Source organism: Platalea leucorodia (assembly GCF_965183815.1).
Source record: "Platalea leucorodia genome assembly, chromosome: 12".
Taxonomy (NCBI): domain Eukaryota; kingdom Metazoa; phylum Chordata; class Aves; order Pelecaniformes; family Threskiornithidae; genus Platalea; species Platalea leucorodia.
Genome location: NC_138834.1, coordinates 14,560,514 through 14,631,742, shown reverse-complemented (window position 1 = coordinate 14,631,742; position 71,229 = coordinate 14,560,514). Strand labels below are relative to the sequence as shown.

At 50.5% G+C, this 71,229-nt stretch overlaps 1 protein-coding gene across 1 annotated transcript; it reads right to left on the bottom strand.

Annotated features, from left to right (window-relative positions):
* Positions 1–19,280: 19,280 nt before the first annotated feature.
* Positions 19,281–59,468, bottom strand: TBX5 (T-box transcription factor 5; the record flags this gene model as incomplete). The annotated part of the gene is made up of 9 exons (XM_082324854.1): positions 59,438–59,468; positions 56,913–57,088; positions 55,112–55,206; positions 52,208–52,327; positions 51,161–51,308; positions 48,867–49,019; positions 39,281–39,372; positions 28,204–28,430; positions 19,281–19,864 (listed from the first exon to the last, which is right to left on the bottom strand). The coding sequence occupies exons 1-9, from the start codon at positions 59,454–59,456 to the stop codon at positions 19,281–19,283; spliced, it is 1,614 nt and encodes a 537-aa protein (XP_082180980.1). The 5' UTR covers positions 59,457–59,468.
* Positions 59,469–71,229: the final 11,761 nt, after the last annotated feature.

Below are 71,229 nucleotides of genomic sequence, written 5' to 3'. Positions count from 1 at the left end.
TTGCAAGTGCTGGTACAGTCTATGCAAGGTAAAGGCTCCCAAGTATATTTTGGTGGTATAGTATCCTTTCAGCAGGTTGATGATTACAGTGCTTGTAGGAACAGGCATCAGCTGGACACAAGTACAAGATGCAGCTCACAGGTACATTCCCCAAGAAAAGCTTATGGCCTCTGCTCCATTTGGGCCCGCTCTCCCCAGGTCTTGGTTCAAGGCAGCCTCATACACAACAAGCCAGAGCAGGAATTTGCAGGAAAAGCCCCTTTCAGGTCAACATTAGGGAGGTCAGGACACAGATCACAGAGGACAGTCCTACAGACAGTTCTCAAAAAGGGCTGTGAGCCCCCAAACTCATCCCTGTTCCCACTTGTTGTGTGCCATCCCCCTCCCCACTTACTTCCACTCCTTTCCTTCCGAGCTCCCCACTCACAGTTCTTTTGCTATAAAAATGTCTAGCTGGCTCTTAAAAGCACCTAAGGCCTTCGTGGCCTTCTTGGCAACTGCCTCCATCATTTTACTGCCCTGTCAGGGAGGAGCTTTGTCTGGAATTCCCTTTTTACTAATGGCCAGGCAGTGGCCCCACTGACTTTGAACCTCCTCCCCAATACCAGTATGAGCCATTTACCCTGCTCAATCCCTTCCTAATTTGGAAAACCTCAGTTTAGGGGTTTAGGATCCCCCCCACAAAGGGTATGCTTTGGGCAAGGACTCATCATCGTTGCCCCGGTCCACAGGACAGTAACATCCTTCCTGACAACCACAAGCAAAAGCAGTCATTGTTTTGAGCATGGTCACTCTCCCAAGGTGATACCATAACTATCTCATCTAAGTTCCCAGCTGATTCCTTGCCACAGGGAAACTCAGCATCCCATATTCTTTTTCTAGCTGTGGTTTTTACCCCATTGTAGCTGTAGAGCTGAAGGCATCAACAGATTTCTGTGATTTATGAGAAGGCTTTATGCCTTCCTCCTTTCTCTTTTGTTCTAACAGTCTGGCTTCTCGATATGACCTTGAAAGCATTCTGATGTCTCATCATATGGTTTCAGAAGTGCCCATTTTTGTGCCAAGAAGAGCGATTATTGACCAGGGATGAAAGAGATCTTGTTATTTAGGCTCTGGAGAGCAGAACAGAAAGAAGCAGCTTGGTACCTTGTCTTGAGTAAGAGCAGAAGCAAAGTCTGTAAAGCTGTCTGCCTCACTCCCTTTCGGACACATCTTTCAAAGCTTCACCTCCAAATGTGAAATTCCAAAAGCTACAAGCTTATCAAAGGAAAGGGAACACAGCCCAGTCATTGTTATTCCCTAGAGAACTCAAAATGACATAAAACCAAATAAACCCAAAGATTACATTACAGAAAACTCTACCAATGCATTTGAAAGACAGTATATATAGGGCTGCATATTCCAGACCCTTGGGCATTGCAAGCTCCAGGGATGCTCAAACTCCTTCATTTTGCCAGCATTAATAAGATGTCGCTTGAGGTCATTGCTCACACCAAAAGCCAAAGTTATCCAACTTCTCTTATCTGCTCCCCTGTCTTTATCCAGCTGGAAAACACTGTGTATTCATTTAGCCATCTTTCAGACACGGTCCAGTTATTCATCAGATCTTAAAACGGAGGCTTCAGTGCCTTGGACAGAGTGTAAGCACTTAAAAGAGAAAGGATGGATTTATCAGAGCCGTGGTTTTCCACTTGTGGCCATCATTCCCTGGGGGCCCTGGGGCTTATGTTCAAAGGGAAGAGCTGGTGCCAGTGGGTTTGATGCTCATCCCTGCATTGGGAAACTTTTCGGAGACTTTGGACAGACAGCTGATCAAAATGACGGTAGTGGAAGAGAAAGAGGAAGGCGTGGAAACCCCTCAGGAGATGGAGAGGAGCAGAGATGGGATGAGAGTACAGCCCAGCTGTATTTTCTTTCATTTCCAACGTCATTTCTGCCATTGCATTTACTTCCAGGGGAGCCAGCCTGGATGGTCAGCAGGGGAGACCTACAAAGCCGCAGTGGACTAGAGGAGAGAGGCACTGAATTCACACTCGCTGGGGTACAGGCCCCCAGGTTGCACCCAACTCCGCTGCGTGATTCCCAGCCCACGTGCCCACTGCCCAAAGGGCTACTCACCAGTTGCTCTATCTCAAAACCCCATCCCCCTGATTTCAGCTCCATCGGCCAACACATAGGAGAGCAGTCCCTCTCCTCACGTGAGAAAACTCAGGTCCAAAGGGGCATCCTTGGAGTCCCTGAAACAAACTTCTCCCAGCTGAAGCAGTCATCTCTCCACCACACTGAATTGCTCCCAGCTGCCAGGAAGGAGGAACAGGAGTGACTGATGTTAGCTGAGTAAATAGCTAGATGGACCGGCAGACAGACAGATGGAGAGAGATATACACACACATATACATACACATTGAGTTGGATGCATAGAGAGAATTACAGTTTCTTGAAGCAAGTTTCTGCCCCACAGCTTATTTGACCTCATATTCTGTTTCTCCCTTGCTAAGCTAATAATCTCACTTGTGGAACCTTATCAAGTGATGTTTGACAATCCAGTAACTATATTGCATCCAGGAGTTTTTTGTCCTGCACCGTAGCAGCAATATCTCCAAGGAACTCCTACTAAAGCCAGGACCACTCCTCATAAATCACACACAGGCATTGGCCGTCTCTTAATCAATCTTCCCCAGGTGTTCCCTCACTCAACCTTACCACTATCATCTTGAGGCTTTTCCTGGCAACTCTGATTTCCCCCCCCCCCCCCCCCCCCCCCTAAAGCAACTGCCTGGCCATGCTCAGGGTCTTTGGCTTTTGTGTTTTCTCCCTGGTAACATCCTGCCACCGCTTTTCTTTTTGCAGAAGTCTCAACGGTGCATAGATACCATCTTCAAGTGTCTGGTGAGGTTGTAACTCCCACAAAGATATTACGTTGGCATCTCTACCTCCATGTTTGGTTGCCTACCAATCAAGCAGATTAAAAATATTTTATAGACACCTTAGAAATAATATATAATAATATATAATAATATTTATAGACACCTTAGACATAATATATATATAATATTTATATATATATTTATATATAATATATTTTTATATATATTTTTATATATATATAAAATCAGCCCACTTCATTCCTTTTCCCTATTGCCACAACATGAAGCTACATATCTCCAGGAGCCCTTCGCTGGTACCCAGAGAAAGCTTTTTTTCTTGAAACTTTTTTTTTTTTTTTTCCAAGAGAAAATGTAATTTCTCAACAGAATGATAATTTTTATCTTAAATTGCCTGATATATTTGAAGACAGTTGATAAATCATTTAAAAAGTTAAACATTTCTCTGCATTGAATCATCTTGTAATGAAAAAGATTAATTTTGTCATTGCTTCAGTTTTGAACAACTTACTTTTTTTTGGCTTTCATCAAAGTCTTCCATGAAAAACGTACTGTTTACTAGTAAAACCTCTATTACTTTTCATTTTAAAAAATAATTAAAAAAAACACTGAACGTATTTTTAATTCCTATTTTTGGTAATAGCTCAGGCTTAGCACCATGCTGACAGAGCTACATGCCTTCTAGCGCAGAGCTGGCTGACATCCAGCCAGCTGAGGGTATGGGCAGAGAAGGTCACGTCTGCTTGCAAAGGACCATATAGACGTCCCCTAAAATTCCTCTGAGCTTTACTGCCCAAATGCACAGGGAGGCATCAAAAAAGCCTCATTCTTGAGATGACTTTGATAGTCTTTCACAAACAGGAGCTAAGAAACAGTCCAGAGCTGCCTCTTCTCCATCCTGCCTGGCTTTTTCCTACCTCCTGTCAAGCTCCTGGAGAACCCTTGCAGTGGTGGGACATGCTGCGTGACACCACCAGGTAGGGACATCGCTGTCGGCGTGTCTGCAGCAGCACAGAGCCAGTTTAACCTGCCTCTCCCAACCAGAACAAGCATTCCCAGACCGGGGGCACAGAGCTGCTCTGGGTACACAGGCCACTTCACAGCGGTATTTGAAGTGCTTGAACGCAGCCCGAAGAGCTAAGTGCCTTCTCCAGGCCATCACGTGGCCCCCACGCAGAGCTGGGAGCTGCCGCCACTGTTGGCCGCTGCTTCCGACGTGCACGCGAGTGGCTTCCCAAATGCCTGTGCTGAGCTGGGGACCAGATGCGTCCCTCCACAGAGCCTTCCACCAGCTGCATTTTGGGGCTGGGTAAAACCCAAGTGTCACAAGTCAGGGGAAAAAAAGCTTTTTCAAAGTGCTCTCTCTCTGTCACTGCCCTGAAGCCCTCTGTTTGGGTCAAAAATTTAAAAATTAGCATGTCTCAACTTGATTTTTTTTTTTTTTCCTGGCTGATAACAAAAAATTGCTGTGCATAGAAAGTCACATCCCAGTCTCCTTCTCCCAGGACCATTTACATGAGACCACTGCTCTGAACCATCACGGGAGCTGCCTGAAAACCTTGGGTTGCCCCAACAATCTGAGCCTATCTGGGATGTTTGAACACAAAACATTTCCTAGACTGGGGGAAAAAAAAAAATTTGTATTTCTAAGCAGCTTTAACATACACAAGGGAAAGCATCTCTTCTGAAATTGAGCCTGTTGTGCCTAAAGTGTTAGCCACTCGAGATAGCACGGAAAAGTCATGGTCCCTGCCCTTTTTATATCTATTGCCTAGTTCTGGAAACTATCCGATGAGTAGCCACTTTGACTTTAATAGGATGAATCATTGTTAAAACCATCATGTGCTTATAAATGTTTACATGAGTGGGCCTTAAATGGAGATACCATGGCGGGGGTGGGGGGGGACCAGAAATGAAGCTAAAAGCTGCAGCCAGAGCTGAAAGACACTTGTCTGGAGGGTGTCAGATCTGCTGTTTCTTGATTTGAAAACAAACTGTCCCCCCAGGGCCAGAATTACTAACCTTAGCACTTGGGAGATCCCCAGAAGTCATTTCTTCTGCTAATAAATGACACCAGGAGTGACAGTAGTGCCTGATGCAGAGGTAGTAGCAACAGTAAGTAAATTCAAGTAATTCAAGTAAGTAATTCAAGGGAATAAATGTCTCCTGGCACTGGGAGTCACAGGACTACTCACATGCTGGGAATGGCTCATGGAAAAGGCTAAACCCGCAATGAGAAGCCCATGTTCATCCAAAAGAGATTACTGAGAAGCAGCAAAGAGCAGCAGAGAAAGGGCAGCCTGACAGCGCCTTTCCCCTGAAGAGCATCCAAAGGACATACACACATTTCACTCCAGTGAATGATTTTGCCCTCTGCCATCCACCTTTAGAAGAAATTCCTGCGATCCCCTGGTCATTGCTCTCATTGGTTAATCCTTTATTTGAGGTATCACATTGGTTTTGTATATGTGAGATCAATTCTAATCTTGGACCAAAGTTTAGGAAACTTTTAGAGACTGTTTCTTGCAACCACACGTTATTTTTAAATAACAAGTACACTCAGGATAATACGCTGCTGGCCAGATAGGCAGGGTATGTTTAAGGGCATGGTAAAAAAAAAAAAAAAAAAAACGCTCCTCAGGGTTAGTTGTAAGATTCCCACCAAGTTCAGCAGCTTTCAGGTTGAGCCTTCTATGAGATAAACCTTAGGCCCCTACCAGACTTCTCTGGCATGGGATCTGGGAGGTTTGCCGTTGGCTTTGAGACTTTGAATCGGGGCCAAATGATTGCAGCTCCTGGTTTAGGAGAAAAGGAAACAGAAAGGAACTACAGGCTTAAAGGATTAGAAGGAAGAGCTAAAAATAAAGCACCAGCAATGCCAGACCCCAAACTTTTACTGCTTTCCTTGCAAAGAGGATGGGTTTTCCTGTTGTTTTACCGAGGGGAATCGGCCTCCTGCGTGACTTGGAAGAGCAGGACACTGAGGGAAAACCTAGCGCTAATACTCTCCAAGAGCAGAGTTGTTCCTGTTGTTTCTCCTTCTTCCTGGGACTCATCCTCTGGCTAAAGATGGAGAAGAGCAAATGATTCAGCCTCTTCCTGGTGAGCATTTCTCAGCCACTTCAGCTCATTTCAATGAAGAATTACAGCTAAAATGGTAACATGATTAAAAGAAATGCCAAAAGATAACGCGATTAAAAGACATCAGGCATTTCTATTTGTGCAGCCTATGATGGGAACCCAAGAAGAGAGAAATATCCCTGCCTTTCCTTCCTCCCGCATTGCTGTCCATCTCCTCCTGCCTTTTCCTTCAGATCTAAGTTGTCCTTTCTGTGTCACCCAGACAGAGATGACACTCGGGAAACAGGGGTGGAAAAGCAGCTGTGGGAGCAATAAACTGGGAGATAAGCAGCTGGGTGGAAGGGATGTGGGATGTGAGGCTAAGGAGGGGAAAGCTACATGAATGACGCTGTTCTTGAGATGGGGAAAGGCAATTCCACAGGTACCATGGGCTGGAGGTATATTGTCACCTACAGATTGGGAACTAGCTGTGATTTCAGCTGCAGAAACAAGTGGGCTCCAACACCACAGTAAGCCCAGCTCCATCAGCCCAGTCGTGGATGTCATCAGAGCAGCTACCAAACTTTTGAGCTTCACTTGCTGCTGACGTTCAAATCCAGTGCTGTGTGAGGCCTGGCTCATGGCTGGGATTACCGAAATCCTGTGAGAGGCTTTGGACCAAAAATTCCAGTTTTCAATCTAGTTGATCCTGCCTTGGGGCCTGGATGACCTTTTGGGGTCCTTGAATCATATCTCCCACCTGATCCATTTCCAGGTCATCCCACCGCAGATGAACAAGAACAGGAGCAGGTGCCACCAGGACACCGTCCAGCCAATTAAGGCTCAATGAGGGATTTTTCTGGGCATGAAAGAACAGCAGAGAACCACGTTCAAACTTTTCCTGAGCAGACAGTTCACTCTTGAGAGGGAGCCCAATGCTCAGACCTAAAAAAACTTTACACACACAGATATGTTACATATTTATTCGAGGCAGAAATTGGCCAGGAAATGGCTATAAAACACACATTTTGAATAAAAGAAGGGAGATTTATGGCTCTTTTGCGAATCTGAGTCATATCTTTCTGCATCCCCCAGGCAGGGATACCCTAATCACTAACATACCCCAAACATGTACGCACAGTGGGCCGAGAATTGCTTCCTTCTGGCCACAACTCCAGCTAAAGACGTGATAGGGATTGAGCTACTTTATCTGACAGTTGATAAATGAATTGCCAATTCATTCTGAGCTCGGAGGGGGATTTTTTCCCCTTTAAAAAAAAGCGCCCTTTTATATACGTCTTTGATCAGTCAGGGCCTTGACAAATTATTTTCCGAGGAATTTCTTGAGCCCTAATGCCACAAGGAGTAAGAAAAAAAAAAAAAAAAGATTTGCTCTCAAAGAAAAGCTTTTATGTCTCAAAAATTGCAGCTATGTAAGGGGTTTTCCTCCATTGCTCCTCATCTCCTTTGCTTCAAGAAATGGAGGCAGGTAGCCTGAAAATTCTTCCATCCCACCTAAAGCCAGGAGGCGGATGGGGAGGAAGCACTGCCAGGTCTCCCAGCCCGATTCCTCCCCGGCATGGGGGAGCACCGTGAACTCTAGCAGAGGCTGAACAGAAAGGTCATGGTCATCAATGACACTAATAAAGAGGCCCTTTAGCACTAGTATGAGCTACGGGAGCAGAGGCCAGCTCAGGGTTGTGTCACCAAGAAGCTGATTGCTTGCCACAAACAGCAGCGCTAAGCACTTTGGAAGGGTTGAGATACAAGGGAGCATCTCCCCGGCAGCACTGCCGGGGTCACTCCAAAGGGTGAGAATAAAGCAGTGTTTGCTTGTCTTGTACTAGAGTCTGGAGCAAGGAGGTATCCTGGTTTTGCCAATTTACTCTTTTTACCTTGTCATTTAATCCCACTTTCTCCACGCACGTATCGTGTCCTTGACTGAATCCCAAACAGTGCAGTTAATGAGTTGCACAAGCCAGGTCTGGCTGACAGCTGCACTTTCTATTATCATTAATGTACAAATAACTTATCCCCCCAGTTATCCCACTCATCTGTCCTGCAGGAGTAGACTCCCAACAGCACAGGATTCAATTAATACAGTTCCACTACACTGAACTTCATCAGGATAGCTCAAGCTCAAAAAAAAAAAAAAACCCACAAGACCTTTTTTCCAGCCTAACCCTGCATGGGCACATATGTAACCTGTCTACAGGAAAATTCCTACTGGAATCCCAACAGCAGCCCTGCTGCAGACAAGACTGATGGGTAAAACCTTTTGGTTAAGGGCTAGATGGTCCAGAGAGCATGTTGTAGCTTAATTTCCTAAAGAAATGAGCCTAATCAAATCACTGCAGCTGTCTCTTGGGAGCTTTTCACCTTCATGAGCCAAATTCAACCACCTTTAACAAAAAGACAGAATTAAAAATTCCAGGTTGAACATTGTTGAGGGTCCTCAGCAAGAAGACATTGAGCTTAAAGAGTTTTTCAAGCTAGTTCGCTCTTTAAATAGTACCTGTTAAACTTTTCCTGGCTCACAGAGCTTCCAGATTTGGCTTCAGATTAAGTCCTAATTTAGGCTATATATAGCTACCGTTACATCTCGGCTAGCTGCACCTCTCAGACATAGGGCCACCTCTCCTGCTCTTGGAAGTCAGTCCTCCCGGAAAGAGCAGCCGCTGTCTGCCAACCAGCAGGAACAGGAGACGGCGCTGCAGACTGGGCCCAGCTAAGGAACCCAGGGGGTTCTTGCCCCATCCATCAATAACTGATCAAGTTGTTAAAGTTGTCCTAAAAGCTGCCCCAAACGGATGAGAAAGGAGATATCGTACACAGCTTTCCTGTACTTTATTAGCAGCTGTGCAAATACGAGTAAAATCCAAGCAAACCAACATTAAAAATAATCCCCTATAAGGTTCAGCAATACCCTGTGACAGTGATAATCCTGCTCAGACCAAGAGCCCACGTCCTTACAGGCAAGAGTCTTCAAAGGCTGGCATGAACTGAACCACGATGTCTGGAAGACAGACATTAGGAAAATATTTAAGACTTCAGATTTTTTTTTTTATTATTGCTATAGCACAGTTAGGAATGAGGTGGCCCTTTTGATTCCTAGTCCTGACTTTGTCGTGTTTCTTTTTTCTTTTGAATACTGGTTAGAGCCGAGCAACATTTTGGGATGGTGGCATGGCGTGACATGACAAATGTCTTTTTTCCACAAGAAAAAGCAGACTCGATCAAATTGTCTTAACAAAAGGATTCAGCGACCGCTACAAAAGCTACTTCTGCCTCGCATCCCAGCAGCAACGTTTTATGTCAAAACTTAAGAAGCTTTGATGTTTCCTATTCTAGGAGATGCTTTCCATAGAAACATACTTTATTGTTTCAGGTGAATTGTTTAAAATATTTTATTGTTTCAGATTAATTTTTTTAAAATAGAGGGAAAAGTACAATTATTCCTTTGTAAACTAACCAAATGATGTCATTCAAGTCTAGGCAGTGCTTTGCTTAAATATACCCCAAAAAAAGAAGTTATCCACATTGGTCCAATAATGGTATTTCATTTCCTTTGCAAAGTGTTTTTGGAGGCTTTGAGGGTCACCCAGCAGCGCAAAGTTGCCTCATCTGTGGCCCGTGACCCTGCCTATGCGGTGCTGCCTCCTTCCCTTGCTACACAATCTCAGCGTAGGACACTTGGAAATGAACCAGAACAGGATTTTATTATTTGCTCCCCACGTAGGCAAGCGCTGCAGTCACTGCCAAGCTGGGTTTGTCATCACCACCTTGACTGGCATCGACCCAACAGTAATATTGGTGCCTGTCACTCAGTGAGGCTGTTAAAGTGTCTGTGTGCAGGCACACGCTCTCATAACTCACTGACCAGCTCCAGACTGCTTACGCCATCGTGGACCATCCGTAGTCCATTGACCCTCTGCCTTAAATTAAAAGCTCTGCGAGTCTGGAATTACCTCTCCTTCGCTGCCTGGGCATGCCAAACGCCAAGCTCAGGCAGGGTAGCCAACACTACTTGAACAGCAGCAAATACATCATGCTAACCTAGCTTTTCAGCCAGGCTTCATCTAGGCTTGCTTTCCCCAGATATGTGCCCCACAAAAACCATCCTGTGTTTTAGTGGGCCACAGCATTCCTCATTAAAAGCTCTGATGAAGAAGGTGCATGCAGACATCCTCAGGTTTACAGTGATCTTGAGATGGAAAACCTTAGGAGATCCTCCAGCCTAAGTTTCTGATGAACATCAGGACCTGCAACTGCCTTTGACAGTCTCCCATAGTGTTCTCCAAGTCCAAACTGATGAGGTATGGACTGGATAGACAACAAGGAGGGTGGAAAATCGGCTGGACCATCAGGTGCAAAGGCTGATCATTAGCAACAAAAAGTTCAGCTGGTGGTTGGCTACTAGCAGCATCCCTCAAGGGTCAGTATTGGCACCAATGCTTTTTAATTTCTTAATATATTGACAACCAGGATGGTGGGACAGAGCACACTCTCATCAAGTTCGCAGATGATACCAAACTGGGGGAGCAGCCAATACACCGGAAGGCAGAGCTGTTACTCAGAGGGATCCCAACAAGCGGGAGAAGTGGGATGGCAGGAACCTCATGAAGTTCAAAGGTTCAAAGGCAAAGCCCTGCCTCAGGCATGGGCAATCCCATACAACAGGACAGGCTGGGGCTAGAAAGCAGCTTTACAGAAAAGGGCCTGGGGGTCCCGGTCAACAACAAGTTGAGCAGGAGCCAGCCACGCAGCCTTGCGGCAAAGATCAGCTGTACCCTGAGCTCTATGAGCAGAAACGTAGCCAGCATGTCCAGGGATGTGATCATAAAGGATGTATTAGAAGTCTAGACACCAAGAGCAGGAAAAGAGAAACTAGTACTCCATCGTGACCACCTCATTACCTTTTGATGAGAATGTTCCCGCGAAAACCCCAGGGACAACAAACAAATTTCTGATTCATCACAGCCCAGGTCCCAGTAAAAGCTGAAGTGAAATACTGATGACTTCGGGATCCCTGGAGCTAGCGATGGGGATATCACAACAGCACAAAGCCCCGCAGCGACACAGACACGCATTAGTAACAGCATTCTCCACATGCCAGATCACACAAGCAGAGGAAGAACAGCAGCATATGATTATCACCACGATAATAAAAATAGTAATTGGCCTTGTTTGGCCTTGTGCAACAAAAACATCTCAACAGCTGAGTTTATGGATGTAAGTACTACCGGAACCCTCTGTCCCTTGCTATTAAAGAGCTCACTACGTGCTGCAGCAGGTTTCTGCCCCTTCCCCCCTCCAATTTAGGGCTGTACTTTCTGTTCATAATTCAAGCAACATTCTTTGCCTTGAGGCAGATTACAAGTCATTTGTTAGGTCTTAAGCAAAGGCGAAACCCCCCCTGACTTGTAGCACATTATATGCCCCTGAGCGAGAGCACTGCACAGGTTACATAGAAACCCGTTCACAGGGACCAATTTCCACCTCCTCATCACATCCCCATTTTTTACTTACTTGTGCTTAAACGTGCTCCCAACAGCAGCAGCACTGCTGAGCTGACAGCAGCACTAGGAGCTGCCAACGCACAAACCTCCATGGCAAAGCCCAGCCCTGGTCTTGTCTCTGCCTTTAAGCCCTGTGGTGGGAGGGCTCATCCAGGTGGAAATGGTGCTGGTGGGAAGCCTTGGGGAGTGTCTCCAGCTGCTGCTGCCTAGTTCAGGGCAGCTGCAGACCCCACAGGACCCTCCTCCTGCTGATGGGCAGCAATGGGCATTGCCCAGGTATTCCCAGGAGAAGGGCGATGCTAACAGCACAGCTGGCCAGGGTGCTCAAACAAGCAGCATTGCCCCACCACCAGCCCTTCTGATTGACAGTAGGAGCCGTCGCACCTAAATGCATTTATTTATCTCATAGGGGAACCATAGCGGACACTTGCTGACTTTTAACTATATTTTAGTGTAGCTGAGTCCTCCCAGGTGCAGGGTGAAGCCTGCAAAACCCACAGCAAAGCACAATCAGAACCAGCCACTGAGGCTGCAGGATTTGGTTGAACCAAGCAAAGGAAGCAGAAGACATCGGAGCCACCGGGTGTGGTGGGTTCCAAGTGAAACACGTCAGTATTTCACTCTGAAATGACTTCAGGTTGAAAAATTTCCTTTGAAATTTCAAAAGAGTAAAATCTTCTAAATGTAAACAAAATATTTCTCCTTTTTGGGGGTGGGAATTTATTCAAGCCACTTTCTGAACATCTTCCATTCACTTAAAACTTTGAAATTTGTATTACTCACAAAAATGCAGAAAAAGCTTTCACTTTTCCAAAGAAAACTCAAAAAAAAAAAAAAAAAAAAAGGCAAAACATTTTTTGTCTGGTGGTGATGAGTTCTAGTCCCACCTCCAGACAAGTCATTTCTTTTCTCTACCTCACTTTCCTCACCAGTAAAATTTCCAACTTCATTATATGTCCTAAAACCCAACAAAAAAGAAAAATCGGGGAGGGGGAAGACTCAGAACCCCTTGAGAGTCTCATGTAATCACAGGACTCCAGGAACTGGAAACTTTAAGAGAAAAAAAAAAAACAAACACCACCACACTTGCAAATCACATGAGACTCATCATAAAATTGTCAGAGTTGGCAGCACCATAAAATCTATGATATTGTGGGCTGGATTTATGAGCAAGAATCCTGAGGCTTTGGGATATTTTTCTCCCTCAGCCCTCAAGGCACAAAGGCAGTTTTCGGCCCTGGGAAGCAGGGAGGGAGAATGGTTCTGCCCTGGGAGCACAGCCTGGAGCAGCGCTGAGAAGAGGAGGGTGACTCTGCCCCTCTCAAGCATCCTTGTCCCTAGGAAAAAAAAAACAAAACCTCACCAACGCAGGTTTGGGAGCTGTGGATCCCAGCAGGTACCATGGCAGGGAAAAGCCAGTTCCCAAAAACACCCAGCATCCTGGCTGTTGAAACTAGAAATGTGGAGGCAAGCTGATAGGGGCAAACAAAGAGCCCTCTGTGTGCCTGCTCAGGGCATCTGCAGCCTCCCCAGGTACGAGCCACGGTAACTGCAGGGAGCGTTTTAGCCCAGGAAGGCAGCTGAAAAAACAGCATTGCGACCACAGCCTGGGAATTCATGTTCGCTCTTTAAAAGATGTTTTTAGCAGAGGTTGGGTTTCTTTCTCTCCTTCTCCGCTTGAAGGAATTGCGCAGCCTGCACTTATTTATTATGGTTCATATATAAAGCCCTGGTTTTCTTCTGCCTGGGGATGTTTCACGGCTACTTTCCATGTCGCCAGAGCAGTGAGCTTGCTCCAAGGCTGTCACCAAAAGGAAGAGGTTTGTGGTGAGGAAAGTCCCCTGCCCACGAGGAGGATGGTGGGCCACCATTGCCTTCTCCACCCACCACACCAGCCCTCCTCCCCCAGCTTCGCAGGGCTCCCCTCGGTGCCCAAGCTCCGTCCTAGCCTGGGGACAAGGTTCACCTTCCAGGTCACTTCCCGGGAAGTGGCACTGGCGAGTCCAGCTCTCCAGGACTCTTCCACCATCCCTGTCCCCAGGCCCATGGCAGAAGCACCCCAGGTCCAGCCCACCCCCCAACACTCTCAGTGCTGAGGATTGTTTTATGACTCCTGGGACTTGTGGGCAAGAAGGGAAAGGCTGGTGGTGGCCGTGCTCAGTCCCTTGTACCACGCTGGGACGGTCTTCCTCAAGTTGCAACGCCTCTTATGGATGAATTGCCAGTTTAGCTCTGAATAGGGTGAATTTTGCAACCTCTTTTGTCCAATTCTTTCAATGACAATAACTCCTATATAATTTTCCTTAATTTGTTTGTTTGTTTGTTTATTATTATTATTGTCACCATTACCATACTCTGTTAAGGAATAAGTCCTTAAGAAAAGAAATGAAGGAAATCATTTCAGACTCTTTGTAACATAAAATCACAACCAAAGGCAGAGAGCACCCTCCTCCTTGACAGCTCCCAGTATTGTTTTGGACCAGTTGGGAAGAAGCACAAGCTGCTTCCCAAGGTTCAACATAGACCAGGCACGTTCACATCCAGGCTGGGAATCACCACAGGCCTTTGAACAAGTCACCTTTTTCTTTCACATCCTATCTGACTCCTCACAGTCCTACTCATGCAAATGGAAGAGCAGGCTATGTTCATACAGCACAACTGGGCTCCACCAAGGCTGAAGCCCAGAAATGCCGTACTGAAGCAGCAGCCAGTCACAAACTCTTCAAGAAGAGGAGGAGAAGGCTATGCCGCATAGTCCCACCCACCTTTGTCTTCATCCCAGATTTTGCTGGTGTGACAGGTTCGTCCTCCTGCCACTGATGGCCTCCTTGCTCCTCATGCCAATGTGGCTCCACAAGGCTGCGTGCCCAGGGAGTTACCTGGCTTTTCAAAACCCAGTGATCAGAGCCCATCGCAGCATCGCGGACTCCACCAAAGAAGAGCCTCAGCGTTTCTCTGAAGAGCGAAAAAAATAATGTGAGGAGCTCAGAGGAAATCAGTCAAGTTGAAAGTCTAAAGACAATACAAAATGTTTCTACAAATACATTAGCAACAAAAGGAGGGCTAAGGAGACTCTCTATCCTTTATTGCAGGGGGAAACATAGTGACAAAGGATGAGGAGAAGGCTGAGGTACTTAATGCCTTCTTTGCCTCAGTCTTTAATAGTCAGACCAGTTGTTCTCCAGGTACCCAGCCCCCTGAGCTGGAAGACGGGAATGGGGAGCAGAATGAAGCCCCCCGTAATCCAAGGGGAAATGGTTAGCGACCTGCTACACTACCCAGACACACACGAGTCTATGGGGCTGGGTGGGATCCACCCAAGGGCACTGAGGGAGCTGGCGGAAGTGCTCACCAAGCCACTTTCCATCATCTATCAGCAGTCCTGGCTAACGGGGAAGGTCCCAGTCAACTGGAAGTTAGCAAATGTGACACCCCTCTACAAGAAGGGATGGAAGGAGATCTGGGGAACTACAGGCCTGTCAGTCTATCTTCAGTGCTAGGGAAGGCTATGGTGCAGATCATCCTCAGTGCCATCACACGGCATGTACAGGACAATCAGGTGATCAGGCCCAGTCAGCATGGGTTTATGAAAAGCAGGTCCTGCTTGACTATCCTGATCTCCTTCTATGACAAGGTGATCCGCTTAGTGGATGAGGGAAAGGCTGCGGATGTTGTCTACCTGGACTTTAGTAAAGCTTTTGACATGGTTTCCCACAACATTCTCCTGGAGAAACCGGCTGCTCGTGGCTTGGACCGATGTACTCTTTTCTGAGTAAAAAACTGGCTGGCTGGCCGGGCCCAAAGAGTGGTGGTGAATGGAGTTAAATCCAGTTGACAGCCGGTCACAAGTGGTGTTCCCCAGGGGTCAGTACTGCGGCCATTTCTCTTTAATGTCTTTATCAACAATCTAGACGAGGGAATCGAGTGCACCCTCAGTCAGTTTGCAGAAGACACCAAGTTGGGCAGGAGCATTGATCTGCTGCAGGGTAGGAAGGTTCTGTAGAGGGATCTGGACAGGCTGGATCGATGGGCCAATGTCAACTGTATGAGGTTCAACAAGGCTCAGTGCCGGGTCCTGCACTTGGGGCGCAACAACCCCAGGCAATGCCACAGGCTTGGGGAGGAGCGGCTGGGAGCTGCCGGGCAGATAAGGTCCTGGGGGGGTTGGTTGACAGCCGGCTGAACATGAGCCAGCAGTGTGCCCAGGTGGCCAAGAGGGCCAATGGCATCCTGGCTTGTATCAGAAATAGTGTGGCCAGCAAGACTAGGGAAGTGATCATCCCCTGTACTTGGTGCTGGTGAGGCCACACCTTGAATCCTGTGTTCAGTGTTGGGCCCCTCACCCCAAGAAGGACATCGAGGTGCTGGAGCGTGGCCAGAGAAGGGCAACGAAGTTGGTGAAGGGTCTGGAGCACAAAGCTGGGGAGGAGCGGCTGGGGGAGCTGGGGTTGTTCAGCCTGGAGAAGAGGAGGCTGAGGGGAGACCTTATTGCTCTCTGCAACTGCCTGAAAGGGGGCTGTAGCAAGGTGGGGGTTGGTCCCCTCTCCCAAGCAACAAGAAATAGGACAAGAGGAAATGGCCTCAAGTTGCGCCAGGGCAGGTTTAGGTAGGATATTAGGAAAAATTTCTTCACCAAAAGTGTTGTCAGGCCCTGGCACAGGCTGCCCAGGGAAGTGGTTGTGCCCCTATCCCTGGAGGTATTTAAAAGCTGTGGAGATGTGGTGCTTAGGGACACGGTTTAGTGGTGGACTTGATGATCTTAAAGGTCTTTTCCAATCTAAATGATTCTACGATTCTATGATTCTATGAAAGCTTGAGGCTTTCCTTCCAAAGCTTGAGAAATAATTTACCATGTGGGTTTACTTTCCTTAATACTCTTTGAGAGGCATGGCACACATTTCTGGTAAGACCTCTTTACTTACAGAGTAACCACTGGCCATTTAATTACATGTAAATTACCATATAGTGATAAGATGATTACATGATTAGCAGTGGGATAATGAAGCCTCGAAAGTACAATGTAATTGACAGCTAAATACAGTGTAATTTTTCATTTCTTAACTCAAAATGCAATTTATTCAGTCATTAATCTTGCACAACTGCATATTCTGGAGGAACAGCGTGTGATTTACTGAGCAATGCAATGTTTCAGTAACTCCCTGGGGGTGACCCCACGAAGACAAACAGCTTTGCATGTAACTTGAGGTCCCAGCCATGCCCACAGAAGGGTTACATGATGCCTACACCTCTTCTGCCTGCAAATGTGGCCGATACCCAGTGCCAGCTCCCAGGGTAGTAGAGGCAGCCAAAGGAAGCCAGCGGAGGATAGCCCCAGTGGACACCATCCCCTGGGTCCCACCTGCCATGGGACAGCTAGGTGGGAGCATCACCTGTGAAGGGGCTCTACTAATCCTACTCGCTTTCTGGCCCTTTGCAAGGTGTCCCTAGATCTCTGGTGCACAGGAGGCCACCACGGCTGCCGGTCACGCATTGGTAGTGCCGCTGCTGCAGCCAGATGAGCTGCTGCCGGTGGGGCGGTCTGGGGACACCTCCTCAGTTCCTTCCCAGGACCTGGCCAAGCTGCTCCCTGGGGTGGCCATGGCTCACCAGCCACACGGAGGAGACCTTTCTGCTGGGCTTCTCAGATGCAATCTCTTTATTTCTCTGGAGCCGATTTTCCCATCTTCTTTCCCATCTTGTTTCCAATGCATGAAGCATCCAGCATCCTCCCCTCCTTTGCTGAGCTGGGGACATGGCCCCACACCTACCCTGGGCCAGACATGACCCACCAACCCCATCTGCATGGGAACGGGGGGCGGCTCCACCTCCACGAGGACTTCCCAGTGCCACCCCAGCACCCACCTGCATTGCCAAGGCGGCTTTTAAATCTGCCTCGACGGGAAAGTGACCCCAAGAGAGCATCTCCCTTGGGGACAGGTTGGGTGGGAAGGACCTGGGGGACCCAGACGGTTTTGTAGCAGAGAAACACGCAGCCCCAGACACAGCAACCTCAAGCTCAGCCCCTCACTGCCTAACAGCCTTCCCCGGTGGGATGCTGTACCTCCTGCGGGACGCCAGAAATAAATAAAAATCACGCTTATGGACATTGAGCAGAAAGAACCAAAAAACCCACCCCAAAACAACAAAAAAAATTTAAAAAAAGGTGGGCAGGTCCCTTGCTGTTGAGAGCATGTGGTATTTATTAGACATAAATTGGCACACAAGAATAGGAAAGCGTAGCTAGGTAGGGATCATTTTTTTCTTCTTGGCTACACGGCTTTGGATACCTGTCTATAATCCCTCCCACGCACATACCGGCATTCCCACACATTCACACCCGCATTCTCAGTTGCTGACACACAGGTATACCTCTTTTGTTAATTAGAATTACTTTTAATTAAAAATATATGTAAATTATATAGAGTGTGCACAGCTTGGAGAGAAAAAAAAAAAGAAGAAAAGAAAGCAAACTTCCATTTCAATAAAACTTTTAACCCCTTTGAATCAGCTGCTTTGCTGGCTTTGTGACATACTGTGAGTTATTTGAACTCCCATGTATAAATAAATAGTACCAGGAAATTTTACACCTGAAAAATTCTGCAGTAGACATCTTTCCTTACACACATTTGCTTTTTCTTCTCTTCTTGCCTCCCCCACTCCCAGCCTCTCACGATCATTTTCTGCTCCTTTTAAACACATTTACTTAATATCTCACTTAACATACCCAGACCAGTATCCCTTTTTCTTCTTTTGTTTTTGAGAGGAAGAAAAAGAACGCACGATAAAATGAAAGTCCGGGATTGCAAACAAGCGTCATCATCATTTTTATGAGCAAAGTTTTTCCTTTCACCGTCTGCATCCTCTCTCCCCCCCTCTCCTCCCCCTCGCAGCTGGCTCAGAGCCTCGCTTTCCGCATGCCGGTAAAAATTCAGCAGGAGACAAGCCGTGGATGTTTTCAAGTTTGAAAGGTACCCCGCGCTTCCGTCAGAGACAGCTGATGGACCGGGAAAGACCGGGAGATGGGAAGGAAAGAAGAGCGAGAGAATTACACCCAAGTGCGAAAGGAGATGAGTTTCCAGGGCTTGTTCCTGCAGAGACGCGTTTTGGGGGGTCTGTAAGGAAACGCGGCACCCTGCAGGGAGCGGTTTCGCTCGGGACGAGGTAGGTACCTGCTTTTCTTATTTGTGGGTTCATAATACCTCTTTCTGTTGAAAAGTAACAACAATAATACTAATTAAAAAAAAAAGAAACACCACTCCAAAATCCACCCTTGGTAAAAAGGGCTGGTGTCTTTTTTTTTTTTTTGAGAAAATTGGAAGAAAAAATATATATATTATTATTTATTATATAACATCGTCAACATCAACACCACAAAAAAAAAAAAAAAAGTAACATCCTAGTTGTTTTCGTTCAAGCACTCTGACTGTGTTGAGAAAGGCAGCAGAAGTTTCGTGTCCCCTGGAGAACAAAAAGAGCAGGAGGGCAGGGGGGGACGAGGGCACGGGGCTGGCGGTGGCAGCAACACAAACTGGGTGGGGACCGTGGCGGGGGAGATGCCGATCTGTTGATTTTTCTTTTGAAACAAAAGAAAAAGGGAGGGGGGGGGGGGGGGCAAGTCACACCGCGGCCGATGACTATTTCATCTGTGGTTTCAATCAGTGTCCATCCCTCTCGAGTGCTATCGGTGAACATTCAGTTAAAGGAGTCTTGCAAAATACTCTCGCTTTTATTATCGACAGGGTTTTTTTTCCTTTTCCTTTTCCCCCTTTTTTTTTTTTTCCATGGTTAATGCTCTTGCACTTTCCTGACCGCCTTGTTAGCTGTTCTCGCTCCACTCTGGCACCATGCCCACGCCGTGGACCGAGTGGTACTGGTGGGGCGAAAGGGTTCGAGGCACGCCGTGGGAATACAGGAACTCTGCGGGCTGTAAGCTGCTGGGGGGGGACTGGATGCCAGTTTGAGGTCCACACTGCCGGACGATGGGTTGGTGAGAAACCGAGGTTTGGTGCTGAAACATGCTATGGGTATCTCCTATTTGGGGAGAGGTATGGTTGGCCACGCTGCTGAGCCGGGGCATCAGCGGCCCCGAGGTGAAGTGGGCAGAGAAATGCTGGTAGGGTAACCTGTCCATCGGCTGCATGGCAGACACTGTGCAACTGCTGTAGGATGGCACGCTCGGCCACGTGTTACAGCTGATGTCTTCTAGGCTGGGCACAGGGTCCGTGGGGGGAGCGGAGCTGGCATACATACATGCTTGGCGCTGGGCTGATTCAGTCCTGTATGAAGTGTTCAGTCCCTGCTGCTGGGGGTAACTGGACCTGTAGAAAGGATCCTCTTCTGCCGGAGAAGTTTCCATGTAGGGCTTCTTGTAGGGATGCTCGGTGGTGGAACATTCCTCATCTGTTGGGAGAGAAAACTCCTGGTAGCGAACAACGATACTATGCCCTCGGCTGAACCTCCCGCTCCACAATCCTTGTTTTACCAAGGACACAGTCTGCACAGAGCTGATCCAGACACTTCTCTCGGTTATGTCAGTGTAAATCCACATCCCGTCCTTGGAATCGCCCTGAATCACTCCTGCTGAAACCAAGTCTTGCGCTTGGCCCTGTCTGCTGGGCTGGGGAGGGGATTAGCTAGGTGCTCTGGGAGGAAAACCAAAGCTGTCAGATGCTGGAGGGATCCTGAGGCTTAGCTTGCTTGGCGATACCCCACGCACACCCCCAAGCTCCTCGCGCCCTTTCTGCTGCCAGCACTTGGACCAGAAGCGTAACATCTGCCTGCGGATACAGTGCACCTAACAGAGGTCCCCACTCCCAACTTAGGGGCTCAGAGCTGATGCTGTTAACTAAAAGCCTTTACAGTGATATACTTCCATGATAAATGAGACAAAAATGGAGATCACAATAAAAATCCCCCTGGGAGAGCATCAGCGATGGCACAGTTGAGACAATCAGATTTGGAGTTTTACAGCCCCGGTCTTTAGCTGTGCCAAGGGAGCTGGGCACATAAATCCATGCAGGGCTGGGTGCTGGAGCCAAGCGTAACAAAAAAAGAAAAGTAAATTTCACAGCTAGGAACAACAAGGCACAGCTTGCAGAGCCCTTTGTTTGCTGCAGCGTCCCGGGCCAAGAGAGGGAAGGAGATAAACAATTTAGGTGAAATCTCTAGGGTGAAGCAAAATGAATAAATGAACATGCACTTATTTATTCATTCGCAGGGTCATCAAATGAAATCCAGCTCTGCTGGAATGGATGGCAAAGTTCCCAGGGATGAGCGCTTCACCAAGAGATTTTAAGGACAGCGAGGCAAGGGAAGGGGAGCTTGTTCTGACCCAGATTAACTTCGCTGCTGCTTCAAGAACAAGATTCCTCGTGCAGGCAGAAAAACGGCCCACGTTGCTTAAAGCCCTCTTGGCTGCACCCATTCAACAGGGGTAAAATTTGAAAGAATACTGCAAGCCATGGCCCTTTTCAAATTTTCTCAACCAACATGTTTTGAGCTGTAATTCTTTTCACCCCCAAAATACAAAGGAAAAAAAACAAAACCACAACACTTCCACAAAAAAGAGGACTGAAAGTATCCGCACAGGTGTTGCTGCTGGGCTGCTCCCACACAAGTGCTCGCATCTCACCTTCAGGAGGTTTTTTGTTTCTTGTAAACACGGACATGCGCGTACCCTTATTGCTATAGACAGCCATGTGCTTTCTCCTGGAAGCTGCACCAACACTGCTCGTAAAATAACCCTTGACTCCCACCCAGGTGTCTACCAAGTCCAGCTGAAACAACTGCTGTTGTGAGTCTTCTCAGCCTGACAACCCCAGAAAACGTCAGGTACCGAGGTACACGCCATGGGGACTCTCCCCTTGGTGTATTTTGACTTTGTAATAGCCGCTGCCTGTAAATTGAGCTGGAGAAGCACAGTCCCGCTTCATTTTTCTTCCTGACAAGAGCAAAACCTGGTTCCTCGGTCCCAGCAACGCAGAGCCCTGATAATCAAGTCATCTTCCTCCTCTGCCTTCTCGTAAATGGGGACAGAAAGGAGGATGGGATAAGCCAGCAATGCAATCACACCTTTAAAACAGCTGAAACAGTAAGCAGATAGATGCAAAAGCGTATCGCTCTCCTTAATCCTGATCAGGTTCATTTTATATAGGAGGAGTGGAGAGGTTGTAGTCCCCTGAAAGAGAAAAGCTGGAAGCAGAGGTCTGAGCTCCCTCCCGAGCACGGGTCTATCCCAGGAGGTACACCTGGAAGAGCAGCCCGAGCTCTCAGTTTTACAGACAGCCTAAAAGCTTTGGATCCCTAACCCACCACTGAATAAGAACACTAGGGTGGAAAAACAATGTCTTGTAAAATGAAGCATTGTTCTGCTAATAAAGTTTTCAGCATTAAACCGCATTACTCTGCTGGCATTAGAAATCATTGGCTTGGGGTTTGACTGTTTACTTTATTTTTATTTTTTTCAATATACAACACAAAACAGTCAAACTCTGTTTTTCCGTTGTGTAAAAACGCGCCTGACTTACAACCTGAGGTTGCTGATTTTTCCATTTAGCCCAGACGTTTTGCTGCCTGCCACAGCCCAGCCAGGCAGAGCCGCAGTTACGGCTGAATTCCAGAATTCATCGCAGGTGAAGCGAGAAAAACAAAAACAACCAGCATTTCAGTGGAAACCCTACAGGTGCCATTTCTTCTGTAAGCTCTCACAATCGCTCTGCTGGTCTCTCTAGAGCCAGGCTCACTGATGTCCTATGTGGAAAGGGCACCGTCACTCCAGATTTTAATATGTGTAAGGACACCGGACCCATCTCCAAAGAGGAGGCCGTGGCTAACGACAGATTGCAGCCTACCCTAACAGCTTCTGCCTGCCCTCCGGCCTGTCTTCCTGATAATTTTCCCATCTATGTAACCTCAAAGTGCTGGAGAGGGAAGAGAAAGGTCCATCTTCATCATCAGAAGGTATGAGGCAATCCAGAGATCCTCAGCTGGTGCCAGCTGATGGATTTAGACTGGTCCAGGCTTTCTAGTCTGATCTGGCATTGTCTCACCACTCCGAGGAGTGCAGAGCCAGCACAGAGCAGGTCAAGTGCACCCCCACGGTGTGCAGAGCAGATCTGGGGGTGGGAAGGGGACATCTTCAAGTAAGAGAATGGCAAAAGGAGGACAAGTCAAACAGAGCTCTCACGCAATGCTGAAGGCTGCAGTTTGAAGTCATCCTCACCTGCTCTGGAGCCTGGACAGTGTGTCCCAAGGCCATAATCCTCTTCCTGAAGGTCCTCTCACCTCCCCAGCATCACCATAAGCAGGACATAGGAGATAACTCTCTGGTCTGCTCCGAGTTCGATTCCTGATGTTGGTTCCCTGATAGCACATCATCGCTCTTTTTCTGTTGTCACTGAGCCCTAGGAGGTGCTGGGCACCTCTGGGAGATGCTGACCATCCTCCACATTTCTTGCTGTTCTTGGAAGCCAAGAGTCTTGTGATCAGGTCTTGTGACCAGCCCCTCAATACTGCGCAAACCTCAAAAAGCAAAAGGTTCTGCCAAGCAGGGGAAGCTGCCAACACTTGGGAGAAGCTGCTCCGAAGTGGATCCAAGGAAAACGGAGCCTGCAGAATGGGGTGGAAACTGGCTCCCTCACAAGGAATTTGATGATCTATCTAATGAAGGAGCTTGAGTGAGAGCATAAGCAGTTCCAAGATTTCCGGTATTTACTACTTCCAGCTGGGTTGTAAATACCACACAAATGGCTTTTTAAATGGAATTTTCCCATTTCCAAGATTAGGGCCATCCAGAATGAAATGCAAACATGTAAAATCTCTGGACTTCAGGGTGCGCTGGGCACACTTCTCCCCCTGGTGTAAATCAGGAGAGCTTCTTTCCAATTCATGACAATCAGCTCCCCGGGACAGAAGACAATGAAGAATGGGACCCAACTGTTTTAGTTTTTCAAGCTCACCCACACTTCCAGGGCATTACAGTAGGTTCACCCAACTTTGCGAGGGAGACACAATGGGTGATTATCACTAATACTGTTCTTTTATCCAGTCTGGTTTCTAGTATGAATCTAGCATGAGCCTGAATAGCCAATCACAGCCTGCAAAGCTGACAAGGGTTGTCAAAGAAGAAAAGAAAAAGGCAGATTCAGTCAAAATGAGCGTCCCTAAAGGGCAAAGCAGACGTACATCCTAGGACATGAAACCTAACGCATGCTAGTTATTTCAGCAATCGCACGGTTTGCAATACGGTTGCGTTGCATGGCAGGGGAACACAACAGAAAGGGTTGTGGGGCAGAGACAAACCAGCACCGAAAGCTGGAACCTCTTCCAGAGGCAGCGAGTCACCAGCACTGCCTGCAGAGGCACAGGAGGCACCTCCTGATGGGAGAGCGGGGTGCTTATATGAAGCTGCTGAAACTACAGCACCACAAGCAGCGTGGCTGCACAGCAAAAGCTAGGTGCACACCAGCCCCCTGGGTATCTCCCCACCAGGCAGGCAGGCTCTTCTTCACCCTCGGTTCCCCAGCAGCCACCTTTCTCTGGGCTCCACTGCATCTACCCAAGCTGCAAACACCTCTGGCTGCAGCATAGCTCAAGCCTTGGCCAACTCATTGCATCTCCTAACACCAGCGGGACAAGCAGCATGTGCTCCAAGAAGACATCCCATACCTGACTTTTGTCCTGCAGATTCTTTGAATGAACTAAAAGCCGAGTGGGATGAGGGAGAAATCAGTTCAATCAACAAAGAGGTCTATCCACCCTATGCCTATTCTTGTGGAAAAGTGGGAAAGGCATTGCTGTATCTCCACCGACCTCAGCAGAGCAGGAAGGAGATGAAAGATATATTCTTCCCCATGGGCAGGGTCATGCCCAAGCTAGGTGGCTGAAGAATACGATCCTTACTGGTTGGAGCTGGTGGATTCTGCCACGTCCCTCTTCTCCCTCAGAGTGCCAACATGACAACTTGTATAACCTCCCCAGGGAGAGACAGTTCCAGTCGCCTCCTGTTCAGCATCACAAGCATCCCAGAAATCTGCCAAGTGGTTGAGATTGTGTAAGGCTGGGAGGGAGCAGAGGTTTAGAGGGATGGCTTTTAGTTTGCAGGAAGTCTGAGAGAGGAGGATAACACAAGGGAAAACAAGCCCCAATGCCCTAATTGGGACGTGGGGCTAAAATGAAAGACAGAAAGCAAGCTGCCTGCTGGTAAGTCCTTTTGGGCTTCTCCAAGCACAACAATGAAAGAGAAAGAGGTGGAGAACAACCAGAAAAAAAGGCAAAGCTCTAAGTGGTCTTTGTTGCAACCTAAAAATCCACATCAAGAACTGAGGCCACTCCTCGGTAGGATACAGGGTTGGAGTTAATCCATCCTGTCAAGACCAGTCTCTGTGAAATGCCACAAGCAGTCTCAGTGTGGAGCTGGGATACAACGCAGGATAATTCTCGCCTTGAGGACTACCATTCCCCAGCCTTCAGCATGTTCAGAAGGTGCCTGGAGCAGCGACCCCATTGCACCACGCTGGGGTCCTTCCCAAAGCTGCAACCCTGCACTCCCACCCAGGCACCAGGAACTGCCAGATTTGGGGCTCTGGGATGTGTCCTCCCTTCCTTCCTCACCCAGAAGAGCATCAGCTCCCTGAAACAGAGGAGCCTTCAGAGATAACATTCCCTCGCAGCCCTGCTGCTCTCCCCTAATGTAACTCCATATCGTATCTCCAGAGTGAATCCATCTTGACTTGACAGCTAAGAACAACACTGTCAACCACAGAACTAAATCTTTGTCTTAGGTCACCAAGGAAGCAGAAGTTGAATAAGGTGCCTTTGAGTTGCTCAAATACAGACCTATTCTTAACCAAGCCTAAACCAAGACTTGACCTCCTGATTAAAAAGGATACAGAGAAACATCATGAGATGTCAAAGCTGGAAGGAGCCGTATCTGAGAGACTATCTTGGAAAACAGTGGTGGTATTTGCTACAGCAGATACAGACACCAGCTGGTCTCAAACCCAGTCAAATTGCCCTCTGCCCTTGCGAGCACTTATCCACAACCGCAGCCTTGAGAAAAGGAAATAATCCGCTTGAGATAAATCCTAAACTGACTGGGGAGGAGTCAATGTTTGAGGAGTTGATGATCCAACGAAATCAATACTTCCAGTCCAGAAAATGGACAGAGGTGCATTAGGAGTGAACGTGCTCTTGCTTTCGTGCTTTCTTAGATGGTGAGGCTTGTTAAAAGTTATGCAGGAAAGCAGGAGAGCTGTGAGGGAAAGCTTAATATTTCACTTAGAAAGGAGAGGCTGGAAAAGGAAGAAAAAGCGGAATATTGTAGGTAAGGTTATTTTCCCAAGTTCAACAAAGATCCTTGCTCTGTGCTAGAAGAAAGTGCCACGCTCAGTCTGAGTTTGAGATGAAACCTTGGATCACATTCTGATTTATCTGAACAGAATTGCTCATCTCTAGTGACTACTTTTTTTTTTTTTTTTTTTTAATTAATTTCACTTTGCAAAGAGCTGCTTGGCAGCTTATGTTGGCTCTCTGTTTCCCATTAACTTTGTGTTTCTTTTCTTTAAGCACTGGTGGCTGTTTTCGATTTACTAGATGCATGGGGAGGGGGAAAAAGGCACAGGGAGGGAAGCAGAGACTCAGGCTCCTGAGACGTACGGGGGAAGAAGCCGGTGGTATCGGGCAGGACACTGCTTCTCTTTGATTAAAGCATTTGGCGGCTTTGATAAAAGGCCCTTAACTGCTTGTGCCACTCAAGCCATCGTAGAGATAATGAGGGGCCATCAGCCGCACAGACAAGGACTTGCTTTGCCAGTCTCCTGCACTTTCGCAAGGGCCACGCAGGCCAAAAGGGGCCGGGGAGCTTATTACAGGGCAGATAGTCGTCTCTTTTGTGACAATAAGAGGAAGTGAGATAATTGGGGGATTGAGGGAAACCACCCATGGAGACACCACTTAGCGGGAATCCCAAAACTGGAAGGAAACCTCTGTTGATTCCTTATCACGTTACAATGTGGAGGCGAATGATGAATTGCCCTGCAGTGCGGGGACACGCAGCAGTCGGAGATTGTCGAAAGGGTTTGTTGCCATTTGGGCCAGCTTGTTTTGGTTGGTTTTTGCAAAGGGGAAGAGGAGCGGTGAAAGCTCGGCTCCCAGGGCAAAGGAGCACCGAGGACGGATCACAGGCTGAGGAACGCCAAGGGCGAATGGGACCTGCCTTTCCATCACCAACAGCGGGGCTTTGCAGCAGCCCAGCTGTGTCCCAAAGCCTCACACTCACAGTCCCACACCAGCACGGGGGTAGCAAGGGCCACACAGTGACCTTAGGGGACACTCTGGGAGGCCACTGCAACTCTTTATTCCCTAACCTTACAGCGAGCTCAAGCCTAACATCACCATTTCCAATCACAGCTTTGAAACACGAGCACGAGGGTTGCCTGGTCAGCTGGAGGGGTCAGAAAACAACGTCTCTGTTTTCCATGGTTTGGCTCAATCTCGCACCAGGAAAATATTAAGATTTATCAACTTTTTTTTTGTTTGACATATATACTTGTACACAACACACGTGATGTTACAACATTCAGGGGCTTCACCAAGTACGTGAGAGATATTTCCACTGCCCTCCTGCCTCATCTGCCAGCACTTCCTCGCATCCGCTACCTCAGACTGTGTGTCTACACTGCGCATCCCAGAGCCCCAGGGGTTACGTTACTAAAAATAATGACATATGGCTGACTGATAGGACCGTGCAGGGAAGCAGGAAGGGATCTGCTGTGGGAGAGGCTACCGGGCTGGAGAAATTCTTGGTGCATTCAAATGCCATGGTGCATGCTGACTCCTGTTAGCTTTTCCTGTGCAACCTAGACTGAATCCTGAGAGAAGGGAACAGGGGTAGGCAGTAACCAGCTCCTGCCCGCCCCATAGGGTTGCATTCAGCCCTGGAAATTCCCTGTTTTCTTCTGAATGTCTGGGGTGGAGCTGACCTGAGGCTTTTGCTATCTGAATCCTGCAAGTGTTTCTGCACCTCGTCATTCCCATTGCTTTGGGAGAGGAAGGGAGAGACTGCAAACCTCTCGCTCCTGCCTAAGAACAATTATCCCATCGATATCATGGGGCTCTTCACGCCAGGACGAGCTGAGCAGTCAGTGTAAAGCCCTCACAGTTTGATCCCTCAAGCTCTGTCAAAGCAGGTCAGTCGCACCAGAGGGGAACGAACATGGATATCATGATTTTCAATCCCACGCCCCGTTCATTAGACCGAGCATTTAAGCGGAGTCGCTTTCTGCATACAGACAACTGTCTCCCAACCGTGAGACTCTTAGTCAAAAACTGTGCAAAATCCAAGCTGTCAAGGTATCTCCACTTGGAGATTAACCCTGTCTGAGGGGCTACGGAGACAGATAAGTCATCTTTATCTGCGGCACCAGCTATCTTACCGAATGTGGATTCAACGTGGGTGAAAGGTACCGCCACCCCTCCAAACAGCTTGCTCCCAGCCCACCAGTAGACATGAGGTTTTAGGCTAACACCGGTGAGAGGAGTTTCCCAGCCCAGGCTGGGGCAACTGCCCACCTCCGGCACACAACCCTCATCCCTTGCTCATCCTCAAGCACCACCGTAAAGCAGGCTGGGGCTGTCCAGCCTGCGGGCAAGGGGAAACATCAGAAAACAACACTGAGAGTCATGTTAGGAAGGGGAAAGGCACATAGCAAGCACTGAGCGGGGAGCAGCCAAGTCCTGACCTTTTCTCTTGGTGCAGTGGTAGATCTGGCTGTGCTCCTGGGAGATCGGGTAGGGGTTGGCAGGCGGTAGCAGGTCCTGGGAGGTGCTCGACACCCCGTTCTCGCACTGGTACTGGGAACCCAGGTTGGAGGAGGCAGAAAGGACCCTGGTCTCGCCACTGAAGGGGCTGTGATTCGAGGACACTTTTTGTCTCACTGTGCTCCTGGGAACAACCGGGTACTCTTTACTAAAAGCAAAGAAACAAACAAACAAAAAAAAAAAAAACCAAGGCAGAAAAGCAAACAATTAATAAATAGATCAGTGAATTAATAAGTAAAGGCAGCGCATTAGTGTCACGGTGTTTGTTTAGACTTTCAGGGAAACAAAGACATCCCTCCCAGGGGACTGCAGCCCCGTCACACTTTATCGGTGCAGCACTCTCTTCTATTTCACTTTCTTTTTAGTATCTTTCCCTTTAGATTCATGCCTCTTCTACCACAACTGCAATTTTACACCCATTCATCAAATAGATATATGCAGCTATAGCCAAATACACAAGACTTATATTTACATATTATGAAAGCATTTATAATTTATACACTATTTATATTATATATACGGATGTGCACATGCGTGTAAATAAGAACCTCGTTTCTGCCAAGCTGACTTGGAGACGGATTAAATATTTAGGTCTACTTTTTCCCCTTATGGTAGTTGTCCCCATTATTTTTCCCCAGGGTCTGCCAGGCTGGTTGTCCTGCATGGGGGATCCCTGGACCACAGAACAAGCTCCACTCCAGAGCACTCAGAAAAAGAGAAATAAATAAATCCCCAAGACCCGATGCACGCCAGAGCCGCACGCCTCAGCAGAGCCAGGCTGGGAGGGTGAGCGCTGATGGAAAGTCTGGTTTGTTCCCTTGCTCTCAAATCTGGTTTGAAGCAGGGATGCTTTGCCAACACTGGCTGGAAATCCCCTCTCCTACGAGACCCTACAGTGTGTTTTGGAGACATTTCTCCAAGCACATCAGCAATGTGGCTGGACGAGATTATTCCTGCTCTGCATGGGGGAGAACTGAAGCCGAGTAAGGAGTCTCAGAGACTTCAGACGAGGTGCAAGCCTCCTCCTGGGCTGTCTCCAAGACAGCTGGGTGCTCCCTGAACCCAAGGACTTGCTAAAATGCATAAAGATCAGCCAGTACAACAGCACCTCACAAAGAGCCATCAGGCTCAGAGCAGCCACGAACCAAAGCCCAGACTCCAACACAAGCTTTCTTCTTTGAGGGTATAACCATTGGACCAAGCTGCCTTTGAGGTATCCTACTCACCTGGCCAAAATCTTAGTGCTGGAGCAAGGACAGATCCTTAAATCCCATCAACAAGCTCACCTGGCCGCTTACACATGGAGGAGGAGCACTGAATCTCCAATTACACCCCTTAGAGAGGGCCTATCACTGTAGCAACTCAGACCTTATTTACAAAATTTAACAATACCAATTATATAAACCTACTCACAGCAGGGAGCTTTCATCCAAACCACTGCTGCAGTGGCTGCCAGAAACATCAGCAACCGAGCTGTAATGGAGGGGAAATTCACCCAGGAGCTCAAAACCAAATAAATGTGTCTCTTATTGTGCCACAAAAGCTTTCCAAACCCCGGGCACTGGTGGCTTGCCAAGCAGAGCCTATTCCAAAGGTGGGGTTTCTTCCCCTGGAAGCCCCGCAGCTCCTCCCCGCAGGGCCGGCAGGAGCGCGGCTTTCCACCCACTTGGGCTGGCTGACCAGGCAGCTTTTCCCCAGAACTGAAGTCCAGGATGTTCACGAGAAACAAAGGAGAGACAGACTGAGAGGAAGCAGAGACGTATCCCTCAGATACACAAGACAGCAATGGATGCTAGGGTATGTGGTGGGCTTCAGAGGACCTCTCTGCCTGGGGACACCCAGCACTAGCATTTCCACCCCAGGAGCTCTTGCTGGAGGGCAGCTTTGGTGGCTTTTCAGGAAGGTCAAGAGCTATGGCCTTCAAACCTCCTGGGTTCTAGTGGGTCTCCCAACACTACCAGGTCCCGGTTCTGAGCTGCCTGCTCCTGTCGTGCTCCACCTTCACACAGGGACCCTTATGGAAAGAATATCAGCATGACACCCCAAAGCTGCATCCCCACCATGTTTCCCTTCCAAGGAGACAAGCCATAGGGAGGCGATACATGGATCTTGCCCTTAGCTCTCCTCCGTAATGAGAGGCTGCTGCATGGATTGGCTGGTTCCTTCTTCCTCAGCTCCAACACCACCACCCTCCTTCCCCCCCAAGAAATGGCAGAGCCTCTTTTTTTTGTTGTTTTGATTTTTTTTTTTTCTTTCCCCAGTGGGGTACCTGTAAGCTACAGTGGAGGAGGGAGAGGGACATACCATGGCATGATGCCACATCATGTTCTCTGTGGCTCTTTTGGAGGATGTAGAGATGACTGCCGTCACAGTTTCTCCCTGCTTTGGTGGGAGAAGAATTGGATGTCTCTTTGGGAGTGTCATCCTCTCCCCATTCACACATGGGATTAGATCTGCATGGGGGTTTCTTGCAGCAAATTCTCAGAGTAGCTCACCAGGGCCCCGTCAACATCAGACCTTCGCTGTGTGAGGCACTACGCAGACACTAAGAAGCCATCCCCATCCCAGATGCTTCTCACTTAAATCTATACTTTCTCTGTCTCAACGGAGAGCTGAGAAGGGGAAAATTTAACAGCATGATTGTTTTTTCTTGTTAAAAAAATATTTCCTTTCCATAAAGGTGCTGTATGCCTGAAACAGCAATATTTTTACCCTGAAGTGCCAGCGCAGGTGACGTCAGGATCCCACACTCCTGTTGTGCGCTGAGGACCAAATTCATTCAGACTGCATTTCCCAGGGGACACGGCAGCCTCCACGGCCATAAGAGAAGACCGTGGTACTCTGCGGGACACACGGCGGGAACGGGGAGTCACGCTGGAGAGGGAACAGGTTGGAAACACCAAGTTTCCAAACAGCAGTTCCCAGGAGGTATCGCAATGACTTCTCTCCAGACTGAAATATTTCCATTTCAGTCAAAACACGTTGGGTGCTATTTTTGCCAAAAAATCAACTATTTGAGGAGGGAGAGGAAGGAAAGTATTTTCTAGCTAAATATCTAAAATATTCTCTTGCTTTCACTTTGCCATGTTCCCATACACAAAAGCAGTTATCTCTGTATTTCTACCTTTTTCTTCCTTATAGGAGCTGAGCTCTAATAGAGAGATATCTTTGGTACCTTGTCAAGCAACAGTCATCTTGAAACATTTATACCGTTTCCTAAGCCCACTCAACATGCAGCGTGCACAGCTACCATTTTAGTTTGTCCTTCGGTCTTTAAAAATGTATGATTTTTTTTTTTCAGGGCCTAAAAGTCACTATATTCCCAAAATAGCTGGTTGTAATTCTGGGCCACAGTTTAATGGAATGAAACTTTTTGTTCAGCGCTGGCACAAAATGACTGTTGTGTCCAGAAATTTTGCTGTCCAAAAAAATTGCAATGAAGTAGGGAGGGGAAAAAAAGCGTTCAAGTCTGACTTAGACTGGCAATGTAGGAAATTGTCCACACAGCAAGGAAGAGACTGTTGCTCCTGGGCCAGAATGTGAGTTACAGTTTCACATGGGGGTGTTAATAGACTACATTTTTTTTGCATTAAAAATTGTAAAATTAGGGGAAAAAAAAATTGGTCGGGGAAAGAATTTACAAGGAAGGAAGCTGTCATTGGTCTATTTAAAGCCTCTCGGAGGCTAATGATGAATATTCAGTTACCACAGTTGGTCTATTACAATAGCAGAGGGGGACTGGGAGGAAGCGGGGAGCCGCGTTGCGCAAGGTGCTGCACAGTCTCTGCACCACCGGGCTTCCAGCTGAAGGGCCACCAGGAGAGAACGTTACTTTGATTTTCATTAGAGCTTGGGGGAAGAAAGCAGGGATGAGGTCCAAGTCTACAGCAAAGGCACTCAGTCCTGAAGCCTGGACTCAGTTCTTAACACCCACCTGGCTAGATTTTTCCCAGACGCGTATGATCGGACACCGGTTCTGCATCGCTGTTTCCTAATAGCACAGGCGTTCCTCTTTAGAGTTCATCGTATAACCCTGACCCTACAGATTAGGCCTTACAAATGAAGCCTTCCTGCATTTCTCAAGCGCTTCCATCAAAATCAGACCTCTGCCAGGTGGAATTAGCAAACTGAGCCCCGTTTTCACATCTCATGGCATCTTCTCCCTCCACTGGCCAAATGATGCCCTCACCATGATAGACTTAGGAGCTCTGTAAGACCACTTATGCCACAAACTCATACCTAGCAAGGGATTCGAAGGAGCAAATTCAAGAAGGTTTTGTAATCTCAGAGCTGGAAACCTCATTGGCCTCTGCAAACTAATAAAAACTGTGGAAAAATTATAAATATAGACCTTCACAGAGCGGTCCACTTTCTTGCTTATCACTGCGCTGTAAGAGAGTAATAATTTTCAATGTATTTTCATGTACAAACTTGAAGTTTCCTAATGTACCCGCCAATACATAGTAAATGCAGCTGCCAGACGAGAACCTTGTTAAAAATCTCTTTTAAGATCCATGGTTTATAACCGGGAACCTTCTGTGTTGAAGCATCCAACCCCTACTGGCCCTAAGTAAATTGTTTTAGAAGATACTTCTAATATTTCCGCAACAAAGCATTATATGAAAGGACAAATGTTTGCCATCCTATCAGTCCTGTCCCCTCCACCAACCCAGCACCAGCGGATACAGAGGTGCAGAATCAGACCCCAATTCCAGACATGCAAATATAACTCAAAGGCTTTTGGGTTTCTATTTCTCAGGCCATCAATTGTTGTCTTTTCTGCTGAGACTCGACAGTGGGAAAGGAATGGAAGTCAGCCATAACAGATATAGAAAGAGGAAGAGAAAAAAAGTGACTGGGATAAATATACCATCTCCCAGGAAAAAAAATAAACCAGAAAACAATTGTTAATGTGTATTCATTTCAGCTTATTTCCAGCACATTGAAATAAAATTGAACCACTCTCAAGAGACTGTCTGGAGAGTCTGAAGTGGATAAACTGCAGCAGGAAAGGACTTGGTGGGAGAGGAACTACTGAGTAGTTCCTTCAGTCTTACCTCAGATCAAATATGACCTCTCTCTGCATGGGAACTACAGGCCAGCCCCACAGAAAATGATACCCTAGATTGGACGTCTAGTAACACAAGTCAAAATGTCCACTGAGGAATACAGGAGGCTGTTCACTGCAGCATGCTCCACCAACATATCAAATGTCCCGACCTTCTTGCCAGAACGGGAAGGGGTCCAACAACCCTGGTTTGGGTGCACGCATGGTATGTTAAAAACCAGTGCCTCCATCACTCATCTGAGCAGCGCAGCCCAAAGAGATCGCTGCAACAAACCCAAGAACCAGCAGTGAAAAGAACCACCTAGAGATCTAGAGCTATCACTATCAGGTAAATAAAAAGATAGATTCCCACAGAGAAATACCGCTGTTCATGTTGGAGTAAGAGGAACACAAGAGGAGATGGAGAAGGGATGTCGGCCAACAGAGATAGCATCAGCATCCATTCGTGCCAGGATGAGCTTCTGCAGGTCAGGCCCTGCTAAACAGATCCCCTGAAGAAGCGGCAATGGAGGAAATTGCAGCTCTCGTGTGTTTCTTCAACTGACTTTCTGCTTCAAAAGATGTTTCCACTGGGGCTTTGACCGGGAAACTTTCCTCAGGGATGTTTGTTGGAGGAAAGCATCATCTCTCCAACAGATGTTATAACTCTCTCACACTGAAAATGTTTCAGACAGCATGTGGCTCTTGGGAGATTTCAGTGACAGAACATGGGAAATGAAAGTGGACGTAAAGATGCAATGAGAAGATGCAAGGAGAGTGAGGTCATTTGCAGTGGACCGAGATCTACTTGCGTTAGTCAGACCAGTGTCTGTCAGTCCAGCACGACGTTGGCATGCCAGGCTAGACAACCCTTTTGGATCCTAGAGGCTCATCCATTTATTCTACTGGCACCCCAAACTGCACAGTCTTCTCCGTTATGCCAGCTCTGAATCATGGTACTGATTTTATGTCCTTGGTGTCTGGCCCAGTTTCTGTTCTCGGTTACACCAGGAAATCTTTGGAATAATTCCTTTGGAGCCAGGAAGATTACTGTGGATTAATGCCAAAGGCAGCAAACTATGGCTCATGATCTTTGACGGAGAAAACATATACATAACATCAAACTACGCTGCCACTCTTCTTTCTAAAGTGGATCATTCTGGATCTTTGTCTCACTTTGAAAGGGCCCAGGATACCCATCAAGGGAGCTAAAAGCCACCCTTTCACATAATCATCTTTCCTCTCAAAAGCTTTCCCAATAAGAAGCTTCAAGGACTAAATTGCATTAATTTGAATGAACAGTAAATAGAGCCTGAGATTTCCAGAAGCTCTTCAGCAGCTGTAATAACTGCTGAAGACAATGGGAGTTGCAGATGATCAGCAAAAATTGGTTAAAGGGTTTAACAGGATTGCTCTTTTACAGTGCTCTAGCCCCAGACCCACAAACACTTCTCCCCTGCTGCCTTTTGGCAGTCACAGATTTTTTAAAAAAATAATAAAAAAAATAAAAGCTACGGCTTGCATGCAACCTCCCAAATCACCCAATAGCTATGGTTTATTAGTACAGCTCCATTGATTCCCATGCATAGGGAATTTTAAGGGCAAACTCCTACACTGGCATCTGCAACACAGATCTCGTCTCTCTGCATAAGCTTCGCCCTCTGCGGATTTCTAACCCTTGCTCTGGCTCTCCACACCAAATTCCTCTTGGCACAGGCAGCAGTTCTAAGCGGAGACAAAAGGAATTTTTACAGTACCAAGAGGCAAGAGATCCAAAAGCAATACTTTGCCTAAAATTCCCAGCATCGTGACTACATAATTTTTACCCGATTTATGTTTTTCAGTTGCAGCATGACCACAGGATACAGATGCAGTATAACTCACATCCCTCTACACATTTTCCTCTAGTGCGTGTTCCTTTTTCTTTTTTTTTTAATTTTTTTTTTTTTAAATCAAGGAAATAACTAACTTGATCTCATGCTCAGAAACTTGAAAACTTTAAGAAAAACTGTTCTCCCAGAGCACTCATCCTGCCAAAGAAATTGCCAAAGGGGTCCCATGTGTCTCAGGAAAGAAAGGCAGTGGGGGAACATGAACGTGTATCAAAAGTCTGTGTTCGCTGGAGTTTGGATCTCTCTGGAGCTCGTGGCTATTCTTTTTGAATGAAATCATCTGCTGCTGAAAGGCTTAATATCACTACTGAATGAAGTTTTCTACCTGGACAGACTTATTAACTTTTCTTCGGGGAAATAGGAGGAAAAAAAACAACACGGAGGCCTTGCAAAGGAGAAAGCCACGGAGAGGGATGGACTCACAAAGACATCCCCATCCACGCTGCAACGCTCCTGTCCCCAGAGGCCACTCGGGCCAATGCGTTGCTCTTGCTTGGCCGGAGCGTGCAGAGGCAAGCAGAGATGGAGGGAGAGTCCTCGACGAGGCACCCGAGACCTCGCTCTGAGCTCACTCTTGGCATTGGAAGTTGTCTTTCTTCCCTGCTTTGTCTTCCTTCCTCTCAGGCCCTACCGTTTGCCAAGGGTAGGTGTTCAATGGATGAATCGTCAGGCCAAGTCTCCACTGGCACCTAGACCTACTTCTACTTCATCCCACTGCAAGACCTGCTCTGAGGTGAGTGAAATCATTTTGGACCCAGCAAACTGGTGTCCCTCCCATCCTCTGACAAGCAAAGGTGCAAGGAGACCACCAGAGCTGGCCAGATGGCAATTCTTTCTATTAGGATGGACTTTCTCTCACATAATTTTAGCTGTTTAACAGGCAGGCATCTGCTCTAAGTCAGTCATTCAGACTCTTCAGGTGAGACAGGCAGAGGGAAGGCTCCTCACCCACCCTGCCATCCACGGGGTGAGCTCTCAAAGGAAAGCATCTTTGCTCTCTGAAAGTGCCTATGACTCTCTGCTTCACGCAGAGGGAGCCTAGACAGCAGCCCAGCCTGGGGACGCTGCTTCTAGGCGGCATCTTCAACCACCACACACCTACTCCCACCTGATCCGAGCCCCACGCAACACATTAGGACCTGAAGGTTTAGTGCTGGAAGCACATCTTCATCAGGGCTCAGGCCTCCGAGGCTGCTCCGAGGTGCGCGAGCACAGAGGGGCGAACAGAAGAACATGTTTGGCCATAGCTGGGGCCAGCTTTCCCCAAAAACGGGATGCCACGAGCCAGCTCACGCACCCGGTTGGATCAGCGCTGCGTCTCAGCCTTGGCTGTTGGGGTTTGCTTCTCCCAGGGCTCCTTTCAGCTAGGAGATGCCCATCTGCAATAGCCCTATGCAGGGAATTAAGAAACATTTGAATTTTAAATAAGGAAAATAGAGAGGTGCCAAGGCTTTCCTCAGCATGAAAAATTCATTCCCTCCATGGCTATACCAGTTAATGAGATGACCGGTGACCTGATGAATGTCAGGTCACCAGCTTCCACTACAAAAGGCTGTGCGCTGTTTTAAAAAAGGTGTGTTTTTTCCAGCTACTTTTTTTCTACAATGAAGGAACAGCACTAAAAATACGTCCCACCGTATTCTCCAGAAGCATCAACAGACATCGCTCCCCTAAAGCCAAGATAGACTTACTTACACCTGCCAGCTGGGGAGCGGGTCCATCACTGGGCAACAACTTCACTACATATGCACACACACACACACATATACATACATTTATATATTAAAATATATTTTTATACATATTTAATTATATTTTAATATATATTTATATGTTAAACCTATATAAACCCACAAAGGTAGGTCATACTTCTCTAACATACTCAATCCTGAATGGCTCTTTATCTTATATGTGCAATTTATCTTTTATATATACAATTTATTTTATATATGTTTTCATATAGTTATATACATAATTTTGTATATATTCAGATATGTATTAAAAAACCCACAAAGGTGGGTGCATATTTGTCTAATATTTTCAACCTTGAATGGGTCTTTATTTTACTATAATAATCTTATCCTGCTCTCCCTTAAAAAAAGGACATCTTTGTAAAGGTACACGGTCATTTCTATGCTATCAGTACAGCGGATAAGTTATTAAGGAAGTGAGCATCAGAAATTATCCTGTAAAGCCGACGCTGTGGATTTTAACCCTTTCAGCCCTACCAAGTCTGAGCGGGTGTATTTATATATTCCAAGTGTTTCTGTTCACTGTATCATCGACTACGACCGCAGGGCCGCATAAAAATGCCAAGCAATTTTTAGCACAAGCTCAGCATGGCTAGATGCCATGCTCTTCATATGGCATGAAGCCCTTCTAATAGTCCCCACTGTTTTGCCTCCTCCCTCCCGCTCCAAAAAACCCCACGATGAATGTAAACCTTCAAATCTTTCCATTGACCGTAATGAAAGGGTAGTTTAGCAGCAAAAATGTGCGGAGGACATCGTTACTCAAGTTCCAGTAGAGGCTGGGAGGCTGGCACGGGAGGGAGGGGGGAAAAAAAGCTATTTCAAGTGGTAGTGCACCCATAAATAAATAAATATTGACATATTATGCCAGGATCTGTGCTGTCGTTGGAAAGGGCAGGCAAGGAACACAGGGCACATTCAGAAGACCACAGAGATGATTTAGATTGAGTAAGTGTTATATATACATTTATATATACATATATTGGCTTTTCTGGGTCTGAGCCTGAAAATGTTTGTACACAGGAGTACATTTGCCCGTTTGAGTAGGGTTACGGATGTAAGCGCTCGCAGGATTACAGGCATTATTTGTTGCCCGCCGGCGCGATTTGCACGTCTACGGAGAGCCACGCTCAGGTCACCAACTATGGCAACCAGAAGAGATTCCTGCATCTGCACCGGCATCTGCACTCCAGCCTGCAGCGACCACCTACAGCTGGCTCCTGGGCGGGCGGCGGAGAGAGCCCTCCCAGCAGAAGGTCACAACGCAGGTCCCTACAGCCCTCCATGGAGAGCCAGCTCTGCTGGTCCCGGAGAACAAGGGATCTGAGTCACTCCTGCCCTCCTGGATGGAAAATGCTATATTGAGCATCTACATCTGTCTTAGGTATAATCATGGGTATGGCAGGGTTCCTGCAAAACATTTGCACCAGGAAGCAACTTGACACATAGACGAAGTTGCAAGTGAAGTGAAAGGCATGAAGTTAATTACCGGCAGGACCTGACATTTAGAAAAGGACTTTAAACAGGATTTTTAAACAGGATTTTGGCTTGATTTTCAGCTTAAGTACTTACATCCAAAACTGAGATTCAAAAAGACCTCTTCAGCCACCTGGCCCTGGAGATCCCAACATTTTCTAATACCTTCCTTCTTCAACCTGAAGCCACCACATCTATGCTGCTGCTGCTCTGCACATCCAGAACTGACCAGGCAAACACTCCCCTCCTGCCAAATACCCTCCGAAAGCCAGAAACCAGCACAACACAGGTCTCCACACCAAGATCTCCAGAGGCTTCTGGAGCATCCTTAACAAACCTGCTCCCAGAACAACGCTGTGAGCTTCGTTTTTTAAGCACTGCCACCTGGGGAGAAAAACACCCAGCAGCTCTTCTTCAGTAGCCTGATGACCAGAGCTTCTCAGAGCTAGTCCAAGCCTCTTGTTGCTTGGAACAGGTTTAAGCCCACATGCAGCCACAGAGATATCTATTTAGCACAAAGATAGAGGTTGCTGTGGATGGGGACATGTCAGAAAGAAATACGAGGTCCCTGCGGCCAAGAGGGCAACCCACAAGTGAGATCCTGCCTCTGCAACCCAGTAGTTAAGGCATTCACCTCGGAATGGGAAGTCCTGGATTTTGGCCCCACGTCCTGATGATATTTCAACAGCTTGACGTAAAATGCACGAGCAGATGCCAAAGACGTCACTGCCACTAAGTCCCAGCTTAGCTCAAGCCGCAAGTAACATGCAAAGCAAAGCCCAGGCGGCTCTCACGGTCCTGAGCGCGTCCCCGCGGCGGAGGCAGGCCTTACCTCTGCATCCTGGACATCCTGTGGAGCTCCATGTCGTCGCTGCCGCGGAAACCTTTCGCAAAGGGGTTGTTCTCAATCTTTAACTGGGTGATCTGAAAGGGAGGAAATGCAATGGGTTCATCGCAAGTCCAAGGCATGGCCTGGGAGAGAGGGGATATTGTTTATTAAACCCAAGCCAACAGGGATGTGGGGGAAAACATAGCTTTCAGGAACTCAAGTCATCCTTCAGCTCAGGCATTGACCACTCCAGATGGGCCTTCCTCTAGATCTCTCCACTGGAAAAATATCTCCTGTCAACAACCTCTCGCCTCTCTCAGGCTTGTCCCATAACTAACACGTGGGACTGCACACAAACACAAATTTCTCGCTGGAGGAACTTTGCTTTCTTGGAGTTACTTACTTTCTTTTTGCTGTTGGGACAGAAAGGGCTGCACTGACCAGGGACAAAAGTCACATTGCCTGAACAAATCCCACCAACAAGTATTTTCTCATCAATGTGCAACCATGACTGAAACCTTACCTCTCAGACCCTGGATCCTCTCACTCAGACTGGTAAAGCTCACCCTTTCTGCATTTCAGACCATCTAAAGGCAATCCAGGTGCTCTGCATCTGACATCCTTCCCCAACCAGCCCCACACCTGTAAGCACTGCATGGCCTAACTACCTAAGGTACTTGGAGGGCAACTCCCCCTCTAGCCATCGTGCCCCAGAGGAACATTTGTCTCCCCATTAATTCTAGAAGGAATTAAGAGGGAGTAGTTTGCTCACTTAGTTGGCTAGCTTCAGCATCTAAAGTTTGCTGGGATGAATCCCCCTCAGACTCCTAATTTTGGTCCTCTTACAACATCTAAGTTAAACATTTAAAGCAGCTGCTGTACAGAATGTACCCTTATCCAAAGCAACTGTGTTGCTCAAAGAGGTGCAATCCTCTCCTTCGCGTACTTCTCCTGAGGGCTTACGTGAGTAGGTTTTTCTCAAGCCAGAGGTGGTCATTTAAGCAAATATTAACTGTGGACCAGCAACACCCTCAAATGTCCTGCTGATCTTGTACAAACTCACTCTGCCGTGCCAAATTTGATGCAAATGCTTTGGTGTCTTGGCAGAGCAGGACTGAGTCTGCATCGGGTGTGCTCTAGCTGCAATGCCCTAATATTCAGGCAGAAGAGGCAACAGTTCCCCTCCTTCTCTTTCTCCATCACTGCCTGGCAGTCCGAGCCCTCAGCCAGGAGTCAGGAGAGCCACTTGCACCTGCCCAGGAGCTGAGACAACCTGTGTTTGCCATTGGAGAAACTTCGTGCGCTCACCGCGTTTTATGGAACGCTGTCCTTCCTTCCCGTTGAACGTTGGCCAACGGGAAGGAAAGAGCTCGAGATTAACAGCGGGAGAACAGAGAGAGGTTCGTGTTCACCCAGTCAAGCACACGCAACTGGACCCACCTCTTTGCCAAAATTCAAAGAGAAAAATCTGGCTGAGCTAGTGTCAATAGCAAACCCCGCCAGGTGTCTGCACAACCAGATTATTTTGCTGTTTTCTGGTCTTATAGCATATTTTTTTCCAAAGGCCATTTGTTTATTTGTCATTTTTGCCTAATTCAGCCCCAAATCTCACACAAAGACCCCATCACCCCTACACTTGTCCCCATGGGCATTCCCATTAAAACAGGACCTAATTTAGTCCATAAACAGGGCGGTGCCCTTTTTTTGTCACGCATTTCAGATTTCAGAGAGAAGGGTGAACAAACAATCTATTTGGTCCAATTTGCCATTTCAGACATTCTCTAGCAGTAAAGCAGGGGCATGTTTTATAATTAAAAGCCCTGAATAATTAGACAACCAGCTGTGTATTTTGCAAAGAAACTGCCTATCGGTTTCCACCAAAGAAGTGGTGACACTTCTATAATGAATAATAGGCATTATTCAACTTTTTGAATGTTTCTACGCAGTTTGCCTTCTGAAGCACACTAAATGTACGAGTTGTCCTCGCTTGCCGAACCCAATGGCAATATTTGCTTGCATAAGTGAAGTCCTTCACTGAGCGAGGATTTACAGTATTGGCACCAGCGCACAAATGTACAAAGGGCCGGATTCATCCCAACCTAACCGAAGGCATTTTAACCAAGGCGCCTGCACTGGGAACCTCGTCTCCCAGCGTTCCTGCTGGAATCAATGGAGGGAGATGGGGACTGCCAGAGGGCACTGGGGCTCTGAGGTGGGTAGCATTGCCTTCACAGGTCCCCAACGCCCTCCATTCACCAGAGAAGGAACCATCAACACGCTAGCCCCTAATTTAAGGACCTCAGATGAATGCCCTGTTTGATGAATCAAGTCTTTAATCTCCCACAAAATGTCAGACAAAATATTGTATGGGACCTCAATCTTGCAAATACGTTGCTTTATGAGCAGAGAAGTCCCCTAACCCTCATCACAAAGACTCTTAGAAGCAAAGGTATTAACGTCTGTGTTGGTGGCAGAAAACCCTAAGCGAAGCACAGCTAACTTCAGCCTCCTTAAAATTAGAGATCCGCTAGATTGAAGGCATCTAGAAACCAGGGACTACAGAAGGTTTTAAAGTAGGTCTCAGCTCTTTGGTGTACTTCAGATGGATTTCAGCAGGAGCTTTCAGAACAAAGTTTCCCTAGATGACAGCTCATGGCATCAGCCCTAGCGCTAAGCCAGGAGAGTCCAAGCCAGGTTTAACAAAACCATACACAACAAAATAGAAAATAGAGAAAAAGTTGGTGAATCCCTGCTTTAGAAAACAGCCTGTGGAAGATATTTTGTTTGGCCAGTTTTTGTCTGACTTACAAATTATTTCAGAGGTGGAAAAGCAAATGAATGGGTGGAAATGACCTTCTTCTGGATCAACTTAGTGAAACTCTGTTTAACTGACTGTAACTCATTTTGGGAAGGGGGGAGAAAAAGCTGTCAGAAAGTCAAATGACAATTACATCATGAAAAATAAAAAAAAATACAACGTCTTGCAAGGTCATTAAGACAGAGTGCCCAGGGCTAAATTATGTAGCACTGATTCAATAAAAATGTAGGGCTTTGTTTATGTAGTTGTTACTGAAAGAAACTGATGGCAAAGTTTGCTTCTGACCACCGATTTCTAAAGCTGCTGCGGACCCTTCTGAGGCGAGAGCTTTCCAGGGTGAAGCCTTCCAGATTTACACTTTTCAGGGCTTGTCTGACCTGAGGGTTCATCTTCACTTTAACGGGAAGTGACAGTTCCCAATGAAATCTCAGCGCCGCATCTCTGCACTCCTTTCTCTGGGCTAACCGACCACAAAGCGCTTCTGCCGAGACATTTCTAATGGCATCTTGAGCTCCGGCATGATAAAATTTAGCTTTGCATCTAGTTAGGTAGAGGAAAGATGCTTTACTTGGGTTGTTGGGTTTCTTTTTGCACAGCCATGTATTTATAGGAGTATGTGTGTCTACAGGCTCATGAATATTATTATGGCCAGGGTCAAAACTACCACTTAACGTTACTTTTTGTCAAGCACTTGCCATAAGAAGATTTTTCTCAATTGCTTCTAACTTTATGTAACTTTGTTAGGGCTGAAAAGTTCCACACCAGGTACATGCCCTGGGCTCCTTTTTACTTACTTATTTTACTATCAACCAGCCCCACTTTTTTTAAGCACTTCAGCTAAGGGAAAATGCACCGCCCTGACCCTCTTGGGCTTTTCTGAAACTGTCCTAAAGGCTGGGCATTTTGGAAAAGAGACTTCGTGTTCTGCAAGGGGGGATCCTTAGTTTCTGAGCTCTTTTCTTGTGAAAATCTGCCCCACTCGGAAAACTTAAAAGCCTGAGTGGGGAAAAAAAATCACTATTCAGCTCACCCCATTTAGTGATGAAGAGGTTGGGGTGATTACCCTTGAGCTGAGCAGGCATGGACCTCCCCATGCTGTGGGGATACATGCTGTCCCTGCCCTGCAGGTGACCGTGGTCCTGCTCAGCGTGGCAGGGCCAGGACCATCCCTGCCACCGCTGCAGCTGGCTGTGCTGGGAGCAACTGGGAGGCTGGGCTTCAGGCTTGAAAGCACAGAGCCTTTTTCTTTTGCACTCTCACGTACCCCAGGTGGAAACCAAGTCCGCGTGGAGTAGGAAGCCAAACCAAAGCAGTGGGAAGGAAAGAAATAGATGAAGACAAGGTGCCTGCTGAGACTACGTACGTCTGGCTGGGCCAAACAGAGGACCTGGATGGGGAGCTGGGACTCGGAGCCCAAGGTAAAGGCCAGGGGAAGGGGGGGCTGCTGGCAGGGGAGAGAAGATGCAGAACCCAGAAGCCAGTGAAGGAAATGGGAGGGACTGAGAGCCAGTGGCTGGTCGGAGGTACTGGTGCGAGACAGAGGGGCTCATTGAGGAGGCTGTTGGCTGAACTGGGAGACAAGAACAGAGGATGAGAAGAGACAGACCTTGCACAGTGCTGGGGGGGGGGAAGGAGGTGGGTCGGGAGGCGGGAGTGAGGCTGGAGAGAGATAGGGTGTCTTTGCAGGGCTTGGGGAGGGGTCTGGATTGAGGATTGAAAGGGGTCAGGGGCTCGGGGCTGCCTGAGCACCCTGTCCCAGGGCTGGCAGAGAGGCAGGGACAAGACTGAGGACAAAGGAGCAGAGGGAGACAGGACTGGTCCAGACACAGGTCATGAAGGACACAAGACCTTTTGAAGGAAGCACTCCCCCACTGAACCCTGGAACGGGACTAAGCATTTGAGTAGAGATGTGAGGAGCCCAGAGAGGGTCAGTGAGAGGCAAAGAGCTCACTGAGGTCCCCGAGTGACCGAGGGCTGCACAGAAGCCACCAGTCCTGGTGATGAAGAGGAAATGCATGGTCTCACCTCGCTTAACCCCAGGAGCCCTGGCTCTCTCAGTGCTTGGGGGACCCCTCTTCAGAAAGGAGCCTGCCCTGAGTCAGGAGAGAGGCTGCCCCTTCTTGCTATGGGGGTGGGAAGATACGGGGCAAATGGCCCCAGGCTGGGCAGGGAGAGTCTGGGGAACACAGCCCTGCAGGGCTGCTTCAGGGGACCGGACCAGGTCCCGTCTCTGCACAGAGGCACTCCGTGGGATGCCAGCCGAGCCACCGCATTGGTGGACTCTACTGAAACGATGGAGGTGGCTATCTGCCACCAAAGACAAGGAGAACTGAGCTCTCAGGGCAAAACATCTCAAGCCCAAGGACCTGCCCGCCTCCAGCAGCAGCTACACCTACCCAGCCCTGCGAGATGCCCCAGCAGAGCGGCAAAAGACCACGTCCTCGGAGCAGAGCTGCACAGGCAGCTCTCCGAAATTTGGCAGGATGGAGCACCAGTTGACTTGGCCAACTTAACAGCACTCTTCTACTACGAGGGTCTTTCTGGGGGTGGGATGAACCTATATATTCAGAAAGCCCACCAACACGTTTCTCTATGCCCACTGGCTCTCTGGGAGTGCATCAGATCAGTCTGCAGTCAGGCCCTTCCCTGGTTCTCTGCATCACTATGGTGCTCATAGCATTTCTGGGTGCCTATAGCATCCCAGCTGGGGCTAACGTTTCCTTAAAAGAATTTGGGCTACCAAGAATGTTAAATAACTTAGGAAAAAAAAAAAATCTGCATAAAACCGGATATCCCGAGGGGGGGAAACCAATATAAAGCCCAAGTCCAGCTAACGGGGAAAGTAGGTTGTAAAAATTAATGAGAATAATTGTTGTGAATTCTTGCTTTTGAAAGAATCCTCATGAGGGCAGAACCTTAATTATTTCTGTCTATTAGGGTTCATTTCCTGGTCCTAAGCAGAGAGCTAGTACCTAATAAATATGAGCTAGTAGCACAATGATTTAAGCTACAGCAAAATGGTACTTAACTGCAGCGGAAGTTAATATTTGGGAATCAACCTGATTGCAAGCACCCATTGTGTAAACGGCAAGGAAATGAAATGTGCCTGTGACCTATTTTAACACCTCAATATTTCTGGGGTATTTTTTCAGGGTTGCAGAGCGGGGGGAGGTTTTCAACCGAGCTGCTGAAAACCGCACTCAAAACTTTACCAAAGCTTTCTTCGTGGCTTAAGCCTCCTTTTGGGGAGGAAGGCTGGGGAGGGGGAGATCCCAGTGTGCTTAAATATCTTTTAAGGCTGTCTAAAATATCAGGGGAAATAAGCACAAGCCCTACATTGGGATTGCAGCTGTGCTATTGAAATAAATTGGCGGATCTGAAATCAGGCAGGTATTTCTATAAGCTGTGTAAGCATAGACTCAAATGCATTCATGGGCGAGTCATACAATTATATTGTAATATAATTCACCTATAACGTAGCTCTTGAAACCTAAACCACCTACACATATAAATTTGTTTGCGCATATATATGTGTGTGTGTGCGTGTGTAAAATACGTGGGTGTATAAAAACTGTGTGTAAAATAGGTTGGTGTATATAAGCTGCGTGGGATTGCGCGGATAGGAAAGTTTGCGTGAAGGCTGCGCTCCAGGTAATGGGTGGAAGTGAGGGAGAGGTGGCTGTAAATGGGAAAAAATAGGTAGCGCGCTGACAAACAGCCGTGGGGACGGACAGGCAGACCCTCCGGGGAGCTCAGGGCAGAGAGCCAGAGACCGGTGGGACCGCGATCGTTTATGGCAAGGGGAAACGCAGTCTGCCTTGCAATGTAAAAATATGTTTTGCCGAGCAACATCTCAGCTGTGAAAGCTGCACTCGGGTTTCTGCCCGTGGAGAAGAGCCCACTTGCCACTCAGCTCAGCTGAAGGCTGTCGCCCCTTCCGCGCGGCCAGCATCTGCAGCAGCATCAGCTGCGTGCCGCCTCGGCCCCGGTATAATTCTCCATCTGCACTGGGGCAAGCTGCAAATTTTATTCCCTTCCCTGGAGGGAGATGCCATTTAGGGTAGATCATCCCCCAGTTTATTTTTATGGCTCTATCTTTCTCAGTTGAGTCTTTATCTTGGGGCTACAGCCACTCGTTATTTGTTCCCCCAACGATTCGGTGCAGCAAGAAGAGGAATGCGTGTGTCGGGGGGGAAGAGGGATGTAAGCGTATGTAAAATGTGTAGGGGGGTGTGTAAAATATGTAGTGGTGTCTGTGTGCGGGTGCGGGTGTCTGCTGGGATGCGAGCGCGTGTGTGTCTGTAGGGATTCATGCGTTTGTCAGTGCCTGTGTTTTGACAGAGACAGATACGCAGATGTCATTTCTTATCAACCAGATGTTGTTGATTTACAATCAAATATTTCTGCTCCTCCTAATATGGCAGTTCTCCCAAACTACTGTACTTACATGTTTCTGCTTTGCTTTTGTTTTATTTGCATGATAATTTTTTTTTTTTTGCTATAAAACAGTCCTATTTTTCTTCAAAGGAAAGCAGTTAAATTCAGGTCTGTTTTCTCATAGGGAAATGCCTTTAAAGCGAGCAGTGTGTCCTGTTTTATTAACTCCCAGTTCTATTAATATTATATTCTTTCTCCGAATCCATCAAGCAGAAGTTAAACTTGATTTTATAGCATCCACAGCGGAGTTATAATTTAAGGCATAATTTGGCCAGGACTCAATTTGGATTCAGTTTGCTTGTCCTGGTTGTGCCAATAGCTCCTATTTTAAAGGGCAGGGAAGTATTTTCTTTTCTCCCTAGTTATGGTGAAACACTCTTTCTTCTCCAGCCTACCTCTGCTCTCCGCATCTCCCCTGCCAACTGATGGACGGAGGAAACGCAATCATTTCGCGCAGGTTTAGGAGCTTCCTACTTACATCTCCGGGAAAGCACCCAGGATTTATCCGGGGTGTTAAATGACCTTTCTCCATTTGAAAAAAACAAGCGCAGGATTTCACTCTGTCAAGCGCAAAGGAGCCATCCTACCTGCCAGTAAGTACCAGTAAAAGCTTGTAGTAATCGCTTGCCATGCGATTTAGGGAGGAATTTGCCTTTTTTCCCTGAAGGAAAATTGGCTTTTCATGGGGCTCTGCCCTGGAGAGGGGCTATCGGGGTCTGCGGGCAGCAGTGAGGGGCAGTCAGTGAAAGGCATCGCTGAATACATCTGCTGAGAACTACCCCAGCCCTGAGCCTTCCTCCCCAGCCCTGAGCCTTCCTCCGCCTCCTTCCTCACTGGCTGGGGAAGCCCAAAAGCCGAGCAGAGGAAGGAGAGGGGGCAGCAGCCCCGCAGCGGGGTCCCCCCGGGTGGGCAGGCGGAGGGGAGCGGCAGTGGGAACCCACGCGTCTCGGCCCAGCGGCACCCCAAGAAAACCTTATTCGATTTTTTTTTTTTTTTTCCCCGCTTTGTTTTGCTTGGGCAGGCGAGGAGCTGATTTCAGGCGCAGAGCCTCCCTTTCCTTCCAGGGCCTCCTCGGTGCCAACCCCGCAGCCCCTCGCCGACCTCCCCGCAGGGCCAACCGAGGAGCAGCCGGGGAGCCGGGGAAGGAGCCCTTCCCCAAACAAAGGCCCGGAGCGCGGCCAGGCCGGGTTATCAGCGCCCCGGCCGCGGAGGGGAGCGCTGGGCTCCCTTCTCCAGATTACAAGGCTTTGACCGATGGCGGGGAAAGAAGATAAAGCCAACTTCCTCGGTTGGTCGTCTCCTCTCTGAGCAAACCATTCTGTTGAGCTAATTCCTCCTCGGCTAGCCCTACGTCTTGTCTTTAGATGCTTTGTCTGTGTCGCCAGGAATAACAGAGGGGATGGGACGGGTGTGTGGTGAGAGGAAAGGGGAAAGAAGGGAAAAGAAGGAGGGGGAGAAAAAAGGGTAAAAGAAGAAGGAAGGGGGGGAAGAGAAGAGAAAAAAAGAATGGGAGGAAAGAAGAAGGCGGAAAGAAGAAGGGGGAAAGAAGAGGGGAAGGAAAAGAAGAGGGGAAGGAGAACAAGAGGGGAAGGAGAACAAGAGGAAGGGGGAAGGAAAGAAGAAAGGGGAAAGAAAAGAAGAAGGGGAGAAGAAAAAGAAGAAGCGAAGAAGAAAAAGAAGAAGGGGGAAGGAAAGAAGAAAGGGGGAAGGAAAGAAGAAAGGGGGAAGGAAAGAAGAAAGGGGGAGGAAAGAAAAAGGGGGAAGGAAAGAAAAAGGGAGAAGGAAAGAAAAAGGGAGAAGGAAAGAAAAAGGGAGAAGGAAAGAAAAAGGGGGAAGGAAAGAAAAAGGGGGAAGGAAAGAAAAAGGGAGAAGGAAAGAAAAAGGGAGAAGGAAAGAAAAAGGGGGAAGGAAAGAGGAATGGAAAAGAAGAAGGGGGGAAGGAAAGAAGAAGGGAAGAAGAAAAACAAGACAGGGGAAGGAAAGAAGAAAGGGGAAAGAAAAGAAGAAGGGGAGAAGAAAAGAAGAAAGGGGAAGAAGAAAAAGAAGAAGGGAAGAAGAAAAAGAAGAAGGGAAGAAGAAAAAGAAGAAGGGGGAAGGAAAGAAGAAAGGGGGAAGGAAAGAAGAAAGAGGGAAGGAAAGAAGAAAGAGGGAAGGAAAGAGGAAAGGGGGAAGGAAAGAGGAATGGAAAAGAAGAAGGGGGAAAGGAAGGAAGAAGGGGGAACGACAAGAAGAAGGGGGAAAGAGAAGAGGAAGGGGAAAGGGAGCCGAGGCCCTGGGGGGGGCAGCGGAGGGCAGGAGCGGGGAGGGGAGGCGGGTGCGAGGCCCGGCCCTCACCTTGTGGTTCTGGTAGGAGGTGACGGCGATGAAGGCGGTCTCCGGGAAGACGTGGGTGCAGAAGGCGGTGTTCTTGGAGCCGAAGCCGTTGTTCTCGTCCGCTTTCACGATGTGGAGCCGGGGCTGGTATTTGTGCATGGAGTTCAGGATGATCTGGGCAAGGGAAGAAGGAGAGGACATCCCGTGGGAATGGAGGGGGCACAGCGCGGCGCACCCCCCCCCCGCTGCCCGGGGATGGGGAGAGGAGGAAGAGGAGGAGGACAGGAGCTCACACCCCCTTCCCCAAAATCCTCGCCCTCTTCAGGGCTCCCCCAGAAGGGCTGATTTAGGTGCTGGGGTGGGGGGATATCTCTCTCGAGAAAACTCCTTCACCCCCCCACCCACGGAGCCCATCAGGGCCGGGTGATGCGGCGAAAGGCGGCTCGCGACCCGCTGTGCCCCCACGCCCGGGGGGGCCCGGAGCTGCTCCCCCACCACCTCCTGCCACCCTGAACCCGCTGCTGGTGGGGGCTCTCCGCCTTTCCAGGCTCTTCATAGCCCCCAAAACCTCCCAGCTCCCCACCACGATGGCCTGGGCATCTCAAACCCCCCTCCCGGAAAGCAAAGGGGCAAGAAGGGGGGCTGGAAGCGGGGGGGCTGGAGGGATTTAGTGCCCCCCAGCAGCCACCCGCAGAGGATGGGAGAGGAGGGTGGTGGGGATGGGGGGGACGCTCTGTGTTCAAGATAAAAAGCGGTCCCTGCTCGGGACCGGGTTAATCTCGGGGGAAGGTGGCGGGGGGCCGCTCGGTCACGATAATGACTGCCGGACCCTGGCGACAGCGAGACGCAGCGCGCCCCGCCGCCGCCTCCCCCGTCCCGGGGGTTTAAGCAAATTGCTTTGACATCCAGGAAAGTCGTAGACATCAACGGTGAACGATCTAATGGTTTTTAATTTCATTACAGCGACTCTAATTGAGAGGCTCCTGGTGCAGCTCCTCCTCTGAAGTCCCTCATTGTCCCCTCCGCGCCTTCGGTTTTTTAGAGGGACTTTTCCCCACAGCCGCCTGTTCGCAGCGGGGGATGCCTGGCCCCGTCTCCCCCCCCCCTCCCCGGGCTGGATCCCCCCCACCCACCCCGGGACTGCTCCCCAAAACCAGCCCGGGGGGTGGGAGAGCCGCCCCCCCCCCCCGCTGCGCGGCTGCGGAGACCCCGCTCTCCCCTCCCGCTTCCCCGGGGGAATGCTCCTGGTCCCTGGAAAGCAGCGCTTGCAACCCAGCTCAAGGCAAAATTAACAGAAAATAAAAATTATAAAAAGAAAGAAAAATTAAAACCATTAACTCCCCAACGGGAGGGGGAAAAGAGAGCTCGTCAAAAGATGCTCAGCATTGGGGTGGGCTGGGGGCTCCTCTGGCCGCTCTGCCCTGCAGCCCCCCCTTCTTCTTCTTAGCGACGGCGTGGGCAGGGATTTCATAGCGTAAGGTTTATCATTAAAAAGCGAAAAAACAAAAAAAAAACCAAACAAAAAAACAACTTGGAAAAAAAAAAATGAAACCGAAGTGTTGAAATGAGACTGGAGAAAAATACGCTCTTGGAAAGGGAGAGCGGGATCTGGATTCGCATACGCGCTTAAGTAATTATATATATATTTTTATAGATATATATATTATTCATACATGCGCATATATATTCGCTCAGAGGAACAGGCATCTTTGGAGACCTTCGAAGGAGGGCTGTTTCTGGCTGCAGAATTCACACAAGCTTTCACGGCCCCACGGGTCTAGCAAAGCCCGGTTTATGTCCACAAAGCTCTAGCGGGATTTCAATTTTTTTTATTGTCTTTAATTATTGTTGCTTTTTTTTTTTTTTTTTTGGATCGAGGGATCCACATGGGTTTAGGTCCTATTTCCTCGAATAATTACGCCTGATTGATTTTACCTATTAGCCGAATTCACGGAGGCAACGAGCAGGTTTTAACGCTCCGAAGCTCTCCGTGAGGTTAAAACCAGGTAGCTAAATACTCGATTAAGCCGGGCGCGTTTCGCCCACTCGTGGACTCCAGGCCCCGGGGATCTGTAATCAGTTCCCACGCAGGGCTGCGAAATAGCCCATTTTTAAGGTTTATGCTTCCATTTTTTTAGGGGGGCCTTCACTGGGGTTCACCCCACCCTCTCAGGGAAGAAAATAACACCCCACCGACACAACGGATATGGGGATGGGTGACATTGCCGTGACCTTGGTGGTGCCGGCGGAGGGGGGGGAGGCCACGCGTGGGGCCCCCGGCAGCCCCGTGCCCTTCTCCCGCCCCCGGTACTTACATGGCCGAAGGGATCGAGGTGGTTGTTGGTGAGTTTGAGCTTCTGGAAGGAAACCAGTTGCCTCATCCAGTGGGCACCAGTAGCCGGGGAGTCGGGGTGCACATACAGCCGCCCCGGCATGGCCGGCTCTGCCTTCCCCGTCACCGACCTGCGTGGGGACACGGGCACTGAGCTCCGGGCCCTCCCGCGGGCTCCTGCACCCCATCCACCCCCCCACGGTGGGGTCCCGCCCGCGGGCTCCTGCACCCCATCCACCACCCCCCTCGGTGGGGTCCCTCCCGCGGGCTCCTGCACCCCATCCACCCCCCCCCCACGGTGGGGTCCCGCCCGCGGGCTCCTGCACCCCATCCACCACCCCCCCACGGTGGGGTCCCTCCCGCGGGCTCCTGCACCCCATCCACCCCCCCCCCACGGTGGGGTCCCGCCCGCGGGCTCCTGCACCCCATCCACCCCCCCCCCCGCCGGTGGGGTCCCTCCCGCGGGCTCCTGCACCCCATCCCCCGCCCCCGGTATCCCGGTACGCGGAGGCAGCGCGGTGCCGGCCGGGCACGCCGTGCTTGGGGAAGCAAAAGCCTTTTTACAAAGGAATTAATGGAGCTTTTTGGCACCTCTCCCGCCGGAGACGGCTCTCGCCGTTTCCCCGTTTAACCCCATCCTTCCCCCCCCCCAGTTACCAGCACCCAAGCCAGGAGCAAAGGGCCGGTACCCATCCCTAAAGATTTTCCTGCCCCGAAATATTCCCTTTTTTAATATAATTAAACCCTCGGCTCCACAATAGCCAAAATTCTCATCGTCAAACAGGATTACAATTATCGTTAGCTAATCGCGATAGGCTTTTTTTCTCCTTGTTTTTGGATGCATTTCTCCGCCGAGGACGGCGGGAGCATCCCGAGGGGCTCAGGTGGAGCCCCCGCAGCCCCGCATCTCTCCTTTGCCGGGGAAGAAGAAGGAGGAGGCGCTGATCCAGGGGTCCCCCACCCCGTGCCCGGGCTTGGCCAGCCCAGGCAGCCCGCCGCAGGGCTCCCCTTCTCCCCCACGCGTGCCTACCATTTATTATCCGCAAATTTGTATCTGTGGTCATCCGCTGGTACAATATCCATCAACAGTATGTACTTCGTTTTTGGATTGAGTCCAGTGACCTTCACTTTGTAACTGGGGAACATACGCCTATAAAAAATAAATATATATATATATATTAAAAAATATATAAATATATATCTATAAATATAAAAGCGGAGAAAGGAAAGTTTTCCAAGGTGGATTCATGTGTGTGTTTGCGAGGAGGAGACGGGGAAGGGTCATTTAATACAATTTAACGCCATGCTGTCGGATGGACCTTCCCGAAAGGCTCGGGCAGCGGGGGGGTGCACCCTTCCCGGGGGGGCGGGAGAGGTTTGGGTGCTGCTGGGGACCCCGCCGGCTCCCGGCTGAGGCCAAACAGGCCGTTTATCAAGGCAGAATCGGAATGACGAGGCTGGTGGGTTTATTTATTCACCTACTGTGTGCCTGCTCGTCTATTCGTATTTTTATTATTAGTCGTTTCGCCAAGACTTCGTTGAACAAATCTGGTCGTGAGAACTTTTGGAAGCAAGTTACTTCCCTCTATACATAAACCGCTGGAAGAGGAGGGGAGATTTGCCAAAGAAAAAAAAAAAAAGTAAAAATATATATATTTCTAGAAATATTTATATTTAAAACACATATATTTCTACCACCACTAGATGTATCAACGGTTCTATGTGCAGATATGACTAAAAAAATCCCCTGCCCGCCCTCAGGTGTGCCACCAAATCTGTGTGCAGCCCCAGGGCGGACAGAGACATCAGCAAACACACCTGACAAATACTTGGAAACACTCGGATACGCGCCGAAGACAGGGGCTTTTCGAAATATTTTCCATTACTGCGAGGCAGGGATTTAAAACACTGATGTTATTTTAGTTTGAGCTTTCCAAATATTTAAAAATAAAGCAGAGGAAAACGTATCCCTGGACTTAAAATACGCATAAACAAAAAACCCCACACCTCTAGAAATACGGCATTTTTCTCCGAGGCTCGGGCTCTTATCTCTGCGATAGGGCATCTGGGCCGGGCTTTAATTCGGTTGTCAAAAGCTGGAGGGGGAGGTAAAAAAGCGACCGACGAAGAAAACGGGGATTTAGCTTGAACATTTTAAGGGAGAAGCAGGCAAATTCCACCTGAAGAATGATCTGTAGCTCCATCGAAACCACCTGTCCCGCACCAACACGGGCTTCTCCAACAATAAACGGGGGGGATTATCGGCACAAGGCCGCCTAGCCCCCAGCCCCCTAAAGCCCCTGCCCTGTAAAGGTCGATTTTATTGCTCTCCAGCTGAGCTTTCTGTCCACTGCCACATTTGTTTGAAATTTCTGCAAGGTGGTTTATGTCTCCCTCCATGCCCTACTTCTTTTTTTTTTTTTTTTCTTTTTTTTTTTTTCTTTTTTCCCCCTAAACTCGGGTTTTTCGGGCGGACCCCCCGCTCCCCCAGCCCCTGTCCCGACATCGGGGTGCAGCACCCCGACCCCCAGCCCCTTCCCCCCATCCATCCCCCCCCTTTCTCTCTTTACCACGTCCCCTTGGACACAAACCCCTTCTTTAAACCCCATTTTTCCAGCAGCAGCAGCGAGGTTCAAGGGGAAGGCGAGCCGTGAGACACATCTATTCGCTAAAACTTCACACAACCAGCTCGATATTTTTTTTTTTTTCTCCCTCTTCAGGCAAATTTTGGACGACCACAACAAATGCCAGATGACAGAGCCAAAGGAAAGTTTGACTCCGCGTTGTTTATTGTGCCCCTGCAATCTATTCCCACGCGTGGAGGGGTCCCCCCCCGCCCCTTCTTCCAAGGAGTTTAATTTAAAATCACAACGAAAAGAGCCTCTCTCGGGCTTCCCCCAGTTTGCCGATGGGACTGGAGGGACTATTTTACTGGGTCTCGCTGGCTTAGGCACTCCTCAATTTACCAGTCCTCCAAAATATTAAAGATAATGAGAAATCCCCTCAAATAACCGCGCGCGCACGTATAAATACCTATAGATCGGGTTTACTAAGCCGGTGATGGACTCGATTAGGCGCAGTCCCAATAAAGCTGGATTTGCAAGGCTGTATATTTTTCTACACACCCACGCAGGCAAACACACACATAGAGAAGCGTGGGTCTGGACGCAGTTAGATCCGCATGCTATTTATTTGCGGACACGGCTCTGTGCATCTAAACAGCTTTGCTATCGGTCTATAAACAGTAGCTTAAGACCACATATACTTTTAAATGGGGTGGCGTGGGTGTTCGGGATATATTCGCCGCAGCGTGGGCAAAATAAATAAGAGAGTTGTGTAAACAGCATAAGGCGGTGCAAAATCGCAGAAGGGACGAGCTGCTTCTTTAATTAAAAATAATAAGAAGAATAAGAGGAGGAATAGTAGTAGTAGTAGTAGTAGTAATGATAATAATAATAACAACAACAACAATAATAATAATAATATAACAACGAAATCGCCCAACGAGCTGCTCTAAACAAGGTTAGCTTTTGGCCAAGTGGTTGCAACTCGCCTTCGCCTGGAAAGCTTCCAAAGGCCTGAAATTGGGATTTAACGATCCAACTGTTCTGGTTAAGAAAGAAGCCAGAAGAAACAAATTTCTTCTGCGTACACCCTGGCAGGGAGGGCTCTCCGCACGGCCGGCATCGGCGGGCAGGGCTCCGTGGGTTCTCCCGTGGCCGTGGCACATAGACACGGGGGGGGTCTCGCACACGGGACCGTAGCGATGTCAGGGAGAGCGGGGCTGGGGCCGCGGCCACGCACCCTCACCCACGCGGCCGTGCGAACACGCGTGTGTGTGTCCCCCCCCCCGCCGTAGGCAATTCCCCCCACAAACACGCACGAACGAGGCAGATCCAGCCACGCAGGGGGACGCGGGCCCCCCCGTCCTTACCTCCCGGCCTTTGTTATGATCATCTCCGTCCCCACTTCGTGGAATTTCAGCCACAGCTCCCGTTCGTGCAAAAACACTTTTATCCCCTCCATGCCCTGCGAGGGAGGAAAAGGCACAAAGCCTCAGCCCCGAGAGGTGCGGGGAGAGCCCCGCCGCGGGTGGGAGAGCCCCGCCGCGGGTGGGAGAGCTCCCTGCCCCGCCGGGAAGCTCGGAGGGAAAAGGCCGGGCGATGGGGGCCGGAGCTCGGGGTATTCCCGGGAAAATCCGGCCCCTTATGTGTTTGCAAAGTCGGGAAAAATAGGATTTCGGGCCGGAGCCCGGTGATGCCGGTCGAGGCGGGGGGGTCTGGGGCAGGATCCTGCGGGCCTCGGCGCTCCGGCGGCGGGGAGGGAAGAGCAGGGAGCGCCCGGAGCCGGCTCCAGCCCGCGTCCTCCCAGCAAAACCCCAGCGCTTCGGCCCTCAGGAGCCAGCCGGAGGGGAGCTACACCCCGCTTCTGCAGGCTGGAGCGGCGTGGGGCGGCATCTCGGCTCCCCTCGCCCCCTCATTTTATTCATCCCCCCAGGGCTGCTGGCGGCGGGGCCCGGCGACCCCCCCCGATGCCACCGCGGGGACAACGCATCCCCGCACCGTGGGGCTGGGAGGCCCAGGGGACCCCTACACACACCGAAAATGGAGCCGAAGCACCCCACTAAACGCATCGCGGGGGGGTGGTTTCCAAATGCACACGGTGGCCCCGAGCCGCGGGACAAGCCCGGTACCGGGACCCCTGCCCGCAGCGGCCCCGCCGTGCCCGCAGCGGCCCCGCCGTCCCTCCCGCCCGCACCCCCGTGGGCAGCGGCCGCGGCGGGTGGAGGCTCCCCCCCGGGGCTTTACCTGCCAGGGGAGAAGCGGGGCTCTCCGGAGGGGCTCCGCAGCCGCTGAAGGGCAGGCGATCTCGGTGGAAAACCCCCTTTTCCCCGGGGCTGCCCGCAGCCGGCTGGGGCCGAGCTCCGGGGGCCGGCTCCCAGCACCGCCCGGCCCGGCTGGGGAAGGCCCCGGCGGCGGCGGGGAAGGAGAAGCCGAGGGGCGGGCGGACCCCGCTGCCGGCCCGGCCCGCTCCGCTCGGCAGCACGGAGGTCCGCCGGGAGCTGCGGCCGGCGGCTCCCCCGTGGGAGCCCACGCGTGTCCCGGCAACACGCGGTGCCCCGGGGTGGGAGGGGGCTAGGGCTGATGGAGGGGCAGGAGGGGGACCCCGGGGTCGCTACGGGGGGTGTCCACGCGTGACACCCCCCGCCCGCCCTCAGGGCCCGTTGCGTGGGTGCGGGCAGAGCTGCGGGTGCACCAGCGCAGCTGTATCTCTACGCCCGGGTGTCCAAGGGGTGCGTGTATATATACATATATATTTATATCTTGCACGAACACGCACGGGCACGGCAAATACATTCACGCGCACGCAGCTGTCTGCGTGCGTGTTCGCGTGTGCATTTGTACGCTCACGCGTGGACGCCTGCGGGTGCGCGTCTGCCGCTGCACGAGCGGGCGCCGCTGCCGGGTATTTTGGGTGCCTTTCCGTGCGTGCCCCTCCGCGCACCCCAGTATTCACGCCTGCGCTTCCCCGCTTGAACGCGACCCCAAATAGCACTACAGCAGGATAAGGCCCACCATCAGGTGAGACTTTTCACTCCCGTGGGGCCTAAAACGGCTCATCGCCGCCCAGAGCGGCAGCAGCCACCCAGCTAAGCTGATATTTGGGGGGAAAAATGGAGAGAAAAGGGAAAATAAAAAAAGACAGGGGGAGAAAAAAGGAGCAGGGGTCCTTACCTGCTGGGTGAAGGCTGCCTGGGGCGAGGTGGGGGACTTGCTGGTGGCCCCCAGCTGAGTGTCCTGCTTGGCTTCAGCCTGGAGCTCTTTGGCCTCCGAGTCAGCCGGCGTGGTCGGGAGCCCAAAGCCTTCCTCGCTATCCGCCATGTTACGAGCTTCCTTCGCTGAATCCCCCACTGCAGGCACACATCGGGGAGAGAGCAGAGATAAGAGACGCATAAGTCAATGCTGACGTTTAATAAAATATATATATACGTATGCGATAGGGAGCGAGCCGGTGCGCTGGGCAGGGCCGCCCGACAAACCCACGCTGCCCGCAACTCACTTCCAGCTGCCCGGGGAGGGAGCAAGGCCCTTTAACTTTGGGAGAGGGAGAAATAAAGACTTTTATTTATTATCGCAGCCCGCAAGGGATGATAGGATTTGGGGGGGGGGGCGGGGAGGGAGGGGAAGGGGGAGGCGGTATTATTAAATGCATCTTTTGGAAAAGGTAAACAGCGTATTTTAGGTCTGCCTGGCAGGATACGGGGAGCAAGGCACCGGGGGGCCGTGGACCGGCTAACTCATCACACAAGTGACTCTGGAGATCAAGGGGGTGAGGTGGGGGGGGCTGAGGCTCCCCCGAGCCTTGAGCACCTCCAATTCCCCTGGCTCGGGGGGCCCAAAGCCCCCGCTTTCCTCCCCGGGACGTGGGAGCTTTCACCCCACACCAGTTTCCACCAAGCAAATGCTACCGAGACGCGAGGCCCCTGACACAAACCCATTTGCAAAGAAAATTCAATTTCTTACATCCCTATGGAAAAAAAAAAAAAACCTTTTCTCCTTTTCTCCCCCCACCCCGGACAGCTGCAAGTAAAGCAAAGGATGGACGAGAGAATTCAAATATAAAAGGGCAAATAAATCAATCGGTCGAGACGCTGTGCAAGGTAACGCGCGCTCGGGCTGGGGAACGGGGGGAATCGGGGCTGAAGTGAACCAAGCCGTAAACGTTTGGGGTAAAACTGCACCAGCAGAGAAAGCGAGCTTCAAAAACCCACGGTTTACATCCGACGCGAGTAACCACAGCAAGTTTTAAAAGCAGTATTTTGGCGTAGCTTTAACGGCTCTGTCCGGAACGATAAAAGTTTCAAAGCAGCACAAAAAAAAAAAAAGAAAAAAAAAAGGATAAAAGCAATTGAATTATCTGTTAGGTTTTTGTTCTTAAGGAGTTTAGAGTTTTAGTAGCTTTAAAAAAAAATATTTCTCGCATGTTTCAAAGAAGGGGATTCATTTTGGAAAGGCCAACCATATGGAGGCAATATTGTTTTTAAGTACGAGAATGTTTTGAAATGAGTTCTTCTCCCTGCAACAATATTTAAAAGCAGTTTAAAAGAAAAAAAAAAAAAAAAAGAGGGGGAAAAAAAGGCAATTCTCCTTTAAATGCAGAGGAAAATTGGGAGTGGAAAGGAGGGGGGAGAAAATGATCTTCCCTGCTAGTGGTGGGTAATACATACATGGACGTATATATAATTTAGAGGGACAAAAAGCGAGGGGAGCCCGGGACCGCACCTCCGGAGCTGCGGGCCGCGCACAGAAGCGGCCCTTGCCCCCTGCCTCCCCCCGGCAGCCGAAGGGCGAAGCAAAACCCCTCCGGGCGCGGAAAGGGCGCGGAAAGTGCGCGGAGCCGAGGGACGCTGCGGGCACAGCCCGCGGGGGCAGAGCCGCAGCTCCAGGGACCATTTAAGGCTTTTCTCTTCCCCTCCTCCTCTTCTTTTTTTTTTTTTTTTTTAACCCTAGACTGTTTTTTTTTTTCTTTTTCCTTGCAGCTTGGGAAATGCCGGTTATTCATTTTTTAATCGATTTCCCTCCAGCTTGGAGCTATTATTCCCCCTGAGCTGGCAAAGTTAGGGGGGAGGGCGAAGGGAAAAAAAATTAATAATAATAAAGCATGCTTATTAAAACAAAGAGGGACCCAGCTATGGCAGCCCGGCTCCAGCGAGCCTCCCCGATGCTCTCCGCGTCGAGACGCAATTAAGCAGATATAAAAATAATAATAATTAAAAAAAGGAGGGGGTGACGGCGAAAAATAACCCAACAACTGAGAGCAATTGGCCATCCGTGGCTTCTAATTTTTTTTTTTTTTTTCCCCTTTAAAGAGCTGCTGAGAAGAAATGGAGCTTGACAGAACCAGGCCGCGGTGGCTGGATGAAAAATGCATCTTGCCTTGCTAAAGTAGCACCAAATGGGTCTGCGGGGGGGGACAAAAAAAAATATAGGGGGGGGATAAGGGGGGGGGGGGGGGAAATCACCACTCTGCTTTTGTTCCAGCCTGGCCCCGGCCCCCCCAGCCCCCCAGACGGCGGCGGGGGCCCCGGGGAGAGCGGCCCCCCTCCCCCGGCACCCCACGTCTCCCGAGGCCTCGCAGCTCCTCGGCAAGGACCAGTGGTGGCCAACAATGGCCCCGGCCAGCCGCTTTCGCTCGCCCTCGCTCGCACACACAGACTACAGACACCGACGGACATACATGGCAATGGAAGAGCTGTTACCTTGCTTGTTGAATTCCATGCAATCAATGCATCTCCATATATATAATGTATGTGTATATTTTCCCCCTTTGCAATGGAAATTAGAATGGGATCAGGCTTCTCGTGTGCATATTTCCTTTTATTTATTTATTTGCGGATCAGCATGTGAAAACCCAGCCTGGAAGAAAAAAATCTATCCAATGCAAGCCTGCTTGCCTGCTTCCCTCTCTCTCTCTCTCCCTCCTGCTCTCTCCAAACACTTCCAGGTTGTCAGACGCACTAGAAAGGATCCTGAGACCAAGATAAAGCCCCCACCCCCACCCCTTTCTCAGCCTGATCTGGAAGATATAGATTTCTCCACTCCGCTCTTTCTACTCCCCACCTAAAAAAAAAAAAATAAATAAAAAAATAAAAAATAATAATAGTAGTAAAAAAAAAGGGAGAGGACGAAAGAGAGGAAAAAGAAAACAGCACCCCCTTGCAAAAAAAAAAGAAGAAAAAAAAAGTTTCGGGCGGGCTGGCAAGGGCCGCTCCTCCGGGCAGGTCCGCGGCGCTGCCGCGGTGGCTGCGCGGAGCCGGGCGCGGAGCGGAGCGCGGAGGTGACGTGGGCTCGTCCAGCTCCGTTCGCCAAGTGCCGGGACCCACTGCCCAACCAGCTGGGATCCTGCTCCGGAGAGACTCCCTCTCATACAGCCCTCCCTCCCGCCCCCTCCCCCCCAAACCTCCTTTTCCAGCCTATTTTTCTGGCCGGCAAACAAGAACAAGGCACAAAGACAATCATCAAACTCCCCAGCAGCCCTCCCCCTCTCCCCTACCTCCTTCCCCGCTCCCTCCCTCCCTCCTCCATCCATCTCTCCCAACCAAAGAGAAAATTCAGCGCCTGGGAATATCCCCCCTCCCCTCCCTCACCCCTTTAAATAAATCGCTGGCTCCGGTAACCCCGCACCACCCCCGGCCCCCCCCGCCCTCACAGGCAGCCTGGAGGGGTGGATTGAAACCCGGTTCTGTATTTGCTAGTGCTCACAGGGGCCTTTTATTGGGGGGCTGGGGGGGATCCCCCCCAAACGGACTCGCCTCATGGGTAAAAATGGGGGGAAAAAAAAAAAAAATAAAACCCAACCGGGATGAAACGCGGCGGAGTGGGACTGAAAGCCAGGGAAGGTGGACCCCGGGGGGTGTGCGTGGGGTTGCGGCCCTTCTCCCCGCTTCTGGAGGCATCCAGGATCCTTCCCCTCCCCTTCCTCATCCTCTTCTTCCTCAGCCCTCGCAGCGCTGCCCGGCCGGCGGCTCGGCTGCCCCACGGCCCCGCCGCCACGGGCGAGGGCCGCAGCCCCCCGCCGCTTTTTGCCATCCTCAAATAATCAAACCGTCAGCGAGGAGCGGGGCTGCGGGTTTATCTGCAGCGTCCTTCGCTCCCTTCTCGCTCCCCCCCCCCCCCTTTTTTTTTTTTTTTTAATGTATTATTTGGAGGGTAAAGTTGAATAGGTCAGCGCAGGGTAAACAGCCTCCCTGTCGCATTCTGCAGGCTGAAGAGAACCAGATTGGCGAGGCGGATTTTTGATAAGACTCGGAATAAACGGCATGGTTTAGATCTGCTCTGCCCACCCTCCTCCTCCTCCGGCCCCCACCCTCTTCTCGTCCCTGTCCCTTCCCCCCCTACCTCCCCCCCAAAAAAAAAAAAAAAATAAATCCTCGGCTCTTTTCTGCCTCTCGCTCATTTCTTTTGCGTTTCGTGGAAGTTTTCAGCAACCCCACCCGTGCTCCCCAGCTCTCGCAGGGCGCGATAACACCGGAGCCCTCGGAAAGTTTGAGGTGAGGAAAAGCCTGGGGGTGAGCGGCTCTCGGGAAGGGGGTGCGGGTGTAGGCTGGCAGCTCCCACACCCCCTCCGTGTGCTCGCCGCTTCCAACGGCCCCTTGGGAAGAAACAGCCAACAGTAAACGGTTGCAAATAAGAATAATCAAATAACTGCACTTGTAGCCGCAGAGAATAAGCCAGAGAACGCTACTTAAACAAACAGAACAAAGCTTGTCCCATATTTCATTATTTTTAGAGGGGAAAGGAGCCGTGGAGCCTTTCCAAACACAAACAAACGAGCGAGCGGAGCGGGCGGTTCCTTCCCCGGCGGCGGCGGCGGGAGCGGCCCCGGCCCCGGGGCCCGCGGGCGGCTCCGGCCAAGCCCTTCCCATCGCACCGGAGCTGCTCGGAAAGGTGCAAATCCGGGGGAGGGGGAAAGGAGGGAAAAAAGGCCGGGGAGGGGGAATGAAGCGGGGGATCACCGTGCTGCGGGAAAGCCGGGAAAGGAGCGCGGAGCGCGGCCGCGGTGGCTGCAGCCGCCCCGCACCGCCCATGTGCTGGGGAGCATCCCCCGAGGCATCCACTCGCCCGAAAGAAGAGGGTTTTCTCTTAAAAAAAAAAAAAACAAACCAAATGAAAGCAAGGAGGAGAAAGGTTTCTCGCAGCTGGTAGCGGGAGAAGCCCCAGCTTCCCTGCCCTCGCCGGCAAGAAAGGCAAAAGTGAAAATCTCTGAAGTTTGTAAGAGCGAACCCGAGCACGGCCGCTGCCTGGGAAAGCACTCACCTCTCCAATGCCAAACTAGCTCTCAAACACCTTGAAGACAAGTTGAAAACGATGCAAATAAATCGAATTTATTTCCGTCTGTAGGTTGGGGGGGTGAAGAAGGAGGGGGGGGAAAAAAAAAAAAAGGCAGCTGGGAAAAGGACGGCAAGTCCGGGCTCTCTAGGACGGTAATGTCAAGGCGAAGGAGCCTTCCAGCTAGAAGCCGATTTGTGGTCTCAGACAAATTAAATATTACTGTTTATTACCAGCCATACTCCAATAAAATAAAGAGAGTTCAAGGCGATAGCTGCTATCTCACGAGCTTTGCTCCTATAGGACACGGAGACGTCACCAACCACGCAACCGGCCTATTCTGTCATGGTTGACTGCAGCAGTAATGGAAGGTTAATTTGTATTATTCTCCTCTTTTTAAAGCCCTATCAGGGAGATTCCTGCTTTTTTTTCCCCCCAAAAAAACCTCCATTCGGTGCAATGCAAAATACAGCGAGCCTGTGTGTGTGCAGCCTCTCCATATAGACGCGTATATATATATACGCATAAATATATACGTTCACACGCCGAGACACACAACGCGTACGTATATAGGCGGGTGTGAGGAGGTATATATCACATGAGTGGCTATCACCCAAGCAGACACGGAGTGGCTGGAAACTCCAGCAAAACCCACTCTTTCTTGGAGATGAAAAGGGGGAAACCAGTAGCAAAGCTCCCGCTTCACCAGGCGCAGCCCAGTTAATCCAATGGTATTGGCATTATTCAGCTTAATATATTTTTTTTTTTAAATAATGTTATTAGAGTGAGCAGGAAACTTGTCAAATGAATGCTCCGGCACCTCTGGAAGCGAGCACGCCGGGCTATATATAGTAAATGATAACCTGGTTATTTGCACAGATTCGAGCGTGCTTTGGGAACCAATTATTTGCTCTGATTAAAAAAAAAAAAAAAAAAAAAAAAAAGTAGTAAATCGAGGCGATTATTTGCCAAATGAGATTGACAAGGAAAAAAAAAAAAAAAAAAAAAAGACCCAAACCCCCCCAAATGCCTCCAAGTGCAGCCAGAGGCTGCAGAGGAGCCGCCGGCGCTGCCCCGCGCCTTTCCCCCGGCGCTCCCGTATCCTGGAGGGATTTGGGGATCCACTCGCGGCCGCTGCAGCAAGATTTCGCCCCCAAACCGATGCTAAAACGTTGTTTCCTCCAACAGAGAAAGAAAGGAGGAGGAAGAGGAGGAGAAGAAATAGGGAGAGAGAAAGTAAGGAGCAGCAGCTAAGGACGGGCGAGGAGGTCTTGCAGGCGCTGGACACCGCGGAGGGTGAGTGCTCGCAGGCGGGGACCCCCGGCCCTGCTCCGGCCGAGGGGCTGCAGGCAGCATCCCCCTTCCCTGCAGGCAAAATCCTGCCTGGATTTACCCGATTTCCCCAGGCTGAGCTCTCCCCCCCCCGCCCCAAGCTCTGCAGGCAGCCAGGGGAAGCCAAGGCCCTTAGCAAAAAACACCAGCAAGGATGGGAAAAAAAAAAAAAAGATATAAAAAAAGGGCTCGGGGGGGAAAAGCTCCTCCCTTGCCCCGATTTGCCCCAGTGCAGCGCTGGATTCGGCCACGCTGCTCAGCTCGGGGTCCCCCCAAATAACCGGAATGGGGGGGAAAACCTCACGGAGGGTGAGGGTGGACTTCGCAACGCCTTCTGCTGCGGGGCTGGCACCGACCGCCCGAGGTGCTGGCTCTGCCAGAGCAGGATAGGACCTTCCTGCTGAAGGCTGATCCCAAATCAGAAATCAAAGCCTCTCCCCGCACCCGATCCCCCACTCCCACCCCCCCAAGTGCCCCCTGAGGCCCCCCCCAGGCTCCGGACCGGGCCCGGGGAACCCTGGCTCTGCCTCCGGGCCGAGCCCAGGACCGGCGGGGTGCTGCTGCTGCTGCCCCCCAAACCGCCCGCTGCGGGGGAAAGCGGAGCTGTAGGAAAGCTGGCACACGTATGCAGGCATATATACACATATATATGTATAGGTGTGCACGCATGTATGGGTCTGGACACACACAGGCAGTATGCAAACGCACACACCGTACCTTTTCCCTGCTCAAGACTTTAAGCAAATTTTATAACTGAACGTACAACCTACGTGCAAAAGCGCAGAGATATATAGATACGCGTGCAATATACTGCAATATATACATATATATACACAGACACATCACAAAATCCTGTACGCGTGGGTCTGCGGATAACGAGATCGTGCTGCACGCTGCCACGACAGCACCTATGGAAGCGCAAGCCGCCCCTGCCCCGTCCGCTCTCCACGCGTGTGAATATTTACACGTCGCCTATGGCTCCCACGCAGCTTTGGGGTGCGCACACGCAGCGACCTGCCCGCAGGGCACCCTGCGAGGGGGTGCAAATCTGCGCGCACCCAAAGCCCGGCTGAACGGAGAAATGTGCACACCGCCTATGCACCATACTCCATAGAGACATATATAAGTTCCCGCATAGGTAGAAATAGCGGGGCGTCCATCAGCAGCCACGGACCCACACGCCCACACCGCGGGCACTTACCTGCGTGGGTGTGGGGGTGCGTGGCCGGGCGGGGGGGGACCCCGAGCCCCCTGCGGCCCCCCCCGGGGCTCGCTCCCTGGCGCTCAGCTCCTCGCCGCAGTCAGGAGCGCAGGATCAGGCCCGCGCAGCCCGGGCCCCGCCGCCCATCCCGGGGGCCTCAGGCCGCGGGGAACCCCCGGTTTTGGGGGTGGCATGGCCGGAGCCCTGCGCAGCCCCTCTGCCCTCTCGCTCCCTTTGGAGGGTGTCCCTCGCCCTGGAGGTTTCTCCTTTCGGATTTTACCCTGGAGAGGTGGAGGGAGGGGGGGACGGCCGGGGTACCGGCTTGCAGTGGGGTCGAGGTGTCAGCAGTAAGAAATAGTGCCGAGCATGAACTCGCTCCCCCCCTCCCCGCACACCCTTTAAAACCGCTCCTCGGGGCGGCCGACCCGGCCGGCGAAGCCCTCCGCGGCCCGCCGCCTCCTCGGCAGGACCCTGCCCGGGCCGGGGCACCGCGCCGCCGGCCGCCCCCGCCGCAGACAACGCGCACGCCTCGGCGGCTGGGGCTTTCCAACTCTCTCTTTTTCCTTTCCTAGAGATTTAGCTCCCCCGTAGCGGGGATATTTTCCCCCCCACCCCTTCCATTTTTAGGTCATTTACTTCCCCTCTCCAACCAGTTCGCTCTTCTTTTATTTCCAACTCCCTTTTGTTGGCCGCATCCGCGCTTTGGCGAAATACGCACCTGGGAGAAAACAAGGATTTCAAATAACCATCCTCCCTGGAAGCATTCTGGTCCATTCACTTTTTGCTTTTTTTTTTTTTTTTCCCCCTAAATTGCTGGAGCAGTGAGTGACTGCCTTGATTTGGGGGTTTATCAGCAAGATGTTTGTGTCAAAATAACGCCCATACAGTTCTCCTCGTGTCACTATTTCCATTACAAAACCCTGCATTTAGTGGTCTAGAATTTGTATGCTTAGACGAGCCTTCGGGGGTAGATACCTGGGTCGAGCTTTTTTTTATAGATATATAATTACAGGTGAACAGCATTTTTCTTTTCAAGTTTGTGGTTTCGGGTCCTTTTTTTGCCGCCCTTCTGGCTACTTAAAAAAAAAAAAAGTTTGCAATTAAACCCCGTTCCCCGCTCCCTCCAGCTCATTAATTTCCCAGGCCAACTCCAGGCTTTAAAACGGTGACAAAAATGAAAAATAAGGAGCCGGGCCGAGGCAGGGCTGCAGAGCCGCGCTGTCCCGCGGAGCCTCCCCCGCGTGTCCGTGGGATGGAGGTCCCTTTGTCTCCCAAATGACAAGCGGGGAGGGGGGGCAGAGGGTCCCAAAGTCAAGCTAGGAGCATCCCTGGAGCAAAAAAAAAATCGCTTTTCTCTGCCTCCAAAAAGACATCTCCCCCGGAATTAACTGCAGCCCGGGGGAAGCGGGGCTCGGCCCCCTCCCCAAATTTTCCCGTGGGCGCAGCGCTGCCCAGGGCAAGGGGGAAGGAGGCTGAGTTTCTCCCCCCCCCCGCTCGCAGGGATGCAGTCCGGGGGGTTTGGCACAGGATGCCCACCGGCTCCCCCCGCCCCGATCAATGCCCGGTGCTCCCGATGGGGAGGGACGCCTTATCGATGCCAGAATGGAAAGGCTCACCGGCTCTTCCCAAACAGGGTGGCAGGCAGGGCGTTATCTCGGCCCGCAAGAGAAAATAAAAGCAGATAAGGCCTTCGCTCTCGCCCTGGGAAGAAAGCTCATGGGGGGCAAGGGGGGGAAAGGCTTTCCCTGAAAGTGATCTTGCAATGACCTTGAAGGGGGATCTGGGGGGCGGGATGGGGCGGAGGGGTGGGGAGAGGAGCCCGAACCCAAAGGTTGAAAATCAATCGCTGGGAAAAGGCCGCCCGAGCGACACCTGCGATTCCTCCCCCCGTGGCCCCCACGGGCGGCAGGACCGGCCCGCGGCCCCGGCTCCCCCGCAGAGAGGAGCCCTTGGCGGGGAGGGGGCGGCCGGGGGCACCCGAACAGCTCCCTCATCCCGGGAAATTGTCTTCCTCCCTTTCTTCCCAACTCTTCTTTCCCTCTTTACTCCTTCCCAACGCATCTCGGTCATCCTCCTTCCTTTTTTCCGTTTTCCCCGACTTTCTCGCCCCGAAACAACGCAGAAAAGCCCAGCCGAGCCCGGCCGATCAGTTATCACCATATTATCCTTTATATTCACAGGATACCCACAAATTTTCGGGAGCCGGAGACGCTCCCAGGGAGGCGGGGGAGGGGGGCGGCGGCCCCCCCAGCCCCGCTCCGCGGACGGGAACGGCGGTAACGAGGCTTCGTGCGGGCATCACGGGCAAAATAATCGGGGGGGGGGGGGGGGAAATACAGATTGTGCGAATGAGCTAAACGGCTCCTGAAAAGTTTTTTTGTTGTCTTCAGAAATTAAGCGCAAAAAACAAAATACCCACGGGAGGAAGAGAAAAGGAAAAAAGAGCATTTTCCCCGCTCTAATAAAAGGACTTGGCCCTTGTGCCAGGGCTGGATGAGGCCGCAAGCTGTAAATGTCAGGGCCCTCCGCGGCCGCGGATGGTTCCGCGGCGGAGCAGTGGGATTTCCGAGGGGCAGAGCCCCACGAGTGTGCGGGGAAGCCCCCGCGATCTTTGCCAGCAGCGGGCCCCGGCCGACCCTCACGCTGGGGCTCGCAGGTAGCTTTCCCGGCGTGTTTTTTCCACGCAGAAGTGGGGAACGGGGCTGAGTATTTGGGTGGGAACAGGCACTGCCCTTGGCACTCGGTTTGGTGAGCCCGATTTTCTACGTCCATCCATATACATCGCTAGAGATTTATACCTGTTCCACGCATATTAAGCGTTCGTGTGGGAAACGTGCGTGGTTGTTTGGATCTAGGTGGAGAAGTGGTTGTGGGCAGAGAAAACCGTGCTTTCACGGATTTGAGAAAATATTAAGGGCTCATTTCGTGCCTGTTTTTTTTTTTTTTTGCAGACAGACGTGCGCCTTTACCTGCTCCGGTGCGTCCCCGCAGGCTGCCAGCGCAGGGGCTGGGGGTTAATGCCTTTGCGAGTACATTTTGGGCACTGTACGCTTAGAAATCGTTCATTTCCAACGAATAATTATTTTTTTTTTGGGGGGGGGTGTCAAATCTACCCGCAAAACCCTTCCTCGGCGGAGCCCGGAGCCCGGGCGGTGCCTGCGGAGCCCAGCCCGGGTCCCCCCCTCGGCTGCCGGGCGCAGGAGCCGCCAGCCTCCCCGCTCCGGGGGCCGGAGGAGCCGCCGTTCAAGACAATGCCTATTTTCTGTCATTAATAACTCGTTTCTTTTTAAAAAAAAAAAAAAAATCTCGTTTGGATCCAAGATTGTTTTTTATGATTCAGTTGGACAAGACGGAACACATGTTAGTTTAAGCAGGTTCATGAAATAGCTGTAAATCAAATAAAGTTTACGAGTTTAGCAGGAAATACTGAAAAGATGAAGAAAAAAAAAAAAAAACTCCGCCGAGGCAGAGACCAGCAGGCTAAAATAGTTGGTGGAGTTTTGTCCTGCTCTGTGTTTCTCTCTGTTCTCCTGTGCATCTTGCCGATTAAAGGCCTTGAGACCCCGTGTTGGCGCCAAGTGGCATGTTATTAATCAGTTATCCCTAGGTTCAGTCCACATAAGAGAGAAATTTAATCACCAGAAACCAGACCCGACATAAAAGAGAAATCTAAAATCAATTCCCGCCCGTCGCCCCCCCCTTCCCCACCTCCGAAGCGATCGCAACGAGCAGAAGCAATCAAGATCTCGCTCCCTCTCCCTCTTAATTGCAGCGGGAGAGCTGCAAACTTCTCCGAGCTTTACCCCGGAGAGCATTCGGAAAGAAAAAAAATAAAAATTAAAAAAAAAGAATTAAAAAAAAATAATTAAAAAAAAAAAAGGAGGAAAGAAAAAAAAAAACAAGGACCCGCCACCACAACGCAACAAGTTTGTCCTTGATCTCGCTATAAAAACGTGATGGGGGAGAAATATCCCAGGCGGAGCCTTTTATAATGGGAAGGGGGGGGGAAATCACATTTATCGCTGTTAAAATGACCTTTGAAGGCTCCCAGGGTAAGGGAGGTTGGGGAGGGGTCCCCCCCCCCCAGCTGCCGGTCGGGGTATCCAGCCCCCCCCGGCCTCTGCCGCCTGCCCCCAGCCCAGGTTCCACTGGGGGATGGGAATGCTGGAGTGGGGGGGTCCTCTCCCAAAATGGGGCCGGGGGGTGTCCCCACGGGAGCTGAGCGCTTCCCGACCCACCAGCAGTGCCCCCCCCTTCCCTCCGAGGCGTTTTGGGGGGGAATGCCCAGGTTTGGGTGAGGCCGCGTGGGTAGGAGCAGAAATCCTTGTCCCTTCTCCTTGTCCCCGTGACGGGGCAGCGGGGAAGGTCCCCTCCTCCGGGAAGGGACCGGAGGTGACAGCAGGGGAGAAGGCCCCCAAACACCCCATTCCCTCCCCAAAAATCCTGCTGGGAAAGCGAAGGGCGGCGGGGCTCAGCCTCGGCCTCGGTCCCGCAGCTTCCACGCGTGTTTTGCGTGGGATTCCCCCCCCCCCCCCGCCCCGCGGGGTTTCCTCCCGCCTGGGGGGGGTCGCGATTGTCCCCCGGCTGCGGCTCAGAGCCGTGAAGGGCACACGGGGGAGGCGGGAGGCAGGCGGCCGCCCCGGGGCTATATTTGGAAAAGAATTTGGAAACCCTTCCAGTAAAATCTGTGCCAAAGGTACCGGCCCGATGGCAGAGGCTGCCCCGGGGGCTGCCCCTTCCCCTCAACCCCCCCACCCGAGGGCAGCCCCGCCGGCAGCATCCCGCTCCCCACCCGCGTGTTTTTTCCTCGCAAGAGAAATGACGCAAGAAAAACCCTGACGCAAACCTTCGCCTGCCCCAGCCCCAGGAGAGGCACCTTCACCCCGCTCTGTCCCCACCCGCCACAGCCAAGGTTTAGCAACCCCCCTCATCCATCCCGCGTGGGTTAAGGCTTCACGGAGAGGCTCTAACTTGGTCTGCGCCAGCCAGATTTGCTTGGTCTGCCTAAAAAAAAAATGGGGGGGGGGGTGTCCCGTGGATCTCGACTTTGGGGGGACAAGGGACAGCCACCGCCGCTCCCACCCGAGCAAACCCGCTCGGGGTATTTTAACGAAACCCGTATTTCCCACCGCATTTTTCTCTCCACCAACCCCCCCCCAAAAAAAAAAAAAACCAGAAAACATTGATTTGATTTGGGTTGCCTGATGTTGTTTTGGTTTTTTTTTTCCTCCCCCCTCCACGCTCTATCTGATGGTTTTCCTACAGCCCAAATAGACTGGAAACCACAGAGAAAATAATCAAAGTGCAGCATGTTTTCCCACAGTAGGACTGCATGTTAGCACTCTCTCCAGGGCTTGATCCTCCGTTTGCGTGCGGGTATCCAGACGGAGATGCGCTCAGGGCCGATCCCGCACAGATGCAAAATGCTTTTGGGTGTCCAAAAAACCACCCGGACCCACGGGACGTGTCAGCCCACGGCCTCGGGGTGAGGATGGCTGCGTGGATCTCAGCATTTCGATATAAACACGGGGAGATGTGTGCGCAAATAGGCATGGAGCCAACTTCCACCCGCTCGCATCGGTGTATTTGCCTGCAGCCCGTGGGTGCACGCTAGCAGCTCCGTGGGCACAGCACCCACCCGTGCCCGTGGGTGCTCCTTCCGCGCTCAGGCCGTCGGTGTTGCCCTAATAACTCATCTGCTTCTCTGCCGCCTGGCCGAGCCCTCCCCTCGGCATGATGCCGGGGAAAAGGGTGGAAAAGAAGTGGAAAAGGCAAGATTTTGGGAAGGAGCGGGGCCCTGCGGGAGGAGCCCCCCCCGGCCCGGGCAGGCTGCGGCAAGGGGAGCGGGTGTGCAGTGGGGGGAAGAGGGGAGAGGGCTCGTTCTCCAGCAGAAAATGGTTTTTCCCCCCCAAAAAAAACCAAACAAACGAACCCAAACGCTGTCAAGCACATCCGTAACTCCTCCTCTGTCTGCGGAGCGGCTCCGCTCCCCCCGCCCGGCTCCCGCAGCTGGGCGGCGTAGGTAGCTCCAGATAAGTGAAAGTGGTATTTTTATAGGCTGATAAAAGAGACTTATCTCGGCTTTCCCAAATCTGACAAAGATTCCCTAATTGGTCATTTGCCCACAGCAGCCTCTCCAGCTCGGGGCCCGGCAGACGCTATTTTCAGCCTCCAAATGGGGTGTCGCGCCCCCGGCCCCCCCCCGGCTGCTGCTCCCCGGGCTGTTCCCTTCCCAAATCCTCCCAAATCGCTTCTCCTCATCCCCACGCAGCCACCCAGGCTGAGGCTGGGGCAGATGGGGAAGCCCCGCATCCCCGGACAAGGGCAGAGCTGGCGGCTCGGTCCCCCCCCGGCCCCCGCACCCCCGGGGGGATCGGGCCCCGGGGGAGGGTTTCCCAGCCCCATCTCCCACGCAGGAATCACTCCCTCGGGACCGCCCACCGAGGAGGGTTTGTCCCCGCAGCCCAATCCCACTCACCACCCTCCATGTCTTGGCTGAGAGCACCCACAAACCGCTTATTAGGTCTTTTTGCAACACCAAATACATTTTATCAGCTGGAAAAAACTCCCCGTCACGTACAAATACGCCTTCAAGCAGGGTGAAAGCTCTCTCCCACGGACGGGTAACGGGTGGAGATGCACACAGGTTTGCACCGACCCTGCCTCCTGCAACCCACCGGCTGCTGAGAT